Source organism: Anabrus simplex, chromosome 6 (genome assembly GCF_040414725.1).
Source record: "Anabrus simplex isolate iqAnaSimp1 chromosome 6, ASM4041472v1, whole genome shotgun sequence".
In the NCBI taxonomy this organism is placed as follows: Eukaryota; Metazoa; Arthropoda; class Insecta; order Orthoptera; family Tettigoniidae; genus Anabrus; species Anabrus simplex.
In genome coordinates, this window is record NC_090270.1 from 59,019,446 (window position 1) to 59,091,534 (window position 72,089).

Here is a 72,089-nt window from a genome sequence, read left to right on the forward strand (position 1 = left end):
GACCCCGTTCCAGTCCTCGTACGCCGTTTCAAATTTCGTGGCAGAGCCGGAAATCGAATCCGGGCCTCCGGAGGGTGGCAGCTAATCACACAAACCACTACACCACTGAGGCGGACGAATATTCAATAAACCGTTCAAAGATAGAAAGAAATAGTCTTATCCATTTGAACAGAGCCTCCATGGGTCAGGCGGCAGCGCGCCGGCCTCTCACCGCTAGATTCCGTGGTTCAAATCCTGGTCATTCCACGTGAGATTTGTGCTGGACAAAGCGGAGGCGGGACAGGTTTTTCTCCGGGTACTCCGGTTTTCCCTGTCATAATTCATTCCAGCAACACTCTCCAATATAATTTCATTTCATTTCATCTGTCATTCATTAATCATTGCCCCGGAGGAGTGCGACAGGCTTCGGCAGCCGGCACAAATCCCCTCCTCGCCGCTAGATGGGGGCTTCATTCATTCCATTCCTGACCCGGTCGTATGACTGGAAACAGGCTGTGGATTTTCATTTTCATTCATTTGAACAGATCTGAAATTGTCCTCTGCATTTAAACTCAATGTTTTCTTAATTCTTAACTTATTAGAGGGTTATTTATCTTTATATTGAAGTTGGTTTAAAAGTAACTGTTGATGTATAAATAATGGTCTAATTGTAGAAACACTAATACGAAAGTCGTAAAATATGTTTCACAGTTTTTGCAAAAATGCATAGTTTTCAAATGGTGTGCGTGATTCATATATTAATCAATCCAAACGCTAATTCGACCCTAGAACTCATGTCTCATAAGAACATGGTAGAGTATATTATGCTCATTCCAGTTACATTCACGGTTGAGCTGAGGGGCGACGAGCGGGCTAGTAATTGGTGCTGTAGTTAAAATTAAAATCTAAATTTGACGGACTTTAGTGGTGTAAGGGATGGTCCCTAACACAATAGGGAGTACCGTTGAGTCCTCATTAGAAGAACAACTCTGTCACTTGTCGAGGATATGCTTAGTGTTGCGAACAGCCGTCATTAACGTGAGGAATTACCGTTAAGAGCATTATTTTAACTCAGTCCTGACATGGTAGTCCTGGCACTGATCTTCGTCTCAAAATAGTCCTCTTGTTATAACAACTAGATCAGGACCACCCAAACATATTTTACATACAAGGCCAATAATTAACATGCACAGTTTAACAAACTATTACGGGGAGAATCAAGATAGAACTGAGATAATTAGAGTAGGTGAAACTTTAACTGAACTTATAATCATTAAGAGGGGAGTTCCTCAGGGCGCTATTATTGGACCTATATATTTTATTATGTATATACATAATATGAGTAAAAAACTGGATTAAAGGCTTTTTGTGGGTGATAATAAATAGCGTGGTGACAAGTCAGGTCGAGTTTCACAAAGAGGAAAGTCCTTTCAGTTTTAATACTACGTTGATGGGGTAAAAGTAGGTCTACCTCATCGGGATCACTGTAAGTATCTAAGTGTTAATATAACGAAAGATTTGCATTGGGTTAACCACATTAACGAGGTTTTAAATAAAGGTTACGAGGGAATTTAGGCGCAGTAGTAAGGATGTAAGGAAGAGGGCATCCCAAATAGTTTAAACCTTTTCAATCGTGATGTTACCGTGTTTCGCCCCAGTGTATTATTATTATTAGTAGTAGTATTATTATTGTTGTTGTTGTACCGGAGGAACACCCGCTCCGTGCATTTAAAGTGAGCGCCTTTTAGAAGACCATCTGTATCGTGTACTTCAAATTGTATAGTGGAAGAAGTTTGAACGTTTATCGTCAGATGTTCAAAGTAATTTCGTTGTGTCAAGGTTTTCAGAACTGAATTGTTTGTAGATTGTTTTTGGTGTTCTACGGTTGCTAGCACTTCTATCAATTCCCGCTTGCTTAAAATTGTAGCCAATCAGGAATTTTTGAGATTTATTGAATCACCCATTAGAAATTGTGGGTGTGTGCAGGACTCCGGCCCAGAGAATTCTGGAACTTCCTCTCCGCTATAAAAGCTGGGACCTTTTGGGTCATGTTGTCTTTTGATCGCTCCAGTCCAAAAGTAGAGTGTGTTCATAGAGGAGGCAGGGGGCACGCCTCGCCTATCTCCGGAAGGCCCTCCAGCTCAAGGTAATGGCAGACACCCTTTAATCATGTAATAGTTTCTGAAAACTGATTTGAGGGGAAGATTTCAAAATCCTTTTTTAATGTAAATCTTTCAATGTAAAGTTTCTACCAAGTCTAAAGACCTTAGTCTAACTTAGGGAATAAAGAGGGTGAACCCTCTTTTATTCCCCTACAACTTGGTATTAAGCTGACTATGATTTCGTAAACTTTAAAATTTATCTCTTCTCCTTGTAATTTAGCCAACGGCCGTAGCCGTGTTGAAAAACCGGATCCCGCAAGATCTCCGAAGTTAAGCAACATTGGGCGTGGTCAGGAGTAGGATGGATTGCCAGGCGCTGTTGGTGGGGGCTAAGGGAATGGAGGAGCGGAAAGGAATTGGCCACCCTACCGCACGTAAACTCCGGCTCAGGAACACCTCTGCGGAGGTTCGGACCTGCCTTCGGGCAGAATAACCCTTACCTTACCTTGTAATTTACAATTTTCTCTCCATCTAGTCACCTCCGTAGTATAGGTTTAGCCTCTGTAACTTCGGACCATGCCCACATAGGGTTTTAAGAGTTTTCAAGTGAACTTCAAAGGAGTGCAAATTCGCTTCCTAACATTTTTATTTTCGGCCAATAACTTTATCTTTTCTTTTTCCACTAAGGCCAAGAAGAATGGGCATTTACTGTCCCTGTTAGAGTTTATCTACCAATTTAAATGCAACTTAGACTGTTGAGCGGGTAATGCAGTGGAAACTATTTGTATTGACCTTATGTTAAAGTTAGACTATTACATAATTAAAAGGTGTCTGCCATTACTTTGAGCTGGAGGGCCTTTCGGAGATGGGCGAGGCATGCCCCCTTGAATCTTACGAATTTTGGAGAATAGTCTCTTATTTAATTGTGTGTAGCAAAGACGCTCTTGTCTGATTGTTCTAGGCTCTTCTAAAATATTGTTACTCGAGCTCACGAGCTAACCTGATCTATACAATTGCTATTTGTTATTGTTTAACAAAATTTAAAATTTGAAAAGAAAAAAAACAAGGAAAGAATTAACATTTCAAATTTTAGAGTTAAGTTTTGATCTTTTCTCTGTCCACCCGTTCATGCCCGCACCTTCTTACACCTCCGCGTTCCACAGAATCGCCGGAATAATAATAATAATAATAATAATAATAATAATAATAATAATAATAATAATAATAATAATAATAATAATAATAATAATAATAATAATAATAATAATAATGTTATTTGCTTTACGTCCCACTAACTACTTTTTCGGTTTTCGGAGATGCCGAGGTGCCGGAATTTAGTCCCGCGGGAGTTCTTTTACGTGCCAGTAAATCTACCGACACGAGGCTGACGTATTTGAGCACCTTCAAATACCACCGGACTAAGCCAGGATCGAACCTGCCACGTTGGGGTCAGAAGGCCAGCGCCTTAACCGTCTGAGCCACTCAGCCCGGCTATTATTATTATTATTATTATTATTATTATTATTATTATTATTATTATTATTATGCCCGCATCTGCGGTGTAGTGGTTCGTGTGATTAACTGCCACCCGCGGAGGCCCGGGTTTGATTACCGGCTCTGCCACAAAAATTGAAAGTGGTACGAGGACTGGAGCGGGATCCATTCAGCTTTGGGAGGTCACCTGAGTAGAGGGACTTCAGTTCCCTCCTCAGCCATCCTCAAAGTAGTTTTCTGTGGTTTCCCACTTCTCCTCCAGTCAAATGCCGGGATGAGTGGCTCAGACGGTTGAGGCGCTGGCCTTCTGACACCAACCTGGTAGGTTCGATCCTGGCTCAGTCCGGTGGTATTTGAAGGTGCTCAAATACGTCAGCCTCGTGTCGGTAGGTTTACTGGCACGTAAAATAACTCCTGCAGGACAAAATTCCGGCACTTCTGCATCTCCGAAAATAATTAGTCAGTGGGACGCAAAAGCAATAATATTATTATTAACTTAAGGCCAGGCCACTTTCTTCCCTCTTCCTTGCCTATCTCTTCCCATCTTCCTATACCGCACAAAGCCCTTGTTCAGTATAGCAGTTGAGACCACCCCGGAGAGGTACTGGTTCTACTCCCAAGTTGTATCGCCGATCAATTGTGTCACGCACCAGCATTGTGCTTGAGGTGGTAAAGGTGAAATCCCTCGCTGAATCCGAGGTAGAAATCAAACCTGGACGGTAAACTGACTAAATTATTATTATTATTATTATTATTATTATTATTATTATTATTATTATTATTATTATTTTGCTAGTGGCTTAACGTCGCACTAACTCATCTAAGGTTTTCATAGAGACGCAAGGACGGGAAAGGGCTAGGATGGAGAAGGTAGTGGCCATGATGTGAAAATGGGACACCACGGTACCGGTAAAACCATCTTTAGGGCTGCCGATGATGGGATTCAAACACACCATCTCCCGAATGCATACGCGACCCTTGCTGCACGGCCAGGTCATTCCGTATTATTAATAATAAAACACCAGATATAATATATCGGAACCGAATATCGTTGTCGATATTATTTTAATGTTTATGTCATTAGAGCAAGGAAGTTAGTTTGTAGACACCTTGTAGGAGCTGGCAGCCGCACCTCCCTGACATGCTGCACACACTTACAGTTACTTCCTCCTGAAACAATAGGATTAGTGCTTCAAGGACGCATCTTGAGGACAGATGACAGCTGAAATAGCTGTGGTTTCTCACTATAAATAGGAGAAAGGTTACTGTACTTGAGTTATGCCAGCCAGTTACCCATATACAGTCAAGGAGGATTAAATAACTTAACGGAAAATGACACTTTACTGTACTCTAATTGCACTAATTACATTCTGCACTGTTTTTTTTTTAGAAATGGTCTCTGATTGGTTAAATTCCACTTCACAGTAATGTAAAAACGGATAGTCAAGAGATCATGAATCACGGAACAACACATTTAACCTTGTTGAATTGTTTCTCCGCCTGATGGCAGCACCGTGGTTCCTTACCCATTCATACAAAAAATGACGTCTCTGCATTCCCAGCTCAAGTAGTCTGCCACCATCACAGTGCTGACTAGAGATGGCTGAAAAATAACGTAGCAGTTACTTTGTCCCAGTTACATGTCTGTCACTGTTACAAATGTAACGAGGACGAGAAATAACAGGTTATCGAGTAACGACAACAGAAAAACATACTAGTGAAAACAGTAACTGGGAAGTGGGGACCAGTCACTAGTAGCAGCTTGCACATTATAGTAGCACCTTACAGACACAGAATGTGACCTTCAGATAGTACGCATGTCTTCCAAGTGAGAGCGGTTTCGTAGGAGATTGCTTTAAGTTCCTGCTGTCATCTGGTAGTGGTAACTAAAGTGTAAACTGTTATCACACATTCAACTGTTCGTGCAAGGCTACCTACATTATAATATTATAAGTTTCACCCGTATAATTTTTCTTGTACCATAAATAAATTATTATGCTAACTTTCCATACTGAACTGATATTATAGAATAAACGTAGATAAAATGCATTTTGTAATACTATTTCACTTTGACATTATAATTGAATAAACCTGACACCGCCGGGAATCGAGCCCGGGACCGCCAGGTGACAGGCGGGCGCGTTGCCCCCTACACCGTGGAGCACAATGAGCACAATTGTTTGAATATTCATAACAAGTACAATAAACATTTCAGATTGTCATGAATGAAACGAACGTGATAACGTCTCTTCACCCACTTAAGTTTTTATTAATTCATTTCACACAATCCATTATAACAAAATAACACATTATCGGTTCTTCATTTTACTTAAACGATCCTCTTGTACCGGTTTGTGCAAGGTTTGGCAGACAGATCATCATGTTTTCTTGTCTTCCATCCTTAACTGGGGCATTGTCAAACTCACTCCTCTAGATTTCAGAAAAAGATGCTATGTTGTCTTCTCATTTCATCCCCTGTCTGCCTCTTGATAACTTTATAGCAAATTGGAATGCGTGTTTTGCTGTTCAACAGTGTGTGTAGTGATGCGTGCGCGCATGTGTGAGTGAATGAATGGCAATTTGCAACACAGCTGTAAGGGGACAAGCTTGAAGCCGTGACCAGGCTGTGACCAGTAAAAGGTGAGTAACGTTGGACGTTAAACGGGGACAAGCTTGAAGCCGTGACCAGGCTGTAAAAATGAAATGGCGTATGGCTTTTAGTGCCGGGAGTGTCCGAGGACAAGTTCGGCTCGCCAGATACAGGTCTTTTGATTTGACACCCGTAGGTGACCTGCGCGTCGTGATGAGGATGAAATGACGATGAAGACGACACATACACCCAATCCCCGTGCCAGGGAAATTAACCAATTAAGGTTAAAATTCCCGACCCTGCCGGGAATCGAACCCGGGACCCATGTGGCCAAAGGCCAGCACGCTAACCATTTAGCCATGGAGCCGGACACCAGGCTGTGACCGCACAGAACACCAATGTGTGACCGGTAAAAGGTGAGTAACGGTGGACGTTATTTTTCACTGATACTTTTCACGATTACTTTATTGTAGCAGTGACAGATGTAGCAGTTACACAAAAATAACCGTTTGTCACACCTCTAGTGCTGACTGATGTATACTATACGCGAACCTTTTCTTGAGCCCCGACCTCCCTAGTGCTGAATCGGTAGACCTCGGTTTTCTTCGGCATCCGTATAGGCAACCTTTGAAACACAAACTATGAATCGCTTATGCATCACTGGTGCGACATCTGGCCTACACTTTACGAACTAGTTACTGTTGTTGTTTACACAGCAAAACGAAAATTATATAATTCATGCTAGGAACAAGATTCGCATCGAGAAATGTTATATAATGTCAAATAATGTATGTGTGACACAGTTGCTGGCGCAAGATAATAAATGTTTAGAAAATTCATATCGATCATATTATCGATTCAATTCAGATTTCATTTCCATCCAGTTGGCATTAAAACCGGAACCGGCAGCGCTCCCTCCTTACTCCTCACCCCGTAAAAATCGGGCTCAAGAAAAGATTCGCGTATGATAGGTTAATCCATTTCCAATATATAAATATCGCACATATCACATATTTAATAAATTTCTCATTACCTTCATCAATCCAGGTCCAGAGGACCATGCTTACGACTCTGGTAGTTTGGTGGACTGTTCGTTGCGACAAATAACATTCATTTTTATGTTTTGTTACAACATAACTCAATATATACACTTCTTAAAATCTTTCATAGCAAGACACGAATAGCAAAATAAGGAGACACCAATGCATAGATCAAGAAAAGACGATTTGCGTCGCAATGAATCAAAATTATTTATTATTAAATTGACCACAGTATGAAATAAAATATTGAACACAGCAGCCACTAAAGTGATAATATTACATCACTCGTTTCGAAATTTCATAAGCAACTCACTCGTAATGTAAAAAAATCACTTTGCGTGGGAGTTGTGTGAACAACTATTACATGCTTTCACGGCCCGTACTTATAGACATGATTTACGCTTTTGGGCTTATGCCGTGTCAACTTCTTTACGTTTCGCAGAGAACTTTGCTCTGCGTCTTCAGAAGAAAATCTCAACTGTTCACGAGAAAGGCAACTCAAACAAGCCTTTCATATCTATAACTATTACATTGATTCTTGAGATACGTTAGTTACAAACATCTCTCAAAATACGACATTTCCTTTAAAAGTACTGCTCCCTGGCTGAATTATCAATGAACTGACTCTCGCTTCAGTGGGCCCTGGGTTCGATTCCCGGCCGGGGCGGAGATTTCAGCTTGAAAATGAAAATCCACAGCCTGTTTCCAGTCAACTGATCGGGTCAGGAATGGAATGAATGGAGCCCCATCTAGCGGCGAGGATAGGAATTGTGCCGGCTGCCGAAGTCTGTCGACTCCTCTGGAGCAATGATTAATGACTGGCAGATGAAATGATATTGGAGAGTGTTGCTGGGATGAAAGATGACAGGGAAAACCGGAGTATCCTGAGAAAAACCTGTCCCACTTCCACTTTGTCCAGCACAAATCTCACATGGAGTGACCGGAATTTGAACCATGGAACTCAGCGGTGAGAGGCCGGCGTGCTGCCGCCTGAGCCACGAAGGTTTCTAGATTTCAGCTTGCGTATGGCTAATTCCTCTGACACGGGGACTGGTTGTTTGTGTTAAATCCAACACACTCCTATTTATATTCAGACAACACACAACAGTGATTACATCCCTCCACATATGGTTGGCGTCAGGAAGGGCATCCGGCCGTAAAACCTATCCTTATCAATATGTGCGACACAGTTCACACCCGCGTTTCCAACAGTGTGGGAAAACTGAAAGAAGAAGAAGAAGAAGAAGAAGAAGAAGAAGAAGAAGAAGAAGAAGAAGAAGGTTCCTTTAAAAACTTGGTCTACCCTGGAAAGGTGACTTAGAGAGAAATGGAAGTTTTCTCGGTGTTTGATGGCTCAGAGGGTAGTAGCGATGGCCTCCTTAACCCACGTTGATGGCTACTAATTCCGCTTAGATTGGTGATTTTTGAAAGAAAAATTAACAGCATTTCAGTGTCTCCTAAAACGTTAAACCATAGTAGGATATAAACCAATATTTAAAAGAGTAATTTATGACTGTTTTCGTTTGTTTTGTCACATGTTGGGCTTGGACAGCTGGAGAATTATCGCCCTTGAAAATAGAAAATAATTTTAAACATAAACTTCCGTAATACAGATGTACTGAAAAACGTATCACCACGAAAAATAATATGGAGATAAAGTGGGGAGGATATGGCTAGCGCTGGAGCTTAGTTGCTATCATAGTTTCTATCACAGGTGATTAAGGCTCTGACGCGCTGAGTGGCTCGGACGGTTAAGGCGCTGTCTTTCTGAGCACAAGTAGGCAGGTTCGATCCTGACTAAGTATTTAGAGTTGCTCAAATACTCCAGCCCCGTATCGCTGATTTACTGTCACGCAAAGGAACCTTGCGGAAAAAAACGGTTCATCGACCTCTCCGAAAACGTAAAGGCATCCTTCTTTTCCTTATATGTCCTAACTCGCAAAAGCAGGATAAATCCACCCCTTCATATTCCGTATTCCCGCCTCTCTCGTGTTCAAATAACTTTATTTATCCGCGTTCCAACCCTCCTTAACTCGTTATCTTCTGACAGGAACTTCGACGTTTTTTCTTCGTATGCCTCCTTTAATTGATTCTTCCTTAACCTAGCTCATTTCCTTCATATTCATTTTTTCTCTTCTCATTGCTGTCCCCTCAATTGTACATAATGTCATATTTTTTTACTGTCTATACCGTTACTGTAAACATCTGTATTTACTGTGCCTAGCTGTACTGTAAGTTCTTTTCGTTTTACTTTAAATCTTTAATTTACCTTGTTCTTTTCCTTTATGTTTTACTGTCAATTGTTCTGTCTCTACAGTTATTTTGTTAGTTTTTAATTTTCTTCCGCTACTTTTGTCATTAGATGATTTTCCTCATTGTTCTTTCATTTATTTTTTTAAGTTTGCCTTGTGCTACTCCATTGCAAATATATTTTTCATTACGGAACTCTGTAATTCGGCTTAGCGCTGTTTTGTTTTCCCAAATAAATAAATAAATAAATAAATAAATAAATAAATAAATAAATAAATAAATAAATAAATAAATAAATAAATAAATAAATAAATAAATAAATAAATAAATTTAAATGCTATTTGTTCGGGGCGTCGACCCACGTGGATCTTTTGCCCCTACTGGCACCATATTATATGAACCTGCGTGTAATTGGAATGGCGGCAGTGTGGAATGTTGTGTGTGAGGAAAGGAAGATTAAGGACGTCACAAACACCCAGTCCCCAGGCCAGGGATATTAATCATTACAATTCAAAACCCCTGACCCGGACGGGAATCGAACTTGGGGCCCGTCGGGTGACAGGCGGACGCGTTCCTCCCTACACCGCGGGGCAGGACAAAATAAATTCTACACCAAAATACCAAACGACCCCAAATATAAGTGGTTATTCTCTTACAACTTGCTTTACTTCGCAGATAAGAAGTAACAATAGTACAATTAAGATTGCCATTGATGGAAAAAAGTATAGGATAAATACTGTAGGGAGTTGACAATAACAGAAACATGTATGTTGGGTATTCAGCCCGAAGGCTGGTTTGATCCTCTGCAGCTCCGCCAACAGCTGTCATAAATAGCCTAGGCGTCGCTGAAGAGGCGTACTAGTGAAATGAGGAGTAAGGTAGTTTCCCGTTGCTTTCCTCACCGAGCCAGCTTCTGCTATTACATATCAGTCTGCCAAGCCCACTGAAATGTATGCACCAACCGACCCTATGAGCGACATTTTCAGCAATCTAATATGTTTACACCTTTTCAGGGCATATTAGTTACTCAGAACTCAATTACTTTCTAACCACGATTACTGTGGAACTATCACGATTCGTGACTGAGTTCGCCGTGCCAGGAATTGTAACATTCATATTGATCCTGAATTTCTAGAAAGTAGTTTTTGATAAATAACAGCTTTCTAGATGTTATGTGAAGCCTAGTTTTCTGTACTTCATCGCAGAGTTTCTGATACGAATCAACAGAGCGTGAAAGTGTTTCTAGGGAAGTGCTTACATTACGCCCATTGGCAACGATTCCTTGAAGTGTCAAGGGTGGATCTAATAGGTCAGAGCTCCGCATTTGGGAAAGACTACGTTTCTTAGAACTCGTATCCCCACCACTCTCCTTAATTAGCGGGGCACGCTGATTGACGTAACAAGGAATTAAAATCCGCTTATGTAAATTCAAAATGGTCGTATAACACACAGCAATAGAATAATCTTTAGTTATAACCGATGTAGCTAATTTCAAGTCATTTCAGCCCTTCGCGGGAGTGACGACGTGCGTTGTAAAAGAAAACATTAACCCTCAAGCACACACGCAAAGATTCAGAACGCAAACACACGCGCGGGATCCATTAGGTCCCAAATTATATATTTCTATAAAATATGTTGGCTATGATCAAGTCATACGCTCTGAAATGTTTCCACGATCATATTTCTACTGTAAGTTAAAATGTAAACAACTTGTGAATAGGTTAAATATTTCGCATATTAGAGCAAAATGACTTGAATGCCTTAAGGATATCAACAGAAATGTTTTTAATAACATCTATATAAAAAATAAGGATTTTGTCTGTACATTGCTCAGAATTTTAAAGGAATGGTATATCTGTATCGGTCATGTCCACAGTAACAAATAAATACACTTTTTTTTAAATTTTACGTCATCGCTATCTCTCTGTCTAAAGCCTCCGTGGCTCAGGCGGTATCGGGCCGGCCTCTTACCGCTGGGTTCCGTGGTTCAAATCTCGGTCACTCAATGGGAGATTTGTGCTAGACAAAGCGGAGGTAGGACAGGTTTTTCTCCGGGTACTCCGGTTTCCCCCGTCATCTTTCATTCCAGCAACATTCTCCAATAACATTTCCTTTCAACTGACAGTCATTAATCATTGCCCAAGAGGAGTGCGAAGGGCTTCGGCAACCGGCACAATTCCTATCCTCGCCGCTAGATGGGGGCTTCATTCATTCCACTCCTGACCCCGTCGAATGACTGGAAACAGGCTGTGGATTTTCGTTTTCGTTTATATCTGTCTGTTTCCCTGTCTGTGTATATGTACGTGCATCACGAGAAAATAGCTGAAGAGAATTTAATGAAAATCGGTATGTAAAGTAAAGGAATACGGCACTGCAATCTAGGCTATAAATAATTTTATTCACGGTGGATGAAATGGTAGTTTAGGGAAAGGCACCTAAAATTTAATTTTTAAACACCTATGTTATTGGTCCGTAGTGTAGGGATAGCGTGCCTGCCTCTTACCCGAAGGCCCCGGGTTCGATTCCCGGCCAGATCAGGGAATTTTACCTGGATCTGAGGACTGGTTCGAGGCCCACTCAACCTACGTGATTAGAACTGAGGAGCTATCTGACGGTGAAATAGTGACCCTGGTCTAGAAAGCCAAGAATAACGGCCGAGAGGATTCGTCGTGCTGACCACACGACACCTCGTAACCTGCATGCCTTCGGGCTGAACAGCGGTCGCTTGGTAGGCCAACGCCCTTCAAGGGCTGTAGTGCCATGGGGTTTGGTTTTTTATGTTATTGGTCCTATCGAAATCTTATAAAGAATACAATGATTTTGTGTTTCTATTTGCTTTACGTCGCAGCGACACAGATAGGTCTTATGGCGACGATTGGACAGGGAAGGCCTAGGAACGGGAAGGAAGCGGTCGTGGTCTTAATTAAGCAGCCTGGTGTGAAAATGGGAAACCACGTAAAACGATCTTCAGGGCTGTCGACAGTGGGGTTTGAACCCACTATCTCCCGGATGCTAGCTCACAGCTGCGCGCCCCTAACCGCACGGGCAACTCGCCCGATAGAATACAATTTATGATCATTTGTGTATTGTACAGGTTTACCGTACCAACTGTGATAACAGAATTCATGAATTTAGACTTTTGTGACTTTTGTTGCTTGGTGCGTATCAACGCCGAGCATTACTAACATGGCAATGGTTTAAATCATGATTGTCTTAAGGTGAAAACTACATGGTCATCGGTCCATATCGACAGGAAAATTGTGAAGATGATTACTAAAAAAAAATGATAAATAAAGCGTAAAAGAACGATAGCTTGAAGAATAAGACGAAAGGGAGCCATGAAAGAAAGGACTCCATTTACATTAGATGCCCCAATATCACAGAGTCGGAAGAAAACTAAATGTGAAAGCCTACAACATCGAAAGCTCATGAAACTCATCAACAATAACACTACATTGACCATTGTTGCGATGTGATTTGTCTCTCCTGTTGCAACTCATCTCCAGTAAATGGGATTACTGCTCTGCCCTGGAGTAAAACAGCATGCCTCAATATTGGTGGAAAGTAGCTTTCATAAGGGATATTATAATTTTAATTTAATATTTGTTTTTAACTAATGTAATAGTATATGTATATGTGCTTCACATCATTAGGTTTGTACCTGTCTGAAGCACAATAAATAAATAAATAAATAAATAAATAAATAAATAAATAAATAAATAAATAAATAAATAAATAAAATAAAATAATTGTTCCGTCAACGACGTATATTACAGCTAGTGAATAAATAATGAAAGTTACGGCCTTTAATGCATATATTTGTACCTGGAGGTACACCCCAACCCCGTGCATTTAAATGAAGCACCTTGAAGAACGCTATCTAACACATAAAGTTTGCAACAACTATTTCAAGAAGTTTGGACTTTTCTCCATAGATGTCTCTATTAAAAAACTGATGTCATGCACTCTGGTGTAAAGTGGAACTTATAAAAATTAAAAGAAATTTTGTATTTATAGGTTTTCTAAACTAAATTGATTATTCTTTGTTTTGATATTTCTAAGGTTGTAACATTTCTAGCTCTTCCCGCCAACTTGGGATCTCAACCAATAGAAAAATTAATGCATTTATTTTTCTGCCAATAACGTGCTTCTTGTAACTTTTCGATTGCCCAATAAAATGAGAGGGTGTGTCTGGTCTTAGTCCAGAGCCTTCTCGAACCTTCCTCTCTGGTATAAAAGCTGACGCCTTTTAGAGTTAACGTTTCTTATTGATCGTCTCGTTACTGAGTGTGTATGTTAAGAGAGGAGGCGGGGGGCTCATCCATCGGCAAGCAGCACATCAGCTAAAGTAATGGCCACCATTTTTTCTAACTCAGTAGTTATCGCGGCAAGGTAACTCGAGGGGAAGGTTTCCTATCTTTAACTATGTAACCGTAAAATTCCTAAATGTAAACTTTTCTTTCTCCTCATGTAAAAGTTCAAGTTAAGAGTACTTAACTGAAATCCGGGGATAGAGAGTGCGTTACCCTCTCGAATTCCCCTTCCATTTAATCTGGAGGTGAGTACGATTTTGTAACTGTTTTCACTATTGTAAATTTTAACTTAACTTGTCCATCTAGTCACCTCAGTAGTTTGGAATTAGACTCTGTATCATCGGGCCACAAGCCCAAGTAGAGTTTTAATCTTTGATTTCAAGGAGCGTAAGTTTCCGCCTACATACATTTTGAATTTTGGGCCAGTAATTGAACCTGTTGCTCTCCACAAAGGCCCAGTACAATGGGTACTCGATACCCGTGTATCATTTCTTTTATGTAAACTTAAAAGATAACTGTGTCTAGAGAAGCCAGGAAGTGTAAAATTTTATTGAGCAAAGACAAATATCAGAGTTAAAGGTTGCCTTTAGTAGGCCCTAAGGGTTTGGGAGCGCAGTCTCCTGAGTAGAATTATAGGGCATAGAGGCTCTTTCTTGTAATGTAAAAGATATTTGGGTGAATACTGAATGGGGCCTTGGGAAGGCCGTAACTTGTAACCTTTGGAGCAAAAGGTGCTCGTAAAAAGTGTGATTTAAATATCCTGTAAAAGAAATTGGGAGACTCGTCTCCTTGACTATCTAACTAAACGCAACAGTAGTGATGTAGAGACTTCTGTAAATTTGGAGCTTGAGGCTCAAATTTGTAACTAACCTTTGCTGGGTTTCTGTTCTTTTTTCTTTTCTTTTTTTTTTCTGCTTTGTACCAAACTAGCTCTGTACCTGAAATCTTGTTCTGTCGCCAAGCGAATAGTTTTGTTAAAATTTAATATCTGAAAAGAAATTTAACCTTAATATTTAAAGTTTTAAATTAATCTTTTGACTGTCGTAGATAGACCCATTCAAGCCAGAACCTTCTTTTACCCCTCTGTTCCACGCAAACTCTGTAACAATATTAATTAAAGACAATTCTGCGATAAGAAAATTAATATCTGCTTATGATAAAACATGAATAATTTTTTGTCACCAAATTAAAATTTAAATATTCCGTACCGCAGGAAAGGGACAACGCAGATGAGTTTTACAGCCCCTCCTAACAATGGAGAAACGCTAGTAAAAGGATAAAGAACATACCGCGATATAGGCTGCTGTAGTATGATGGCTGAACACTAATTATTGTCCAAGAATCCAACGATTACACCTCGCACCACAGATAAAGAAGGCCGATGGAGCTAGTACCGACCGCACTGACAATCAATGATTAATTCAAGGAAACACGGAGGAGGAATTCTGTGTAAACCATCAACTGGACTGTTCTCTTCAAGTGCCATTAGTCTTACTCTTCATTAATCATGAGGTCCTCTTAACGTGGTGCGGGCTTACACGTCACATGGCCGTGCGTTTGAAGATCCGTTCCTTTTGAATACGTAGTGAGGCCAACAGCTACTTACGTTTTAAGATAACTGTTGAGCTGCCTGGACAGAGAAACATTTTTCACAAGGTTATCATTATATATAAAAAGAAAAAAACAAGCATGCAATTTTTCGTAATTTATCCTGTGATCAGCCCAAAGACTACAGTTCTACGTGGCTATTGACGTTATCAGTAGCCATGGGAGTACAATTCTACTTGACTGGCAACGTCGTTACAACTAGCCACGCCATCACGAGATAGGGCCAGCAATTTTTAGTCACTGTTAACTTGTTATATTATTATTTTTTATATTATTTATTAACACACACATCGCAATTGGGATATATCCCGGTGGCAAAGGTCAGTTACAGTAGTGTGATAAAAAGTAAAGTTAAAATATAATTACCCAACAACAACAACGACAACAACAACAACAACAACAACAGCAACTACAACAAGAATACAACAGGCAATTCCATGGAAAGAAAATAGTACAAGAAATACTTTCAGTTTCCAAAGAGGAGGCGGGATAGGTTTTTCTCGTAGTACTCCGGTTTTCCCTGCCATCTTTCATTCCAGCAACACTCTCCACTATCATTCCATTTCATCTGTCATTCATTGCCTCAGAGTCCGGGAATTTTAACCATCATTGGTTAATTTCACTGACACGGGGGCTGGGTGTCTGTGTTGTCTTCATCATCGAGACGCGCAGGTTGCCTACGGGAGTCAAGTTGAAAGACCTGCACCTGGCGAGCCGAATATGTCCTCGGACACTCCCGGCACTAAAAGCCATACGTCATTTCATTTCATTTCAATTGCCCCAGAAGAGTGCAACAGGCTTCGGCAGCCGGCACAATTCCCATCCTCGCCACTAGATACGGGCTTCATACTGAACCCATGACCTTACCAAAGGGTTCAATACATTCCATTTCTGACTCGGTGAAATGACTGGAAACATGCTGTGGATTTTCATTTTCACTACCAGTTTAACATTCTAAATCCACCATCATCATATACAATACGACGAAGTCAAGCAACATCTATTGATCGGGAAGAAAAGTGCTGAGGTGTAGGTAAGCAATCAGTGACGATATCTCTGAACGTTGATAAATCTTCTCTGTAAAGCGACCTCTAGTCTAAACGACGATTTTTATTTGAAGTAAATAATATTCAGGTATGACCAACGCAGTAAAAATAATTAGGTAGGAACGCTAGTGGCTTTACTTTGCACCGACACCGATATGTTTTATGGCGACGATGGGATAGGCAAGGACTAGGAGTTGGAAGGAAGCGGCCGTGGCCTTAATTAAGGTACAGCCCCAACATTTTCCTGGTGTGAAAATGAGAAACAAACCATCTTCAGGGCTGGCGACAGTGGTATTCGAACCCACAATCTCCCGGATGCAAGCTCACAGCTGCGCGCCTCTAACCGCACGGCCAACTCGCTTGGTGGATAGGAAGGAAGGAAGGTGAAACCTTGGACACAATTGTTGTAGACATAACGTGAGCGACAGGAGTAATGAGGAAATTCAAATGCCAGGGATGGCATATTCAGCGCATCCAACTAAGTGTTGCCATTTCTAGTATTCATATACGTACTTCTAGTTCTGAGTAAAGAGTAGGACTCGGAAGTTGAAGACCTATAAATTGCCTAAAATAGACCCATAAAATACTTTAAAATACCCTAAAAGGGATCTAAAAATGGCAAAAAGAACGCAGAAATGCGATCCAAATTCATCCATAATTTTAGTTTCAATTACATATTTAATGAAGGGGTATAATATAAAAATGTAAAATTCTGGTGGTATGCAACATACAGTGCATAATTGCTTGAGTGTAATACTTCTTTCGGACATTATATGTTTATAGATAAACATAATTTAAAAAAGGAATCCCGTGTTTGTTAAAAAAAGATTTTAGAATGGAATATTTTTTCCACCTAGAATGAATTCAGCGAACCCGCAATGGACACCCTTGAGAAAGAAATTGAAATTAGTATAACTGGAATTATATTATTGACTTAATCACTCTAGCAAAGTAAAGCCAAGTCATCTCCGTACAGGCCATGAAGGCCCTTGGAGGAGTGGAAGGTAAAGGCTTCCACCATCCGTAACCTCGGCACTTGATGAAGTAGAGTGGTTAGCTCTATGCCCGGCCGCCTTTACCCCCTGGAATTAATCTGGTACTCATTTTTTGTGTAGGCTGAATGTACCTCAGGGCCATGTGGACCTCGGGAGGTGGAAATCTCGTTTCTTAACATTTTAGGGGGAATCGAACCCACGTCCTTCCGGGTAAACGGAGCACGCCTTTACCGCCTCGGCCAGGCAGCCCCATTAACCACTCTAGGGTTACAGAAATTTGAATTCGGAAACCTTACCTCAGTTGCCTTTGCAGTTTATCACAGGAGTCGTCTCCAGGTTCTGAGGTGTAAATGATCGTCGGTTTTCAGACAGCACGTTGGAGAACATCAAGAAAACTTCTCCCCATATCGACGAATGTTAAGGGTTCGTACTTGAATCAAGTGAGATCTTCCTCTTAAAAAAACACTCGCATCTAATTTTCTCCTTTCAATATTTCACTTGTCTTGTATATAATTTGACACCCTTGGCTTTTTTTTCAAGCATTAGATTAATTAATTCACGTCATTTTATTTCGTCTCTGACCGACTCGTTGGCTGAATGGTCAGCGTACTAGCCTTCGGTTCAGAGGTTCCCGGGTTCGATTCCCGGCCGGGTCGGGGATTTTAAACTTAATTGGTTAACTCCAATGGCCCGGGGGCTGGGTGTTTGTACTGTCCTCAACATTCCTGCAACTCACACACCACACATAACACTATCCTCCACTACAATAACACGCAGTTACCTACAAATGGCAGATGCCGCCCACCCACATCGGAGGGTCTGCCTTACAAGGGCTGCAATCGGCTAGAAATAGCCACACGAAATTATTATTTTCTCTCTCTTCATATATGGTTCAAATACATGTATTTACTAGAGAAAGATGTTTATGAGGTGATGGATGAACTAATGTCGATTCGAATTGAGAATGGGCAGCACAATTGTAGTCGAAAGAAGGTGAAGTTGTAAGAAAACCGTTAAGACCTAAAAAGAAGCTAAAATGGAGAAATAAGTCAAAAAACACCGAAAAAAGGCAAAACAACACAAATAAAACCCACCATTTTTTGCCTACAATGACCCAGAATAAACATATATTATGTTGGGCCTCGTCTTCGGATACTCGAGAAAAAAATTCCTCCACTTCCGAACCTTAGTAATAAGCGTAGAAACAAAAAACAAAAAAATTAACAACGAATTTAACATGTTGAAATGGAAAAGCGTCCGCCTCTATGGTGTAGTGGTTAGTGTGATTAGCTGCCAGCGCCGGAGAACCGGGTTCGATTCCCCGCTCGGCCACAAAATTTGAAAAGTGGTACGAGGGCTGGAACGGGGTCCACTCAGCCTTGGGAGGTCAACTGAGTAGAGGTGGGTTGGATTCCCACCTCAGCCACCCTGGAAGTCGTTTTGCGTGGTTTCCCACTTCGCCACAAGGCAGAGGTGGGATCCCTCGCTGAGTCCGAGGGAAAAACCGACCCTGGTGGGTAAACAGTTAAAGAAGAAGAAGAAATGAAAAATCAGACTCTTCAATAGTTTGTAAAGGTATCCTTATGAAACTCAACTATGTACAGATTGAAAACATTAAAAGGTTCTACGTACAAACCTCCGCGCTGCTTGTACCTAATGAAGGCGAGTCGGAGAAATTTTACTGAATTATTAGGACATTTTCAATGAAGATTTTAAAAAGTTTGCACTGGCCGGGAATCGAACCCGAGTCGCAAGAATGGGAACCTTGCATGATACCACTACACCACCAGTGCCACACGGGCTTATCGATTTAGAACCATCCTCAATTACACACTAACCAGAAAGGAATTGGAAGACGTCCGAAACATCGCAGAATGAAGCTATCGGCAACCAGGAAGGGCGTGGAAATGAGAGACTTCCTAGACCTTGTAAACCTAATGGGAAAATAACAAGTGTTGATCAAGGAAGGTCGGTTGGAAGAGATATAGGTCCCGTGGTTGTCAACCCACACTCCCAAGTTGAGAGCTAGTGGAGTCCATTTCAGTCACCTCTTACGACAGGTAGGGAATACCGTGGATGAATTCCACCACCCCTACCCACAGTGGGGGGAAGGGAATCTACCACTTCGCCGGGCTGAGTGGCTCGGACGGTTGAGGCGCTGGCTCTCTGACCCCAACTGGGCAGGTTCGATCCTGGTTCTATCCGGTGGTATTTCAAGGTGCTCAAATACGTCAGCCTCGTGTCAGTAGATTTACTGGCTCATAAAACAACTCCTGCGGGAGTAAATTCCGGCACCTCGGCGTCTCCGAAAATCGTAAAAGTAGTTAGTGGGACGTAAAGCCAATAACATTATTTATTATTTCTACCACTTGGCTCCGGCATAAATTGAACAGCTTGCCATTGACCACCCCTAAAGAGCCCACCCCTCTAAACGAGCAAATTTAGCAAGCATCCTCCCTCTGCACTTCTTTGGTCGTGGTAAGAAGATTTATTGTACGTAGCTCCATATTTTGAACATTGTATTTTGACACTCTGTCCCGCAACTAAACTTCTCGATAGAAGATAAGAGCTGTATCATTCGAGTGTCCATTGTTCTAATCCTGTCACAATCATCAGCTGATGTAAGGAGGGCCCTGCTTCGTGTTTACTCCAGAATATTTGTGAGTCCAAGATAGAAATAATTTCAGTAACATAAACTGCCAGAGATTGTAGTAGTGGTGGTTTTGATTATTGTTTTAATAGGAAGGACAATAGGGCAACCATCCTCTATTAACTGTAAAGAAATAAAAAATGAAAATCCACAGCCTGTTTCCAGTCATTCGACTAGGCCAGGAATGAAATAATGAAGCCCCCACCAGCGGCGAGAATAGCGATTGTGCCGGCTGCCCAGTTGTCGCACTCCTCTGGGGCAATGATTAATGACTGACAGATGAAATGAAATGGAATTGGAGAGTGTTGCTGGAATGAAATATGACAGGGAAAACCGGAGAAAAACTGTCCCGCCTCCGCTTTGTCCACTACAAATCTCGCATGGAGTGGTCGGGATTTGAACCACGGAACTCAGCGGTGAGAATCCGGTGTGCTGCCACCTGAGCCGTGAGAAGAAAGGACATTCGTGGCCTCGCAAATCTATCGAAGTCTGAAAAGAAAAAAATCATGACCAAGGGAGGTCGGATAGGAAAGAAGAAAGTGAGAAGCTTGACATCTGCAAATTGAAGTAATACCATGCTCAGGTAGGAGCTCTATATACTGCAACCCCCATCCCCATACAGTGCGAAACAACACAAAGAGGTTCTACGTACAAACCTTGGCGCTGCATTTACCTAATGAAGGCGAGTCGGAGAGATTTGGAAATATTCAATGAAGATAAAAAATTACCTGCACTGGCCGGGAATCGAACCCGAGTCGCAAGAATGGGAATCTTGCATGATACCACTACACCACCAGTGCGACGCACAGGTGAGGTTTAGAACCTGTCCTACTGCAGCAAGCAAGGCAGTGGGAGGGGGGGGGGGGGGGGTTGATTATCATACCGTAACGATGGTCATACTTTACTCTAGGTTTCTTCAGCGGCTAACCTGTTCACAGAGCTTGCGGACGTGATCGAAGGTGGATTCCCCTTCCCCCTTCTTTGATTGTAGAGCAATCGCTGGAAATTATTATTATTATTATTATTATTATTATTATTATTATTATTATTATTATTATTTCTTTCTTAATCTGCTTACCCTCCAGTGTCGGGTTTTCCCTCGGACTCAGCGAGGGATCCCACCTCTACCGCCTCAAGGGCAGAGTCCTGGAGTTTCAGACTCTGGGTCGGGGGATACAACTGGGGAGGATGACCGGGCGGCCTCACCTGCTATGCTGAATACGGGCCTTGCGGGGGGGGGGGGGATGATTGGAAGGGATAGACAAGGAAGAAGGAAGGAAGCGGCCGTTGCCTTAAGTTAGGTACCATCCCGGCATTTGCCTGGAGAAGAAGCCAGGATGGCTGTGGTGGGAATCGAACCCATCTCTACTCAGTTGACCTCCCGAGGCTGAGTGTACCCCGTTCCAGCCCTCGTACCACTTTTCAAATTTCTTGGCAGAGCCGCGAATCGAACCCGGGCCTCCGGGGGTGGCAGCTAATCACACTAACCACTACACCACAGAGGTGGACCTCCCCCTTCAGGGGAGTAATAAAAGCATTTTAGTAGTAGTAGTAGTTCTCTCACCGTGGTTCTTCGTTCTTCTGTCCACTTGGCTCCTGTCTTCTTCTTGTGGTTTCTTTCTGGATCTACTTCCCACTTGCTGATTTTTGTTCTGTAGCAGGTTCGGTCTGCGATGTCAGCCACTTTGATTCCTGATTTTTCCAGGTCTTGACGGATTTCCGATGTCCCCGGGTTCGATTCCCGGCCAGGCCAGGAATTTTTACCTGGACCTGAGGGCTGGTTCGAGGTCCAGTTAGCCTACGTGATTAGAATTGAGGAGCTATCTGACGGTGAGATAGCGCCCCCGGTCTAGAAAGTCAAGAATAACGGCCGAGAGGATTCGTCGTGCTGACCACACGACACCTCGTAATCTGCAGGCCTTCGGGCTGAGCAGCGGTCGCTTGGTAGGCCAAGGCTCTTCAAGGGCTGTAGTGCCATGGGGTTTGGTTTGTGGTAAGATACATGTCAGTCTGTTTTCTGGAAGGCGTTTGATGCGTCCGTAAAATTTCAGGCGAATTTCTCTGATGTCGGCCGCAAGGTAGTTTTTGTACGATATTGCAGTCGGTATCCTTCGTCGGTCAGTTTTGGGCCGAGAATTTTTCTCATGATTGTACGTTCCTCTTACAGGACGTCTTCGAGTACTATTTTTCTGTGGAGATCCTGTGTTTCACTCGCGTATAGTATTCCAGGTTTGATCACTTTGTTGTAATGTCGAATTTTGGTGAAGATTGAGAGGCATATTTGTTGTAAAATGTTTTGCGTTCGGCCGAGGGCTTTCTTAATTTTCTGGATGTGGACCTCGAGGACTTTCTGTTCTTTTCCTATTGGTACTACAATTTCTCCGAGATATCGGAACTCAGTTACTTTTTCGATTTTGCCAAATTTCATGTTCAAATTCTGGAGGGTGCAGTGGTTGCACATGACCTTGGTTTTTGAGAAGAAGTTTTGTAGGCCCTGTGGTGTAGTGGTTAGTGTGATTAGCTGCCACCCCCGGAGGTCCGGGTTCGATTCCCGGCTCTGCCACTAAATTTGAAAATTGGTACGAGGCCTGGAACGGGGTCCATTCAGCCTCGGGAGGTCAACTGAGTAGAGGTGGGTTCGATTCCCACCTCAGCCATCCTGGAAGTGGTTTTCCGTGGTTTCCCACTTCTCCTCCAGGCAAATGCCGGGATGGTACCTAACTTAAGGCCACGGCCGCTTCCTTCCTTCTTCCTTGTCCCCGCAAGATCCCTGTTCAGGTGAGGCCGCCTGGGTGAGGTACTGGCCATCCTCCCCAGTTGTATCCCCCGACCCATAGTCTGAATCTCCAGGACACTGTCCTTGAGGCCACAGAGGTGGGATCCCTCGCTGAGTCCGAGGGAAAAACCGACCCTGGACGGTAAGCAGATTAAGAATAATAATAATAATAAGAAGAAGAAGAATATGTGTAGGCCGAATTTTTCTGAACATTTCTTGAGGCTGATTGCCTGTTGTTCGTTTGTTTTCTTGTCATACTTAATGGTTGCCAATTTCCGTGAGCTTGTTCCCATTCTCTCGTCATTTTGTCCAGGGCTATGCTAAAGAGTAGTGGCGGAAGTCCATTTCCTTGTCCGACACGGGTTTTTATCTGAAAATTTTCATATATCTCCCATGAATTTTACTAGGAAGGTTGTGTTGGTGAGAGTTAGTCTGATAATTTTCTGAGTCTTGTTGTCCAGTCCGTATTCACTCAGTGTTTGGAGGAGGGATTTCCGGTCAATGGAGTCGTATGTTTTCTGGAAGTCCACGAAGGTGCAGATTGTGTGTTGTTTCTTGGGGTGTCGTAATTGCAAGATGGTTTTCGGAATGATTATCTGTTCTAAACAGGATCTGTGGGGCCTGAAGCCCGCTTGGTTCTAGTTATTCCTGTGTTTTTTGAAGGAGGTCTGCGGAAAGGATTTTGTATGCGACTTGCATCAGGGGAATTTCCCTGTAATTGAAGACCTTTGTGCAAGAAGGTGTTAACTCATGTTTTATTATTTTTGAGATATTTTTGAGGTAAAGTTAAAGTTTTTGAACTATTATGTAAATGTGGGTTTTATTGATTTTTTTCACAGATGAGCAACAAACCATACTTATTTTTTTGTTATGTGAGCTACAATGCTCTACTCTTATAATTAATTAATTTTTTCAAGAGATTTGTCCAAAAATATTGAATTAACACCTTCTTGCGGAGTGGACAGGATGGCATAAAGTATGCTTGTATAAAAGAAGAAAGGGTTATGTGCAATAATTTGTTTATTAAAACAGTACTAATTTCACATGTTCAATGTACTAGTTTAAAATACTATCGGTAAAACACTTACACTTAACACACAGCTTAAACTACTCTCTCTGTGGTTCTGCAGAAAGTATAGTCAGGCATTCTACTATATTTCACAGCTTTCTCTCTTTAAGTTATTGTAAATCCCCTGTAAATTTCTGGAATAAATGGTGGTTGGTTTTGTACATAATCATAATTAGGAGCACCAATTTTACGTGCATTGTCGACGTTTTACAGAACTGTTTTATCTGGCGTGATTTGTGAATTGGAATTTCTGTATTTTTTTAGATCCACAGTGGTCCATTCAAACTCTTCATTGGATGAGTACCTGTACTTTACAGTTCCAAACTCTTCCACTTTCATCCGTCTGACATCTCTCAAAGACACTTTTTGTCCTGCTGTACTTTTCTTTCGTCTGCCTCTGTGGTGTAGTGGTTAGTGTGATTAGCTGTCACCCCCGGAGGCGCGGGTTCGATTCGCGGCTCTGGTACATAAACTCCATTGTCACAAACCAGCAGGAATAGATGAAATTAGACCTGAAATGGTGAAGTATAGTGGGAAGGCAGGGATGAAATGGCTTCATAGAATAATAAAATTAGCATGGAGTGTTGGTAAGGTACTTCAGATTGTTCGGCTCCATTGCTAAATGGTTAGCGTGCTGGTCTTTGGTCCCAGGGATCCTGGGTTCGATTCCCGGCAAGGTCGGGAATTTTAACAATGATTGGTTAATTCCGCTGACACTGGGGCTGGGTGTACATGTCGTCTTCATCATCATTTCATCCTCATCACGACGCGCAGATCACTTACGGGAGTCAAATCAAAAGACCTGCATCTGGCGAGCCGAACTTGTCCTCGGACACTCCCGGCACTAAAAGCCATAAGCCATTTCATACCTTCAGATTGGACAAAAGCAGTAATTGCACCTATCTATAAGCAAGGGAACAGGAAGGACTGGAGCAACTATCGAGGTATCTCGTTGATTAGTGTACCAGGCAATGTATTCACTGGCATCTTGGAAGGGAGGGTGCGATCAGTCGTTGAGAGGAAGTTGGATGAAAACCAGTGTGGTTTCAGACCACAGAGAGGCTGTCAGGATCAGATTTTCAGTATGCGCCAGGTAATTGAAAAATGCTACGAGAGGAAATAGACAGTTGTGTTTATGCTTCGTAGATCTAGAGAAAGCATATGACAGGGTACCGAGGGAAAAGATGTTCACCATACTGGGGGACTATGGGATTAAGGGTAGATTATTAAAATCAATCAAATGCATTTATGTTGACAATTGGGCTGCAGTGAGAATTGATGTTAGAATGAGTTCTCGGTTCAGGGTACTTACAGGGGTTAGACAAGGCTGTAATCTTTCACCTTTGTTGTTCGTAGTTTATACTACATGGATCATCTGCTGAAAGGTATAAAATGGCAGGGAGGGATTCAGGTTGGTGGAAATGTAATAAGCAGTCTGGCCTATTCTGACGACTTGGTCTTAATGGCAGATTGTGCCCAAAGCCTGCAGTCTAGTATCTCGCAACTTGAAAAAAGGTGCAATGAGTATGGTATGAAAATTAGCCTTTCGAAGACTAAATTGATGTCAGTAGATAAGAAATTCAACAGAATTGAATGTCAGATTGGTGATACAAAGCTGGAACAGGCAGATACTTTCAATTATTTAGGATGTGTGTTCTCCCAGGATGGTAATATAGTAAGTGAGATTGAATCAAGGTGCAGTAAAGCTAATGCATTGAGCTCGCAGTTGCGATCAACAGTATTCTGTAAGAAGGAAGTCAGCTCCCGGACCAAATTATATTTACATCGGTCTGTTTTCAGAGCAACTTTGCTTTACGGGAGCGAAAGCTGGGTGGACTCAGGATATCTTTATTTATTTATTTATTTATTTATTTATTTATTTATTCAGGATCAGCAACAGCATAACGCCGAATTACAAAGACCAAATTACAAAGATTCACAAATAGAAGCAACAGACATGAAAGTAGCGAGAATGATAGCTAGTACAAACATGTGGGAAGAATGGCAGGAGGGTACTAGAAATGAGGAGATAAGGGCAAAGTTAGGAATGAACTCGATGGATGAAGCTGTACGCATAAAGCGGCTCCGGTGGTGAGATCATGTGAGGCGAATAGAGGAAGATAGGTTACCTAGGAGAATAATGGACTCTGTTATGGAGTGTAAGAGAAGTAGAGGGAGACAAAGACGACGATGGTTAGACTCTGTTTCTAACGATTTAAAGATAAGTGGTATAGAACTAAATGGGGCCACAGCACTAGTTTCAAATAGAGGATTGTGGCGACATTTAGTAAATTCACAGAGGCTTGCAGACTGAACGCTGAAAGGCATAACGGTCTATAATGATGATGGATGAATGTTCTTGTTAGATGATGGTCCGACTCAATGTTGGCTCCTCTGCGGACTTGGACGTTGTGTGTTTTTTTTTTTGTGTTGGCAAGGAGATGGCGACATGATCGAGCTAGTGTTTGTCGCAGCAGATTCCCATGTGAAGAAATTGGGGTTTTTCCGTAGGGATGTTGATATGATTTGCAGGTCGTGCTGCTGACGGAGTTCGATGAGGGGTTTGCCGTTTTGTTTAGTCTTTTCGTGTGCTGAGAATCTTCCTGCGGTTTTCTGCAGCACTTTTCTTTGCCAATTTTACCGTTGAAATCACCGAGGAGAATGATTGTGTCTTTTTCAGGGATTTTGATGAGTGTGGTTTCAAGTTTGTTTCAGAAGTTTTCTGTTTGTTTCTGATTTTTGCAGTCGTTGGTGGGTGCGTGGGCATTTAGGAAGGTGTAGTGGCGATTTGTACAGCGAAGACATTAGTCTATTGTTTATTGGTGTGATCTCTTCTACGGAGTTCACGATCTTTTTGTGTACGAATAAGGCTGTACCTAACATTGGTGTGGCTTTTCCTACTGTTCGTGTAGCTTTGCTCGTGAAAATGCGGTAGTCAGTCAGTCTGGTCTCTAGAACGGCGAGTGTTTTGCTGATCTAATTCTGATGTTAATCTGAGAAGTTTGCCTACTTGCAGGAGTGTGTTGATGTTTATTTTGCCGTTGTAGATGGGCGTTTTGGTGGGAAGTTTGGCAGAGAGCTCCAACTCTCTCTCTCTTTTCCATGTAAGCCCGGCTCCTCCAGAATCCGAGTGGCCGGTTGCCGCTTTCGTTTTCACTTGGCGGGTGGATTGGCTACCACCTGGAGTAACGTTGTTCTTACTTGCACAATTCATTGTGTGCTTGTTCTCAAGCGACTGGGTTGATCCCGAGGGATCGGAGTACAATCAGGTGGGTGAGTTAAAGGTGAAGGTTAAACTGAAGCAGCTGCTCCGACTCGGAGTACAGACGCTGAAATGAGATGTCGTATGGCTTTTAGTGCCGGGACATCCCAGGACGGATTCGGATCGCCAGGTGCAGGTCTTTTTATTTGACTCCCGTAGGCGACCTGCGCGACGTGATGAGGATGAAATGATGATGAAGACAACACATACACCCAGTCCCCGTGCCAGGGAAATTAACCAATGATGGTTAATATTCCCGACCCTGCCGGGAATCAAACCCGGGACCCCTGTGACCAGAGGCCAGCACGCTAACCATTTAGCCAAGGAGCCGGACAGTACGGACGCTGACTAGTTGACGCACCATATAGGTGAACAGACGCTGCTGGATTTATTATTATCCTATGCCGTTGGCCATCTAGTGGCTCTTCCGCCTTTAGGGGCAGTTTCCCACCCCAAGAGAAAGAGAGTGCCCTGAACCTCTACCGGCTCATCCGTCCTCCGAAGAGGCCATTCGCAGTTGGTAGAGGACGACCACTTATACCGGTGGTCACTCGGTTGGTAGACGCAGTTTAACGTCATGCCCGAGACGTTATTATTTATTATTATTATTATTATTATTATTATTATTATTATTATTATTATTATTATTATTATTATTATTATTATTACTCCGTAGTGGTAAGTGTGATTGGCTGCCATCCCCGGAGACCAGCACCGAGCTCGATAGCTTCAGTCGTTTAAGTGCGGCCAGTATCCAGTATTCGGGAGATAGTAGGTTCGAACCCCACTGTCGGCAGCCCTGAAAATGGTTTTCCGTGGTTTCCCATTTTCACACCAGGCAAATGCTGGGGCTGTACCTTAATTAAGGCCACGGCCGCTTCCTTCCAACTCCTAGCCCTTTCCTGTCCCATCGTCGCCATAAGACCTATCTGTGTCGGTGCGACGTAAAGCAATTAGCAAAATAGCCGGAGACCAGCTTCGATTCCCGGCTCTGCCACGAAATTTTGAAAGTGGTGGAACGGGCTACATTCTGGCTCGGGAGGTCAGCTGAATAGACGGTATTCGATACCCTCCTCAGCCACATCCTCGAGGTGGTTTTCCGTGTTTTGCACATCTCCTCCAGACAAATGCCGGGATGGTATCTAACTTAAGGTCACGGCCTTTTCCTACCGTCTTCCTTGTCTATCCCTTCCAATCTTCCCATCCCCCTACAAGGTTCCTGTTCCGCATAGCATGTGAGGTCGCTTGCGCGAGGTACTGGTCCTTCTCCCAGTAGTATCCCCCTCCCAATGTCTCACGCTCCAGGACACTACCCTTGAGGCGGTAGAGATGGGATCCCTGCGTTTTGAATAAAAAAATATTGAAATACCGAATAAGAAATGTCAAGCTGTCAAAGAGACACGTGGAGAAAAATATGTGCACCAATCATTTTAGTTATTATAAATAAGGTCCAGATGTTTATGACCTAAAAATGTTACTAATTAAGCATTTATGACCTAAAAAGTATTAAAATACGACTATAAATATCACTTCAAATTATTTTGGTAAAATTTTCGATATCTTCAAAATCTTGCCGCTGTTTAAATTAACATTATATTGAAAGTATACTTTTAAAATCTAGAACATTCAATAATAATTAATTAATAATATTAATTTTTAATATTATCTTTTGAATTTATTTAATTACGGTTGCGGTACTGAATACAGAGGGAACTCTCGACTCTACACAGAATGAAATTTTGATGGGCGATCAAAAAGAATTACAATAGGAAATGGCATACATTTTAAAGTTTTCAAGTAGGAACGATCTTCTATCTTCACGCAACATTGACTGGTAACGAGGAAAAGACCGCTCCACATGTTGTGTTGTGTTTGAGTCATCAGTCCATAGACTGGTTTGATGCAGCTTTCCATGCCACCCTATCCTGTGCTAACCTTTTCATTTCTACGTAACTATTGCATCCTACATCTGCTCTAATCTGCTTGTCATATTCATACCTTGGTCTACCCCTACCATTATTACCCCCTACACTTCCTTCAAAAACTAACTGAACAAGTCCTGGGTGTCTTAAGATGTGTCCTATCATTCTATCACTTCTTCTCGTCAAATTTAGCCAAATCGATCTCCTCTCACCAATTCGATTCAGTATCTATTCATTCGTGATTCGATCTATCCATCTCACCTTCAGCATTCTTCTGTAACACCACATTTCAAAAGCTTCTATTCTCTTTCTTTCTGAGCTAGTTATCGTCCATGTTTCACTTCCATACAATGCCACGCTCCACACGAAAGTCTTCAAAAACATCTTTCTAATTTCGATATCAATGTTTGAAGTGAGCAAATTTCTCTTCTTAAGAAAGCTCTTCCTTGCTTGTGCTAGTCTGCATTTTATGTCCTCCTTACTTCTGCCATCGTTAGTTATTTTACTACCCAAGTAACAATATTCATCTACTTCCTTTAAGACTTCACTTCCTAATCTAATATTTCCTACATCACCTGCCTTCGTTCGACTGCACTCCATTACTTTTGTTTTGGACTTATTTATTTTCATCTTGTACTCCTTACCCAAGACTTCGTCCATACCATTCAGCAACTTCTCGAGATGTTCTGCAGTCTCAGATAAAATAACAATATCATCGGCAAATCTCAAGGTTTTGATTTCCTCTCCTTGGACTGTGATTCCCTTTCCAAATTTCTCTTTGATTTCCCTTACTGCCTGTTCTATGTAAACAGTGAAAAGGAGAGGGGACAAACTGCAGCCTTGCCTCATTCCTTTCTGGATTGCTGCTTCTTTTTCAAAGCCCTCGATTCTTATCACTGCTGACTGATTTTTATACAGATTGTAGATAATTCTTCGTTCTCGGTATCTGATCCCTATCATCTTCAGAATCATATAAAGCTTGGTCCAATCAACATTATCGAATGCCTTTTCTAGATCTACGAATGCCATGTACATGGGCTTGTCCTTCTTGATTCGATCCTCTAAGATCAGACGTAAAGTCAGGATTGCTTCACGTGTTCCTACATTTCTTCTGAAGCCAAATTGATCTTCTCCTAACTCAGCTTCAACTTGTTTTTCCATTCTTCTGTAAATAATACGTGTTAAAATTTTGCAGGCATGAGATACTAAACTAATGGTGCGGTAGTTTTCACACCTGTCAGCACCGGCTTTCTTGGGAATAGGTATAACAACATTCTGCAGAAAATCGGATGGGACTTCTCCTGTCTCATACATCTTGCACACTAAATGAAATAACCTTGCCATGCTGGTTTCTCCTAAGGCAGTCAGTAATTCAGAGGGAATATCATCAATTACAGGTGCCTTATTCCTATTTAGGTCACTCACAGCTCTGTCAAACTCTGACCTAAAAATTGGGTCTCCCATTTCATCAGCATCAACAGCCTCTTCATGTTCCAGAACCAAATTATCTACATCTTTACCTTGATACAACTGTTGGATATGCTCCTGCCACCTTTCTGCTTTGTCTTCTTTCCCTAGAAGTGGCTTTCCATCTGAGCTCTTAATATTCATGCACCTAGATTTCCTTTCTCCAAAGGTTTCCTTGATTTTCCTGTATGCAGCATCTACCTTTCCCAGGACCATTCAGCCTTCGACATCCTTGCACTTCTCCTTCAGCCATTCTTCCTTAGCTGCCTTGCACTTTCTATCCACTTGATTCTTTAGTCGCCTGTATTCTTTTCTGTCCTCTTCATTTCTAGCATTCTTGTATTTTCGTCGTTCATCAATCAGGTCTAGTATCTCCTGAGTTATCCACTGATTCTTAGTTGATATTTTCTTCCTTCCTAACATTTCTTCAGCAGCCCTACTGACTTCATTTTTCATGACTCTCCACTCTTCCTCTATAGTGTTTCCTTCAGCCTTTTCACTTAGTCCTTGTGCAACATGTTCCTTGAAACAATCCCTCACACTCTTTTCTTTCAACTTGTCTAGATGCCATCTTTTTGCATTCTTTCCTTTCTTCAATTTCTTCAACTTCAGATGGCATTTCATGACCAACAAGTTGTGGTCAGAGTCCACGTCTGCTCCTGGGAAAGTTTTGCAATCCAACATCTGGTTTCTGAATCTCTGCCTAATCATAATGAAGTCTATTTGATACCTTCCAGTGTCTCCAGGTCTCGTCCACGTATACAACCGTCGTTTGTGGTGTTTGAACCAAGTATTGGCAAGGACTAAATTATGATCAGTGCAGAATTCAACCAGCCGACTTCCTCTTCCATTCCTTTGTTCCAATCCAAATTCTCCTACTGTACTACCTTCTCTTCCTTGGCCTACCACTGCATTCCAGTCTCCCATCACAATTAGATTCTCATCACCTTTTACATATTGTATTAAATCTTCTATCTCCTCATATATTCTTTCAATTTCTTCATCATCCGCTGAACTAGTAGGCATATAGACCTGCACTATTGTGGTGGGCGTTGGTTTGGTGTCTATCTTGACGACAATAATTCTTTCGCTTTGCTGGTCGTAGTAGGTTACCCGCTGCCCTATTTTCTTATTCATTATTAAACCAACTCCTGCATTACCCCTGTTTGATTTCGTGTTGATTATTCGATAGTCGCCTGACCAAAAATCCTGATCTTCCTGCCAACGTACTTCACTTATACCAACTACATCTAACTTTAGCCTATCCATCTCCCTTTTCAGATTCTCTAACCTACCACAACGATTCAAACTTCTAACATTCCACGCTCCGACTCGCAGAATGTCAGTATCCATCTTCCTGATGATCGTCCCCTCTCGTGTAGTCCACACCCGGAGATCCGAATGGGGGACTAGTTTACCTCCGGAATATTTTACCCGGGAGGAAGCCATCAACAGTACATCATTCATACAGAGAGAGAGCTGCATGTCCTCGGGAGGTAGTTACGGCTGTAGTTTCCCGTTGCTTTCAGCCGTGTAGCAGTATCAACACAGCTAAGCCATGGTGAGTATTATTACAAGGCCGTATCAGTCAATCATCTAGACTGCCGCCCTTGCAACTACCGAAAGGCTGCTACCCCCCTTTCGATGAACCATTCCTTAGTCTGGTCTCTCAACAGATACCCATCCGATATGGTTGCACCTGCGGCTCGGCTATCTGCATCATTGGGACACGCAAGCCTCCCCACCGCGGCAAGATCACATGGTTCGCAGAGGACCGACTTTGAGACACTGCAAGCAGGTATGTGAAAATGGAATAAAAACATAAAAAGTTACGAAAATTCACGCAAAAATATGACTATAATATGAAAAATCACCGGTAAATGTAAAGGTAAAAAAGGACAAAATATGGCTTTATATGACCCGTTAAAATCGCGTAATTTTAGTCACCGTAGATAAAATCATGCTTAAGTTGTATTATGCATGGAAAGGAAAAAATATGATATGTCATGAACATCCGGGCCCTAATTATAAATAAACTAAACAACAAGAAAACACGTATAAAATATATATTGCTGGAAACTAGAGAAAAACACTTGAATAAGGGTCAATAAAATATTGAAAATTTTCTTCAAAAAGACTAATGAAGGGCCAATTAATACCTTAATAACTGTATTACATCTCGACAAAAAGATTCGTAGGGTTTTAGTATCCTAAGTTCAAAGGTATCCTAAAACAAATTTTGCGATTGAGGCGTATATTAACGGGAGTACCGTCAACACATCCACACACAGAAGGAAATTCACCCTTCATTAGAAATTCCGTCGCTATATTATGTGGATTATCAGGCAAACGTACTATGTTAGGAAATGTTACATTTACTATAACATTTACGACTTTGGTAACAGTTCTGCAAATAACTGATTCTGATGTCCCATGCATTGCTGCTACACCGTGCAGCTGGGAATCATTTCCTAACCAATGTAAGCATATAAGAATGTGTTCTCTTTCTGAAATCGATTGACTTCTTTTTGTTGCATGTTTCAATAAATGACCGATCATTTCAAGAATATAGTCAGCCTGTGTTGAGATAATACGAAAACACTCAACACATTCCGTCGAAGTGAGGTTATGAAATTTAATCCCGTCTTTGTACATTCTCTTGTTGGATTCTTCATCACTGTCCTCACTTGATGCCAACAAAAGTTCTCGTCGTAACATGTTTATATAACTAAATCAAATTCTACGCCGAGAAACTAGTATACATACTTGTTAATTAAAAGATGAAAAGGGAATCATCTCTTTGCAAGATTTATGAAAACTTCTCATTTCATTTCTTTGCACTTTGCATTTCTGTACCAATGGAGGAACATAACAGGCTTGAAAAGTGAAAATATTCCTAATTTTTCACTTTGTAAGCTAAATCTGAAAAGTGATGGTGGAACAAACTCTGAACTGAAAACTGCAAAGTGCAAAGTTGCAAAGTTCGTTCGTGGAACAGGCCCCAGGTCAAATACGAAACTCACACACCTCTTTGAGTGACAATCCACCAGGCAGAAAACCGTAGACAATGGCGACTGCTAGAGGACTCTGTCGAAGAGTAAAGTAAGCAAGAGATTACGGTTCTCAGACATCAGTTATGGGACTGAGAAAAAGGGAAATAAGTTACTAGAATGTATTTTTCAAATTACAGTACCGCACTTTTTATTAAGATACAGCACGAATTCAATTTACGGGAGGCAAGTACCACCATCACCATGCCTTCGTCTAACAGCAGAGCCAAATTCAATCTATGAGAACATTTCAAACGCTTTAAATACTTCAAAATACCTGTTGTTCCATGTAGGGAACGTCAGAGATATCGGGCTACCCAGGTGGGATGCTAAACCCAAGTTCCTCTGGTAAAGCATCCGTTAATATATCTCAGGTATTTTCATCTTCTCCAGTTGGTAATTTTACCAAATTGTCAAACTACCGAGTCCGTCGTGCGACCACTAGACCACAGTGACGGAGGTTTCGGTGAGCTGGAGCGAGGATGAAGAGGGCGGACAAGTTCAGACTACACCTGCAATTTGTTCGTTCTTAGAACGTGGCAGAGTCTCTGAAAGAAGGAAACACATAATTTTCAACACGTGTGTTACAAAATGTAAAAAGGTAAACTTCCTCAAAAATTTGTTAAAATCATTTCTAAGAAGGAATGAGGTAAGATGTTCCCCGTATTCACTGACGGCAATTGCTTAAAATGGTTATCGGAATAATACAGAATCAGCTCCAATCAATGAGTAGCCACTATAACACAGTAGTACTTCAGAGGCTACGAGACATCGTCATTATTTGGGATATCATTTGAAGTAGTTAATTATGAGACTTGCGAGTACAGTTGAAAAAATGAAATGGCGTATGGCTTTTGGTACCGGGATGTGTCCGAGGACTTCGGCTCGCCAGGTGCAGGTCTTTTGATTTGACTCCGGTAGGCGACCTGCGTGTGATGATGAGGATGAAATGATGAAGACGACACATACACCTAGTCCCCGTGCCAGGAAAATTAACCAATTATGGTTAAAATTGCTGACCCTGCCGGGAATCGAACCCGGTACCCCTGTGACCAAAGGGACCATCACGCTAACCATTTAGCGGAGTGGACCCCGTTCCAGTCCTCGTAACACGTTTCATATTTCGTGGCAGAGCCGAGAATCGAACCCGGGACTCCTGTGACCAAAGGGGCCATCACGCTAACCATTTAGCGGAGTGGACCCCGTTCCAGTCATCGTAACACGTTTCAATTTTCGTGGCAGAGCCGAGAATCGAACCCGGGACTCCTGTGATCGAAGGGGCCAGCACGCTAACCATTTAGCTGAGTGGACCTCGTTCTAGTCCTCGTAACACGTTTCAAATTTCGTGTCAGTGCCGAGAATCGAATCCGGGACTTCTGTGATCGAAGGGGCCAGCACGCTAACCATTTAGCTGAGTGGATCCCGTTCCAGTCATACCAATTTTCAAATTTCGAGGCAGAGCCGGGAATCGAACCCGGGCCTCTGGGTTGGCACCTGATCATATTAACCATTGCACCTTAGAGGCGGGCTCTTACTATAGTTACCGTTCAAAAGTTTTAACATGGATGTGTTTTTGGACTGGGGTTTCTGTGGAATTAGCATCTTCAGTTTCCCGACACTATTGAACCCTGGCAACCAGTGTTCGTATATGTATGCCAGGTCGGATCAATTACAACAGTACATACTCTTTGCCTGTGAATTGCAGTGATGTCCAGTCGACGTATACAATCTCCTGTAGCCTCCTGGAAGCACTACCTCCCAACCAGACCATTTGTTACCATCTTACTACAGGAGTGATGACTAGCGTTCCGTAGAAGTAGGCCCTACTCCATGACAGAATCCTAGAAAATGACAGAGGGTTTCAAACTTGTTGAAGTGTCTACATAGGATCCATCCTGGGATCTGCCTGGTAAGCCTCTTTTGTCGAACAACGATCGATCATGCGCCTCTGGAGGTCAACTGAGTAGAGGGATGTTCGAAGTGGTTTTCCATGGTTTCCCAGGCAAATGCTGGGTTGGTACCTAACTTAAGGCCTCAGCCGCTTCCTTCCCACTTCTTTACCTATCCTTTCCAATCTTCCCGTCCCGTACAAGAACCCTGTTCAGCTTAGCAGGTGAGGCCGTCTGGGCGAGGTACCGGTCCTCCTCTCCAGTTGTACGCCCTATCCCCGACCAAATGTCTCACTGCCCTTGAAGCGGTAGAGATGGGATCCCTCGCCGAGTCCAGAAGAAACGCCAACCCTGGCCGGAAAACGTATTATATAGACTATTATGTAAATAAATAAACAAAAAACAAATAAGGATATGCATAATAATAATTATGTCCGCCTCTGTGGTGTAGTGGTTAATGCGATTAGCTGCCACCCCCGGAGGCCCGGATTCGATTCCCGGCTCTGCCACAAAATTCGAAAAGTGGCATGAGGGCTGGAACAGGGTCCACTCAGCCTCCGGAGGCCAACTGAGTATAGGGGAGTTCGATTCCCTCCTCAGCCATCCTCGAAGTGGTTTTCCATGGTTTCTCAATTCTCCTCCAGGCAAATGCCGGGATGGTACCTAACTTAAGTCCACAGCCGCTTCCTTCGTCTTCCTTGTCTATTCCTTCCGATCTTGCCATCCCTCTACAGGGTTCCTGTTCAACATAGCATGTGAGGCAGCCTGGGAGAGGTACTGGTCCTCCTCCCCAATTGTACCCTCGACCGAAAGACTCGCTCTCCAGGACACTGCCCTTGAGGCGGTAGACGTGGGATCTCTCGCTAGGTCCGAGGGATAAAAACCCAACCCAGGAGGGTAAAATCATTAAGAAGAAGAAGAGAAGAAGAAGACCTTTGTGTGTTAATTCTTGAATTGTTTATACTGCCCCCGTATGGCATTGTCCACCTTCATAGCACAACGGTAAGCACAGTTAGCTGTCGTCCTCGGTGGCACGCGTTCGATTCCTGATACTGCCAGAGATTTAAGAATGCAGGAGGGCTGGTATGTGGTTAGAATGGTACATGCAGCTCACCGCTATTGGGGGTGTGCCTCAAAAGAGCTGCACCACCTCGGGACGAGGACACGAATTACTTTTTCTATGGCATTGACGTTTGCACCTAGTTTTATAGCGAAGGCCAGCTTCAATATCCTCCTGCGTGCAGTGATTTGCAACCATGTGGAACATCTATTGTTTTAATTTCTAGGAACTGCTGCGGGGAAAATACGGCCGTAACATTGGAGTCGTGGATGGACAATGGGTGTCTGCATCACACTCTTACTGCATATTCCTTGAATTAATATTGAAAGGGGATAGTCTGTTCGTATGAAATGAAGTTAGTTCTAAAAGAACGGATCGAAGGCCAGTGCCAGTGAAATGCAGCGTTTTAGTAAATCGTAATGTCAGTGGATCAGTGGGAGTGCCGGGCTTCGGATCCCGGTTCAAATCTCGGATGAGGTAGTCGGACTATTGAAGGGGAGAAATTTTTTTTCGGAACTCCATATCGTACGATAGATCTCTAGTGACACGCTTTGTGTTCAGCCCATAACATTAATTAAAACACTGAGCGAGTTGGCCGTGGGATTGGGAGTGCGCAGCTGTGAGCTTGCATTCGCGAGATAGTGGATTCGAACCCCACAGTCGGCAGTCCTGAAGAGGGTTTTCCGTGATTTCCCACTTTTTACACCAGGCAAGTACCTTAATTAAGGCCACGACCGCTTCCTTCCCACTCCTAGCTCTTTCCTGTCCCATCACTGCCATAAGACCTATCTGTGTCGGTGCAACGGGAGCAAATTGTAAAAAAAAATAAATAAATAAATAAATAAATAAATTAAAACTCAGCCACAGATTGCCTAAAAGAGATCCGTTTCTCTGCGATGTGGAAGATCGTAATACACAGGCTACCTAATTGGCGTCAATGTGAAAAATTAAGCCTATTTATTTTTTATATGTTTCGTTCATTCATTGGTATATGTTAACCCTTAAATGCAGAGCATTTTATACATGCAAAGGAGAATTTACTTGCTTGTTATATCTACAAGTTTACAAGACGTGTGCATTTACTTACTGTATACCTTGCATACGATCTCGCTATATGTCTCTTCACGAGAGTCTAATCCTGATGTAAACATTTTATGCCCACGCCTCCGCCAAAGAAAGAGTTGTGATTCGCTGAGCGTGTAGTACCGACCTCCATCCCGTCTCGTGTTCGGACGTACAGAGCTGCGCATCGCATACGACAACAATGCGAAGATCTGAACTTCTGAATAAGCGACTAAACCTGGATTCTGTTCACTTAGTTCATTGAACATATTTACAATGCACTGCCTAAGATCACTTCTGAGCGGTTTTCCTCTGTTGTGCTTTACTACACGCGATGGTCCTACCTCTTGCTTCATTTCTTTCACTGTGAATAGGGGCCTACTGGTTGACTGCTGCTGCAAGATGCAACACCTTATCTCCACCCTGTACAGTTTGGGACTGAGCAATGAGAAGTGGGGTCGCCGAATTTAGTTTCCAGTTCTTCCGCTAGGATCGCCTTTCTAAGACACAAGTCTTGAATGACTTCCTATGTTCAGCATGGATCTTGTGACCAGTGCTTTTGGAAATTCGCTAATACATAGCTAATTATGATACTTACGGAGAAACCACGTGTTCTGAATGTTGCTCGTGATTCTTTTTTTTTTTTTTTGTAGTGCAAATAATCCGCCAGTATGATATTAACACGTCTTTTTGGAAGAGAAGACTTCCTGTATTACACCACGCCTTGTGCCTTCATTTCTCGTTCTTTAATCACTATTTTATATATTTTTTAAAAGCACAATTATACCGGTATACACGACAACCATATTTTAATTTGATTTCGCACTCTTCCAAATCCTCTAAATGTAATAAAATAAAATAAAATAAAATAAAATAACATAAAATAAAATAAAATAAAATAAATCCGACGTACTATTCTCCTTCGAGCTCGCATACAGTCGAGTGAGTGCGACGGTTGCTTCTCCGATCAACTACGTGTATGTCCACGTGGAAAGGCGAGGTGTTCCGCCTATTTGTTTACATCAGGATTAAACTCTCGTGAAAAGCGGTATAGGTGTCACTAGTGTAGCAAAAAAAATGAACATCGGAACACATTTATGATTTACACCGCCGCCTCAATCTCTGGAACGGCGGTGATGATTTATGATTTATCTTGCTAATCAGCTGGAGTCGTATAAACTTTAAGTAAACAGTGAAGCTCAGAGAATTCGTGAACAGGAACACCCCGGAGACTGAAATGTGGCAGAAGCTACAGTAATCGCACAGCTTTGCATATAAAGGTACGTCAAACTTTCAACACTTCACTGATCCAAGGTCATCGGCGGTTGCCGGGTAGGCACTGGCTTACAAGTGGCCACGGCTGGTTTGTGGTACGACAGCTCTCCACTCCTACCGGTCAACCGAGCAGTGGAGGGGTGGCCATGGCTCTACCGTAGCTCTACGCCTCTGCATTCGGGAGAGAGAGAGGGGCTGGTCCCCATCGTCGGTTGTCCTGAGAATGGTTTTCCGGGATCGTTGCTTGCGCTATTATACAAGGCTGAGAAATAGCAATGAGAAGTGGGGTCACCGAATTTAGTTTCCAGTTCTCCCGCTAGGATCGCCTTTCTAAGACACAAGCTTTGAATGTCTTCCTATGTTCAGCATGGATCTTGTGACAAGTGCTGTTGGAAATTCGCTAATAAATCGCTCATTATGATACCGAGAAACCACGGGTTCTGAATATTGCTCGTGATCTTTTTTTTTTTTTTTTTTTTTTTTTTTTTTTTTTTTTTTTTTGTAGAGCAAATAATCCGCCAGTATGATATTAACACGTCTTTTTGGAAACTTTTTTACATCAGTATCTTGAGGTTATGAGTCGTTGTAGTATGGACACACAGTCAACACGAATTTATACATATTTACAAAGGCGTTTTAAAGTGTTTGGGAAATATATAGTCAGTTTAGACACACGTAAAAGCTATTCCTTAAAACATAGTCTTTGTAATGGGTCTCCAGTGTTAGCTTTAACACTTTTCTGTTCAAAGGTTTCTGGTCCAGATTCGGAATATTTTGGTATTTTGATAAAATATTCCTTGCAATATTGTCCAATAAAGGCTTGAGTAATTTATGCAGCAACAATAGTGGCAATGTTTCGTTATTGCAGGTCTTGCACATGAGTTCCTTTAAAATCCTGTCTTCCAAGTAGTGGGTACAAATCGGTAGATAGTGTTTTCTTGGGAGATAGTGTACTGCTTCAATAAAAATTCGTAACACATTTGTATCAAAGCCCGATGAAAGCGTTAGGGTACCTTGAAAACGGATTAAGCATACTGCAGGACTATCAGTTGCAGGTAAGGATATTATCTGCAGACAACTGTCACAGCTGCTGTAGTTTCTTCTTCTACTACATGTATCAAATATCCAGCTATAATTGCCAACGAAATTGGTGACAGATTCTGAAAACAGAAGAAGGTAATTATCATTGCTGAGTTAAGGATCAAATAATTTGTAAACACTTTTAAACATGTTTTGTTAAATTAATGACATGACATTTTATGACCCTATATTTTCATACTCTACTGGCTTATGTAAACAGAAGTTTAGTAGGCCTTGAACTGGTTTTTCAGAATTTGTAGAACATGAGGGGGAATGATTGGAATTTCAATGCCTCAATTCACGTGCACTTCTGACTCGTTTTCCTTATTTATTGATGGAGGCAAATCAGATTTGCTACCATTCCTAAGTTCCACATTGCCATGATTAGAAGCTGCAATGATGCCATTCTGTAGTGTTGCTTCCATAGTGTAAAGAAATGATCTTGTGCCCAACAGGTCATTGAATCCTCCCTTTTGCCTTAAATGACTAAAAGGGAGTTCAATGTCATCACTTGTAATGTTTCTGGTTAAGACATAATGGAAGTTTATGGATAACAGATACATGATGCATGCAGCTGTTGACAGAGTTTCTCTTGTGAATCTGTTGGATTTGTCTGAATTTGAATTGCTTCAACGTATGAATAAAAGTCATTGGTCACCCAAAAGAATCTGTCATCATCAAGACTGCTGAAAATAAATTTATTATAATTTCTGGAAGTAATGGCATGTGTAGTGTTGCAAATGTCATGAGTAACATGCCATGTTTGAAACATTTCAAGAAAATTCATGATTTCATTGAAGCTGTTCCTGTCACCAATTTCTTCTGGGCTTACTTTCTCCAAACTTCGTAGGGCAGCAATAGTGTCTGTCGAGAATATTACTTTAGCCCTTGCAACATTCATCTTTTCCAAATTTCCGCACAGGTTTCATTACCAATAGTTTTTGCAGGTGATACAGCTTTTTCATATGTTCTGCAGTTACCATATTACTATTTACTTTAATTTCCTGGTCAAGTGTTGTGATCTTACATTTTTTAATATATGGCTAGGGTCAAAACTCAAAAATATAGTCCTGCTGGGATCTAATGGGTGCTGAATTTGGTGTACAAGATTTGCCTCTTTTCCACACAAGGAATGAAACATGGCAACATTCACTTGACAATTGTCTGTCACAATTCGGACGACTTGGAATCCACAGTTTTCAACAACCTGTAAGGCCTCGCGTGTTAACTTGACTAGTTGATCTCCTGTCAGACTGTGTGTAAAATAATATGACACAGGAATCCTGTAGTTTGTGGATAGACCTTTGAACAGAATGCAGGGCAATATATTAGCAAGTTTATCTTCACTACCGACAGTATCTCTCTCTACATCTGTAATTCCAAGAAGCATATCCAAATTCCTGTCGTAGACCAGCTTTGATTTTATGGCCATCTCATCTATGATGAGAGAACCTATCTCTTCATTATCGTGCTATAAGGATTTCTTTTCTGCAATCAGACGAGCTCGTACCAAAGAAGTAATTCCTGTTTCTCCTCTGGAATGGCCAATCTAAGTTGTAACAACTTGTGAATACTAATAAATAATAATAAAATATCATAAATAAATAAAATTACTAAAAAACTTAATAAAATAAAAATCATTAAGTTAATCGGAATGTCCGTAGTATGGGCGCCAGAGTTCACCAGAATTGATCCCTCGAATTTAGATAGAGCATGATAATTCTTTATATCCCAGGGCGTGTACATAAAAGCTGCGTACTGGTACATCTGCTACAGGCCTTACCTAACTTTCTGAAAACGACTGAATAGGTAGGAACTGCACCTAGGTTCATCAATAACTCCATTGATTCTCAAATATCAAACCATATTCTCAATAAAATCCGTGCATGAGCACCTCATCAACACACCAAAATACACTTATAATACACAAACAAAATATTACTGGAAGACTCCATATTTACAACAACCACAAAGAAAACAGTGGGAAAACGAAAGAGAGAACTAAGCCACCATTTGTAGTTAGTTCGTTGAACAATGTACATATATTGTGACCGTACCGGCACAATTAGTATTTATTTCAAGTGATATGCTTGGTAAGGAAGCTGGCAGCAAGCTTTCTTTGTGTGGATGCTGGGGGTATCGTCAGGTTGTGCAATACGAAGCCCGCCAGAGAGGCGCCTTCACCCGCCCACTGGGTGGCTTAAAGAATCCCCGAATTAGGCACACGTCATAGAAGAAGCAGGAGAAGAACACTATTTAGCGACTCCATATTGGAAAACATCTGCCAGCGTACAGCGATGCCAAAGCGATCGGGCTAAATTTAATGCATTTTTGGCGTAAATAAGGCTTGATTAACAAAACTGCACCTGTTAGAGGAGTGTGCTGAATTTTGGTGGAATTATAAAGTCAAGAGTTCTGATAGAAAATACTCTCCAAGCGAAAGGCGTTGGTAAACAAGTTATATAAGACCCATAGCGTACGGACGCGATGGCTGAAACCAGATGCCTTTGGGGATTCCCTATTTCCCCTCCAAGCTGATTAATTAATTACTGCAGATCCGCCGAACATATTCAACTCCGCATATCATAGCGTACTTGTGCATAACCAAGTCACACAGTCTAGCGTATTGCTAATTTCGACAGGCTGGTTTATCCAGGAAAGGCCAGAATCAGAGTGGGGGAAGGACACGCTAGCCACCCCTATTCCCGGTTTGGCTATAAGTTGTTGCAGTTTCTCGGGGGAGTAAGTAGTCGAGAACGAGCTTCAGAATGTGGAACTACGTGCGGTCCGCGAGCAAGGTCTACCTCTTCTTTGTCTGAATAACTGACACAAATAAACGGGAGTGAAGTTTTAAAAGTGTTTTCCAGTGTGCAGTGATAGTAGGAAATGTAACTATATGACAGAGGTATTTGTGCGACATCCAATCGCGAAGTAAACTCTGAATATTTGTCATTATGTCTTAGGTAGTGACTGTAAAAGGCTAATGTCTGTAGCAGTAAGAGAGCTCAGCTTTCGAGGAGTCTAACTTTGGGATTTGGTAAACTTTGTTTCAAAGAAAATCAGATCGTGTGAAGAAATACTATCAGTTTAAATCCATGTAACATTGAGAGCAGGATTTCCGGAACAGATTATAACACCAAGTAAAGGGGAATGATAAGTACAGGATCTGGTTTAATCGAGATAAGAAAGTAAGAAAAGGACGGTTGATATAAGTCACGGACGTAGGAGGCGGTAGACTTGGGAAGGAGGAGACCATGAATTTACAACTCGCCTAATTTAACTAAATAGACTAGCTGAGATATCCATAATAATTAGCATCATGTAACTTGCATCGGTCTAGAACGATAGAGGGGAAGTTGGATGGTGTCGAGTGATCAACAAGTGTGCAAGATTGTGTAAATGTAAATACAGTGATTTGTTTACCAGGAAGATGGATTACTCCAGCAAAGTCATCACACTCCTAGAACCAAGGACTGCACGAGCCAGCGACATGGAGTGAGCACCGATGGCAGGCCCCTGAAAACTTCGGGCGGGGGCCAGAAAAACATCATAAACTGTTGAGTATTGAGCTAATTTCTTCCAATGTTAGTATTTCCCCTTGTAAATAGAGTTACTGTAAAGATAGGGTTAATGATGAGGTAATTGATAGGTTAATTACCTGGAGTGGTCGGATGACCCTTGTTTAATTTGTTTCTTGTAAGTAGATATGGGAAGGAAGTGAATCAGGAAGGATGTATAGAGTTTGGGACCCCTTTTAGAGGATGCATGCACATGCTATACTATATTTTTTTTGTTATGAGTGCTGAGAAAGATTTGAGGGGGGAAAAATGAATAGAAATTTGGCCAGGTTAATGCCATAATTTCATCTGCGTGACTGCATAATACGAGCAGGGATTAGTAGGTGTCAGTATCATTAACATGTGCCTATACAGAAGTTAATGTGGGATAGTGACAGCACTCAATTCATAAAAGTAGAGACAGTAGTTAGTTTTTGCATGCTAGTGTATAAGTTTGGCTGTAACTGAAGACGTTCGAGAAAATACGTGCGGAGGTTCAAACCTGGCCCACCCTACACATTAGCTAGGCTAACAAAGTAGAGATTTTTCTAGTTGATTTTGATCATGTCTGAATATTATTATTATTATTATTATTATTATTATTATTATTATTATTATTTTCTTAATGTAACTTGATCAGTGTTTTATACCGATACATTTCAAGCAACAGGTTAGTGGATTATTATTATTATTATTATTATTATTATTATTATTATTATTATTATTATATGTATTTTCTTAAAGTAATGTGATCGGTGATTTTTATATACCGATATATCTCGAGTAGTAGGGTAGTATATGACAGGTACACAATCTCGCCTCAAGGGGGAGAGATTAGGGGACATTGTTCTTTGGGTTAAAGGCTGACGTAACTGTGGTAAAAACGTACGACGGAAGAAATGTATGGTTGAACCCCAGACTCCTGGAGAGTTGACGGGATTTTTGGTATAAGATAGCGGCTTAATTTGAGAAATGATTCAAGGACATAATGATAGTATGAGCTGGTTCGAGCAGGTGTACCCTGCATTAGCTCGATTATATGATTTTGATGACTCGGTGACTGCCGACATTGAGTGCGTTAAATGGTCTCTCGCCGCTGTGCGAAGGGAAGATTTATGGCCCCAGAATGGGAAGGTCCTTGTGAGAGGGCAGCTGAGGGAAGTCGTTTGGCCGAGAAGTGTTCTTTTTAAGACGGTGCAGTCTTCTGTGAGAATAAAGACAGAATATTTACGTAATTACCACACACGATCCACCAGCCATAATCTAAAGGCAATGTAGGAATTTATGACTGTTCTTGACATGATTAGGTTAATTAGGGTTTTTATTTCAGTGTCCCTGATGGAGACGACCAGAGTCTCAGGTTCGAACCTCAATAGAGCACAGAAGGGACCGATAGCTCGCTCAAGTAGCGGGTGCTGCGAGATGAAATACAGCCATTTATATTTTGTGTTGGTGTATAATATGTGTTTCTTTTTCAGAGTGTGATCTTGTTTTGTGTTATGTACTGTTCTGCGCGAATTTAGACTTCGTGAATTTTTCACTGGTAGTTGTTGGAAGTGTCGGGTTCGTTGTCGAGCCTGTGTTCGTGTGATTTTTATTTCATTTGTCTTCCAATTGGTGGAGACGCGCAATATTATTTCCTTTTCCATGGTTTACGTAAACATATGATTATTTCTCCAGTATATTTGTTTATTCACGTATAGATATTTGGTGGCGGTAGATATAAGATAAAATGACCACTCCGGGGTAGTTGAATTAGTGTAAGTAAATGTTTAACTTCATGATATGGGATTCGGTCCCAGGGAATACTGATACTTGGAGGAAAATGGTTCGAATTGTAACTGTAAATAGGTAATCTGTGTTATATTTTGTTTGTGTAACACTCAACAGTTTTTGATATCCAACGGGAGATAGACAGACAAAATCGATGGTATGAACGTAGTATGTCAACGAGATTGGTCATCCCTCGGGGATGTATATTTTTCTGTGTATGTCAAATCAGGTATCCATCAGCTTGTTAGTTCGGATGGAAGTATTCTTGCATTTGAAGTATCCTTAGGAACTGTGGTCATCCACATAAATATTCTTATGGAATGTGGATGAAGTTTAGCTGATGAATGGTAGCACGGATTTTACCGTTGCTAAGTATTTGTATTCAACTTGTCAATTTATATTAATTTTCCAAGGATGTCATAGTGTATGTGTATATTTCAACGAGCGCCTTAGTAAATTTGGAAAACTTATTTGTGCTTATTCTTTGCCGAAAAACAAGCATCCAAAATCCTCTTCCGTTCATTGTAGGCCTTTAAGGTAGTTTATGTTTTATAGCCTTTATTTGCCGCGAACGTTCTTCGGCCCTGAAGAGTCCGTGTTCAGACCTCAGGAACGGGAGAGTAGCTTTGATCTAGCTGAGTCGAATGGTCGGTAACTCTTCATGTGAGTGGATTAAATATACAATCCCAATGAGGAGAAATCGGCACAGACCAAAAAGATCCCTTGACTATCGACTTCCGTGGAGCATGGTCCCATGTGTTCGTGACCCGAAAGGGTCGGTTTGTTGTCACATGGTCCCATGAGTCATGGGGGACGGTGGGAAAGGTCCCATATGGCGCCCTCCGTGTTGGCATTTTCGGCATTTTCGGCATTTGCGTGTAGGCATTTTCGGCATTTTTCGGTTGGTATTTTCGGATTTTAATGTTTTCTTTTATTGGGCGCATGGCACTTATGCCTAAGTTAAAATGGATAGGAATGGCCAATTATGACAAGGAACTGATTTAGTTCACACTTGGATGCACGTAATTGGACCAGTAGTTAAATCTGAATGACTAAGTAAATAATAAATGTTAATTTGAGGAATTTTTTTCGGTATGTCGTGGTTATTATTATTATTATTATCATGGCAATAACCATGACGGTCATTCAAAGCAATGGACGTACCCGGAAGGTAAATAAGGATTCAATCGAGTCCAGGAAACAATGAAATGATTTTCCAGAATCTGGGGAAAAATGAATATCGATACCCTTCAGGTAATCGTATTCGCGGGTATGAGTCGGAAGGTACTGTTTGATGTAGGCCTCATTGCTAGTAGTGAATGTTATTTACATATTAAGGTAGATTTCTCGTGATTTAGCAAGGGTAACCTCAGGCCCTTGAGCTGATTATGAAATGGCAATAAATTAGGTTTCAGACGGAAAGTCTTGGGACGGTATGACCTATTGTATCGGGTGTATCTGCCTCAATGCTTGACGGATGACCTGCTTTATTGGCATATACCACCTGTGTTGGTAATTTAATGCGCGCGTCATTAATTTATTCAAAATTGATTATTGATGAAAAAGGCTATGTTTTTAAAACCTGTTTATGCACTCGGTGAAATAGGGGTGTACATGTTAGGCAACTTCGAGTTCGCCGTATTTGAGGCGATGTTTTGGAATTAATGTTATGATTTTGAAAAAAATTTCGAAGTTGAACGGGGGGAACGCATTCTTGAATGAACATTGTTTTGTGTGTCTATCAACCCGAGGTCCAAGGTCCGAAGGTGAAGGGGGTCTCATTTTAATGAAAACAGTTGTATTATCATGGATATGGAAGTATTCAGGGAACTCTTACGGGAGTTGAGCGAGGACATGCAGGCAAAATTGAATCATAATAGCGAGGACATGAAGGCCAAATTAAATAAGTGTAGCGAAGATATGCAGGGTATGAAGGAACTGATGCGGGAAAATAGCGAGGACATGCAGGCAAAATTGAATCAAAATAGCGAGGACATGCAGGCAAAATTGATTCAAACGAGTGAAAGTATTCAGGATAATTTAGCGGAAAAACTAAATCAAAATAGTGAGGATATTCAGGAAAAGATGACGGAAAAACTGAGTCAGGCTATTGGAAACGTTCAGGAAAACATCAAAGAAATGATAGACCAGGTACAGACAGAGTGTAAGGTAGGAAGGGAGGAAATAAATAAGCGATTATAGCGAATCGATGAGCGGCAGGACGAATTGGTCGAACAATTGAGAGTCGATCGGGAACGCTGCATTAAGATAACCGAACGTTTAGAAGAGCGAGTAGGGAGCGTTGAGGCAAAGCAGGAGGAGATCAGTAAGACCATGGATACGGCAATTGAACGCATCGGCTGTGTTGAGGCTCGAAGCACAAGTGTCGCGGAGCAGTTAGACCAACATATGAAGGCGACAGTTGAATAGCAGGAAAATCAGCGTAGGGAAACTGAGGCAATAACTCGGGAAATATCCCAAACCCAGATGAAGTTGAATGACGTACGCCATAAAGCCGAAGCGTTACGACAGGAGTTTACCGACACGATCGAACTGCGTGTAGCAGAAGAAAGAGAGCTAACGTCCGTAAATATTACCGCGATCCGGGAAGAAATCGACAAGAGGGACGATAAACTTTCAGACAGGATCGAGGATTGGTCACATAGGACTCAGAAGGTCAAGCTCAAAGTAGACACCCACGACGCCATACTTCAGGAATTAAAGGAAGAGTTTGGGAAAATTAAAGTAGGGAAGAATTTTCAGGAAGTTGGGAAGGAATTTAGCCCAATGAAACCAAGTCAATTTAATCCGTTCGACACAAAGCCCGAATCCGAAAGATCAGGACTCTTCCAGACAATGAATATGAGTCAAGATCAGATAGCGGGGACACCAGGGCATAACTCAACACTCCTTCCTGTCGAACCTATCCCCATCTATAACATGGTGAAGATGGCGGACGACAAACCAAAACGTTTCAAACCTGGCGGGAATATGACGCCAAAGAAATTTTTGATTGAAATGGACGGTTACATGAGCGATAACCGGATCTCGTCTGAACGAAAGTTACGGGTTGTCGAGAAATTTTTAGAGGACCAGGCCCTTGTGTGGTTCCAAGCATTTCGATACTGCTTCGATGGGTACGAAAGCTTTAAGAGAGCATTTCTAGACAAATATTGGGGAATGCAAACGCAGCAGGGTTTGCGCCTCGAACTGTACTCACGTCGGTATTCGATGACGGGACCAACGCGCTTCTGCGAGTACTTCACAGGACAGCTAGTGAAGATGAGGGAGTTGGACAACCCTCAGGCAGAAGGCGAACTATTGGCAGCGCTCACAAAACAATTTCCCGCTGACGTGCAGCGTATTTTGATAGCAGCAGATGTAAAAACAGCTGTTGAGATGGAGCAAGTGTTACGGCATCTGGACCAGACGTCAGGTGGCCAACACATGCGGACCAGGCAGACTGAAATGGTAAATATCGTGAACTGCCAAGGAAATGTTAATTCGGTCGGTCAAAAGGAGCAAGGGACAAGTACGCGGGAGTTGTACGCTACAAATAACCATTCAAGGGATAGTAGGTGGAATCCTCGTCCGTGGAAAGAGGATAGGCGTAGTTACGGTCGGCAATCCTATACGAGAGATAATTACCGTAAGGACCGGCGACCCTATCCGAAATGGCAACCTAGAAACGATAGGAATCCGCAACCACGGGGAGATCATCGTCAGGGAGACCAGAACGACCGTAAGAAGGAATCTCAACGGTACGTTAAAGAACTGCGCGAGGCGCGAAGCAATGGAGACATATGGGAGCAGCCCATAAGGCAACTCTCCCAAACAAATGAGTGTCAAGGGGCGGAGAGCCTTGCGTTACGGCAGCATAACGCGAATCAAGGCAGGTTGAACCCCTGTGCGCCAGAGTATGCGGCCACAGAGGGGAATCGCCTTAAAAAAAGCCCAACAACTAAACGGGGAGATAGCCGGATTTTTGGAAGCTATCGATCCTCAGGAGACGTCATGGACGGTCATTACGATAGACACCTGGGTGGTGCAAGCTGATGATTTACTGGAGGAACAGTTGAAAACAGACATTAAGGTCATAAGAGAACTACCCGTTATTTACATCAGGGTTAACGGGGTTCGAGTTCGTTGTCTTGTGGACACGGGAGCCAGTGTGAGCGTTGTCTCTAGAATTTTATTACAAGAACTTCAATCCAAAAATGATATCCCGGTTATCCCAGTATCAAATGTCAAGGTTCGTGGAGTAATTCCGGACAGGATCACAATCTGCAATAGCCAAGCGTATCTGGACCTGGAGATTGGAAAGGACATTGTTTCCCATCCATTTATCGTTTTATCCAAAATTGAATATAATATTATCATCGGTTCAGATTTCTTAAGGGAATATAAAGCCCATATTAATATGGAGACGAACGAAATTTGTTTAAAATTTGATTCGGCCCAAACCGAGATGAAGTTAAATGATTTTGAGGACTTAGAAACCGAGGAAAGAATTTGGACGACACAGATCTGTTCAGGAAGCACGGAGGGAGAAGAAAGCGGGATAGGATTGGACGGAATCTGCCACAAAGTCTTTGAGGAATCTGGAATGACAATCGCAGCATTGGAGACAGAAGAGGAACCATCGTTGGATTCAACCATTCAAGGGAAAATTCATGAAGCCAAAATTGGGGAAAATGAAAAGGACCAATTACTCAAAATTTTAGAACAATGTAAAGAAGTTTTCGGTTCACGACCGGGGAAGATCCCAAACTTTCAATATACCTTGGTAGTCAACAATTGGGAACCATTTAGGCAACGCCCGTATCCGGTACCAGAAAAGTATCATGACAAAGTCAGTAAAATCATTGGCGAGATGGAGGCTAGTGGTTTAATTATGAAGTCCCCAACATCTTTCCTGAACCCACTCGTAATTGTTGAAAAAGCGAATGGGTCTCTTCGCGTTTGCCTTGACGCGAGGGCTATTAATAAACGCTTAGTCCCCGAGTATGATCAAGCCCCTTGTATCAAAGACATTCTGAAGAAATTTCGGCATATGAAGTTGTTTTCTGGGGTCGACTTAACTTCATCTTTTCATCACGTAGAGTTAGACCCGAAGACCAAAATTTTGACTGGGTTTATGTTTGACCAGACGACATACGTCTTCAATCGTCTTCCGTTCGGCATTATGAACGCGGGATCTGCTCTTATCCGAGCTCTCGATAGAAACCTTAGCGACGAGGTAAAGGCATTTACGGTAAGGTACATCGACGACATTTTGGTGGCATCTGAGACAGTCGAGGACCATCTCGAAAAGATCAAGAAGCTCTTGCTCGATCTGGATCGAAACAACTTTAAAGTCAACCTTCCAAAGTCACAGTTCTGTCAAAGGAGTATTTTATTTTTGGGACACGTGATTGACTCCGATGGCGTGATCCCAAACCCCGTCAAAATTCAAGCAATTCAAAACTTTCCAAGACCAACTAGGGTCAAGCACGTTCGGCAATTTTTAGGGATCTGTAATTTCTTCTCTGATCACTGTCCTGGGTATACCGAAGTCGTAGCACCCCTCCAAAATTTGCTAAAGAAAAATAACCGTTGGAAGTGGGACGAGGAATGCGAAGCCGCTTTCAATAAGACGAAGGAACTCCTCGCGAACAGCATCAAATTAGGTTACCCAGATTACTCTAAGAAATTCATTGTGCAAACAGACGCATCGAAAATTGGGGTCGGTGCTGTACTGTACCAAGAAGACCCGGAGGCACGACCAAAGATCACGTATCTGGCATTTATGAGCCGCAAATTGAGTTCTCACGAGCTCAAATACACAGTGACTGAACTCGAGATGTTGGCTATCGTTACAGCCCTAGGTCACTGGCGGAAGTATATCTATGGCTTCCCCATTGTCCTTCGGACAGACCATAAGGCACTAACTTTCATGCTCAAGTCGACAATGACGAGCGAAAGGGTCAATCGTTGGTGTCTTTTCGTCCAACAATTTGCCTTAACGGTTGAGCATTGTGCTGGAAAGAACAACATTATCGCAGATGCACTAAGTCGAAACCCGAATCCCAGCGAAACTTCTGTTTTTCACATCCAACTGGAAGACGAAGACCATGCCACTCTAGAGAAGTTGAAAACTATAGGGGAGGAGCAGGAAAGATATCCGGAAACAGGGAAATTGATCGAGTTCTTCAAGCGGAAATTACAACCGGGTACCGCCGAGCACTCAGAAATAGAGAAGAAGGCAGAACGGTACAATTACTTCAACGGGATTCTCCATAAGTTTGTCGATGATAATCACACTCGATACAGGATTGTAGTGCCGCCCGTTTTACAAGAGGACTTAGTCTGGTTGGCACACCGAGCCATTGGTCACGCCGGGATCGACAAGGTTGTATCAACGTTAAAGGAAACATTCATTTGGCCAAATATGAGGAAAATTGTCCGCCGTGTACTGATGACATGCGATATATGCCAGCGGGTGAAGCACAACACCTTTTTGCTTAAACAACTGCCGCGACCTTTGTTGCCGAAGCAGCCCAAAGAGCTCTTCGCGCTAGATTTTTACGGTCCCTTACCCAAGGCACGACGCGGGATGCAGCATATTTTGGTTTGCGTCGATGTCTTTTCGAAGTTTATCCAACTTTGCCCCGTACAAAAAGCGAATACCAGAGCTGTCATCAATCAGATAAAGAATAAAATCATTCCGAGGATGGGTAAACCGGAGTGCATTTTAACAGATCACGGTTCTCAATTCACGTCCGGAGCTTTTAAAAGGGATATCGAACGACTGGGAGTGAAGCATCACCTGAGTTCGATTCGCCACCCCGAATCAAATCCAGCCGAGCGAATCATGCGGGAGATAGGCAAATTTTGCCGGATCTACTGTTCCCGTCAACATTGGCGATGGGTGGACGTCCTTCCTATTATTGAGGAATGTGTGAATGGGACGGTCCACGAGTCGACAGGGATGATCCCAAGCGTCGTTCACTTCGACGAAATTCCAAAAAGACCCTGGGTGAATGCAATCCAATGCCCTCAAGACCCCCGCTTATCCGTGGAACTCTGCATACAAACGACGGCGGAATATTTGAGAGAACAGGCAGAGAAGCGATTACGGCGATTGCGTGGAAAAAGGTACCATCGTCCATTGCGAGTTGGAGAACTTGTTCTTGTCAAACGACCAGCGATCTCCGATCCCGCAAATAAAATTTATCATAAGTTCGCGGAGTTATACATTGGGCCGTATCGGATCATCGAAAATTTAGACAATAATTCCTACAAGGTCCAGAGCATGGACGGCACGACTGAGACCGTATACAATGCCGCCAATTTGAAATTGTACCATCCTCCAGGAAGCAGCAGAATAGACGCCAATCAGGTAGACGAGAACGCCGAAGAAGAGGAAGAGGATCTAGAGAGAGACGAAGATGAGGATCCAGGGGACGAAGAAGGAGATGGTGAAGAAGATCCAGCAGTCCATGTCATGACGGTGGAGGAACGAGATGATTTGAGTGACCAGAGTTGTGAGGAGTGCATAGAGCTGTACCAGAGACGCGACATAATGGCACGAGTATGTTTCTTGCTCCAGAGAGAAAATGCCCAGTTGAGGTTGGAATCACAGAAACTTAGAGCAGCTAAAGAAGATTGATCTTAGGACGGATTGAGTAGTAATTATTCAAGAAATTCGCAACTCCGTTTCAAATTTCTTGAAACCAACGGAGGGGCAGATGTGACCGTACCGGCACAATTAGTATTTATTTCAAGTGATATGCTTGGTAAGGAAGCTGGCAGCAAGCTTTCTTTGTGTGGATGCTGGGGGTATCGTCAGGTTGTGCAATACGAAGCCCGCCAGAGAGGCGCCTTCACCCGCCCACTGGGTGGCTTAAAGAATCCCCGAATTAGGCACACGTCATAGAAGAAGCAGGAGAAGAACACTATTTAGCGACTCCATATTGGAAAACATCTGCCAGCGTACAGCGATGCCAAAGCGATCGGGCTAAATTTAATGCATTTTTGGCGTAAATAAGGCTTGATTAACAAAACTGCACCTGTTAGAGGAGTGTGCTGAATTTTGGTGGAATTATAAAGTCAAGAGTTCTGATAGAAAATACTCTCCAAGCGAAAGGCGTTGGTAAACAAGTTATATAAGACCCATAGCGTACGGACGCGATGGCTGAAACCAGATGCCTTTGGGGATTCCCTATTTCCCCTCCAAGCTGATTAATTAATTACTGCAGATCCGCCGAACATATTCAACTCCGCATATCATAGCGTACTTGTGCATAACCAAGTCACACAGTCTAGCGTATTGCTAATTTCGACAGGCTGGTTTATCCAGGAAAGGCCAGAATCAGAGTGGGGGAAGGACACGCTAGCCACCCCTATTCCCGGTTTGGCTATAAGTTGTTGCAGTTTCTCGGGGGAGTAAGTAGTCGAGAACGAGCTTCAGAATGTGGAACTACGTGCGGTCCGCGAGCAAGGTCTACCTCTTCTTTGTCTGAATAACTGACACAAATAAACGGGAGTGAAGTTTTAAAAGTGTTTTCCAGTGTGCAGTGATAGTAGGAAATGTAACTATATGACAGAGGTATTTGTGCGACATCCAATCGCGAAGTAAACTCTGAATATTTGTCATTATGTCTTAGGTAGTGACTGTAAAAGGCTAATGTCTGTAGCAGTAAGAGAGCTCAGCTTTCGAGAAGTCTAACTTTGGGATTTGGTAAACTTTGTTTCAAAGAAAATCAGATCGTGTGAAGAAATACTATCAGTTTAAATCCATGTAACATTGAGAGCAGGATTTCCGGAACAGATTATAACACCAAGTAAAGGGGAATGATAAGTACAGGATCTGGTTTAATCGAGATAAGAAAGTAAGAAAAGGACGGTTGATATAAGTCACGGACGTAGGAGGCGGTAGACTTGGGAAGGAGGAGACCATGAATTTACAACTCGCCTAATTTAACTAAATAGACTAGCTGAGATATCCATAATAATTAGCATCATGTAACTTGCATCGGTCTAGAACGATAGAGGGGAAGTTGGATGGTGTCGAGTGATCAACAAGTGTGCAAGATTGTGTAAATGTAAATACAGTGATTTGTTTACCAGGAAGATGGATTACTCCAGCAAAGTCATCACACTCCTAGAACCAAGGACTGCACGAGCCAGCGACATGGAGTGAGCACCGATGGCAGGCCCCTGAAAACTTCGGGCGGGGGCCAGAAAAACATCATAAACTGTTGAGTATTGAGCTAATTTCTTCCAATGTTAGTATTTCCCCTTGTAAATAGAGTTACTGTAAAGATAGGGTTAATGATGAGGTAATTGATAGGTTAATTACCTGGAGTGGTCGGATGACCCTTGTTTAATTTGTTTCTTGTAAGTAGATATGGGAAGGAAGTGAACCAGGAAGGATGTATAGAGTTTGGGACCCCTTTTAGAGGATGCATGCGCATGCTATACTATATTTTTTTTTGTTATGAGTGCTGAGAAAGATTTGAGGGGGGAAAAATGAATAGAAATTTGGCCAGGTTAATGCCATAATTTCATCTGCGTGACTGCATAATACGAGCAGGGATTAGTAGGTGTCAGTATCATTAACATGTGCCTATACAGAAGTTAATGTGGGATAGTGACAGCACTCAATTCATAAAAGTAGAGACAGTAGTTAGTTTTTGCATGCTAGTGTATAAGTTTGGCTGTAACTGAAGACGTTCGAGAAAATACGTGCGGAGGTTCAAACCTGGCCCACCCTACACATTAGCTAGGCTAACAAAGTAGAGATTTTTCTAGTTGATTTTGATCATGTCTGAATATTATTATTATTATTATTATTATTATTATTATTATTATTATTATTATTATTATTATTATTATTATTATTTTCTTAATGTAACTTGATCAGTGTTTTATACCGATACATTTCAAGCAACAGGTTAGTGGATTATTATTATTATTATTATTATTATTATTATTATTATTATATGTATTTTCTTAAAGTAATGTGATCGGTGATTTTTATATACCGATATATCTCGAGTAGTAGGGTAGTATATGACAGGTACACAATCTCGCCTCAAGGGGGAGAGATTAGGGGACATTGTTCTTTGGGTTAAAGGCTGACGTAACTGTGGTAAAAACGTACGACGGAAGAAATGTATGGTTGAACCCCAGACTCCTGGAGAGTTGACGGGATTTTTGGTATAAGATAGCGGCTTAATTTGAGAAATGATTCAAGGACATAATGATAGTATGAGCTGGTTCGAGCAGGTGTACCCTGCATTAGCTCGATTGTATGATTTTGATGACTCGGTGACTGCCGACATTGAGTGCGTTAAATGGTCTCTCGCCGCTGTGCGAAGGGAAGATTTATGGCCCCAGAATGGGAAGGTCCTTGTGAGAGGGCAGCTGAGGGAAGTCGTTTGGCCGAGAAGTGTTCTTTTTAAGACGGTGCAGTCTTCTGTGAGAATAAAGACAGAATATTTACGTAATTACCACACACGATCCACCAGCCATAATCTAAAGGCAATGTAGGAATTTATGACTGTTCTTGACATGATTAGGTTAATTAGGGTTTTTATTTCAGTGTCCCTGATGGAGACGACCAGAGTCTCAGGTTCGAACCTCAATAGAGCACAGAAGGGACCGATAGCTCGCTCAAGTAGCGGGTGCTGCGAGATGAAATACAGCCATTTATATTTTGTGTTGGTGTATAATATGTGTTTCTTTTTCAGAGTGTGATCTTGTTTTGTGTTATGTACTGTTCTGCGCGAATTTAGACTTCGTGAATTTTTCACTGGTAGTTGTTGGAAGTGTCGGGTTCGTTGTCGAGCCTGTGTTCGTGTGATTTTTATTTCATTTGTCTTCCAATTGGTGGAGACGCGCAATATTATTTCCTTTTCCATGGTTTACGTAAACATATGATTATTTCTCCAGTATATTTGTTTATTCACGTATAGATATTTGGTGGCGGTAGATATAAGATAAAATGACCACTCCGGGGTAGTTGAATTAGTGTAAGTAAATGTTTAACTTCATGATATGGGATTCGGTCCCAGGGAATACTGATACTTGGAGGAAAATGGTTCGAATTGTAACTGTAAATAGGTAATCTGTGTTATATTTTGTTTGTGTAACACTCAACAGTTTTTGATATCCAACGGGAGATAGACAGACAAAATCGATGGTATGAACGTAGTATGTCAACGAGATTGGTCATCCCTCGGGGATGTATATTTTTCTGTGTATGTCAAATCAGGTATCCATCAGCTTGTTAGTTCGGATGGAAGTATTCTTGCATTTGAAGTATCCTTAGGAACTGTGGTCATCCACATAAATATTCTTATGGAATGTGGATGAAGTTTAGCTGATGAATGGTAGCACGGATTTTACCGTTGCTAAGTATTTGTATTCAACTTGTCAATTTATATTAATTTTCCAAGGATGTCATAGTGTATGTGTATATTTCAACGAGCGCCTTAGTAAATTTGGAAAACTTATTTGTGCTTATTCTTTGCCGAAAAACAAGCATCCAAAATCCTCTTCCGTTCATTGTAGGCCTTTAAGGTAGTTTATGTTTTATAGCCTTTATTTGCCGCGAACGTTCTTCGGCCCTGAAGAGTCCGTGTTCAGACCTCAGGAACGGGAGAGTAGCTTTGATCTAGCTGAGTCGAATGGTCGGTAACTCTTCATGTGAGTGGATTAAATATACAATCCCAATGAGGAGAAATCGGCACAGACCAAAAAGATCCCTTGACTATCGACTTCCGTGGAGCATGGTCCCATGTGTTCGTGACCCGAAAGGGTCGGTTTGTTGTCACATGGTCCCATGAGTCATGGGGGACGGTGGGAAAGGTCCCAATATGTAGATAAGAACCCTTCACTGTCTCTGTATTAACACGACTTGCCGATTCTCATAATCGGCACTTATAATATCACACAGATACTGTACCTCGTAATACTGTGTTCACTGATTTTAACACTTGTTGTAAAGATAGATACATTTGAGCAACACACGATTGTCGTTCCTGAACATAAATTATGGAAAGTCTGAGTTAGCTTTCACCAAACATATCATACCAGGCAGCCACAAGTGCTACACAACTCAATGCGTAAGCACAGACAATTTGTCGTTCATCCACCTTCCACGAACATAACAAGACTACGTTCCACGAACGTTTGAAGTCCAGTCCATTGTAGCAGTGTCACTACAGTACTTTATATCCAGGTTCACTCCTGTGTGTTAGCGCTCCTTCCTTCCCGTACAATGTGTCTTTTCCCGCCGTATGATCAACATTTTGGACATCAGCATTCCCCTTCCTCTCACATGATACGCCTAGATTGATCCTGGCCAGCCAATCATGAGTGTATCCTCTTGTCACGACCACGCCGTGGACTTAATCTTGCTCCCAAGACAAAAACAAACTCTAGGGTGTTTCACATGGGTCATAGAACTTTCCGAGTTCTACATCAACAAGCTCATGTGATCCTGGCCTATTAACATGATTCATAGAACTTCCCAACGACAACAACAAGTACATCTCATCAAACACTGGGGTAGAAACATGACTCATCCAAATTACCAGAGTTATTAAAGCAATGTTTTCCCAGCCGTTGTAAAAAACAAATTACTCATACTGCATATATGGAGACCTCCTAGCTTACAAATAGTAATGACAAAATATACAACTGAAATACTGACGATAATAATAATAAAAATATAATACTGACAATAGTATCTCTCACCTCTACATATAGTGCGAGGGTGTGATATATGTACTATCAATAAAGTTTTTGGTGTGGTAGGTGCAAAATATTAAAAGATCTTAGGAACCTGTAGCCTGTGGATGACCTGTTGGAGAGCAATATGCAGACCTTTATAGTATTCTCTCTGAATTTACACTTTTGTTTACAAAAAGCTCGAATCTGCTCAATCAAGAAATTTGCTTTCAAATCACCTTGTTCAGCTAGACCTAGGGAAAGAGAACGCATTGTCTTTGGGAAATTTAGGCCACACGAAGGAGATTCTATGACCGAATATTTTTTGGCCCACGTTATGGTTTGTAAAAACGTAGATGGGATGTCAGCGGAGAGAGGTATTGAGAAGTTATTACTCAGCCATTTTCCCAACAAAATCCGCGAAGCTAGCTGTATGCAACAGATAGAGTCCATTCAGGGAATGGAAATATTGCTAGCAAGTTTCGATGCGTTAGGAAATAGTAATAGTATACGAGAGCACACAAACTATCAAACACCACCCAGATGACAAGAACACAGTCACCGTGGTCAGTTTCAACCGAGACAACAACCTATAGGTAATCAGTCACACCAGCAAAATAGGAGTGTTCAGAGTGAACGTAATGTTGAAGAAGTCACTAGCCGAAATCAGGATACAAGGAGACAAAGTAATTTAAACTGATTGTAGACGGTAATGAGAGATCAGATTATCAGTCTTCAGTACATGTTGCGAGAAATTGTGTAATGACGCATATGAATTATGATCTCGATGCCAGAGATGAGTTATTACGAGAGGTGGAAGCGGATCAAGTCGTAGTTGCTAGTAAAAGTGATAACCCCGTTGTTACGATCGTTATATGGAGGGCGCAGTATCAGGCTTTATTGGATTCAGGCAGTCAAAGATCATGTGTAAGTTCGAAATGGTATTAGGACAGAAAAAAGGAGAATATTGAGATTGAGGAAATGCCTGTGAAATCCACATATATCGTCACTGCTGTAGGTAAACGATCCAAGCATATATGTAAACGAGTTGCTATACCTATTTGTATTAACGGGAAGTCGAAAATTCAGATATGTCTTGTTATTCTGAATCTTTTATTTGATGTTATCTTGGGATCTGACTGGCTAAGTTTATACTCAGCTCGGTTAGATTACAATGAGGCGATATTATAATTAAGGTGGGATAATGAGGATGTTAAAGTCACGTGGGATGCCGAAGTTCAGACGAAAGTGGAGGTTTGTAGCATGTGGTGTGTTAATGAGGTTTCAAAAGATGAAGAAGAGAGAGCGAATTTTAAGTTGAGTGAAGTGTGGTTAGAGGAGAACCAAGATGATGCTTTGAGAGAAGCGGTAGATAGTAGCAGGTTGGAAGAAGGTCAGAGGGACCGATTGTTGTATGTGTTGAGAGAACACAAGGAAGTATTTTCATTGAAACATGGTAAAACACATGTGTATGAACACTCATTTTCAGTGCTGGATCAAAGTATATTCGCTGGACCGAGATATCTGATACCACATAAGTATGCTAAAGCAGTAGACAATCAAATAGAAGTCATGTTAGAGGATGGTATTATTGAAGTTTCGAGTAGTCTGTGTGTCAATCTTTTATTGTATCCGATGAAAAAAGCGACAGGTCTCAGTTGTAGTAAGATTATTAGTGACAAGTATGTTCAGGAATTAGGTACGCCTAGGAGGTTATTATCGGATAGCGGATCTCAATTTACATCGAAGAAGTGGAAGGCTGTGATGACAGAGTTAGGTATCACACATGTTTTTTCCTCAATTAGGAATCCACAAGGGAATATGTGTGAACGCACGATGAAGGAATTAGGTAGGATGTTTAGATCTTTAGTTCATGACAAGCACACTGCGTGGGTTGGTTTTTTTAGCTTTGATTGAGAAATGGATTAACATGGTTCAGCATGATAGTACGAAATTCACTCCATTAGAGGTTCATTTTGGCAGCAATCCAAGGAATGAGCTGACAAAAGTACTAGGTATTACACAGGAACCTCAGCGGGACTCTCAGATATATGTTAGATTAGCGAGAGAGAATTTGATTAAAGCGGCTGAGAAGCGTAGCAAACAGCAGAAACGTCAGGTGTTAGACGAATTTCAGGTAGGAGATTCTGTTTTGTTACGTGTTCCCATGCTCTCGTCCAGTGAAGAGAAGGTGACGAAGAAATTCTTTTTGTTGTATCAGGGTCCATTGCAGATTCACTGTCGGGTTGGTCCTTGTGCATACAGATTGAAAGATGGTAATCGTGTCATGTTGGGCACTTTTAATATTCGTTCTCTGAGACGATATATTTCTGCGAATTAAGTGTAATGTCTCCCAGGTGTTGTTTTGATAACATTAAATGTACTTGAGTTAGAAAACGTGAATTCATGTATAGGTTGTGAACCTAAACCTGACACTATTGTAGAAACCATGAGTAACTTGGGATTTTTTTTAAACTGCAGAAGGAAATTAATGTAATAATTTTCTAAGTAGTAATATTTTTTGCAATGAAAACAAGAAATCGCTTGCGGCCATCTATGAGAGGTAAGCCACGTGTGATTACGTGTGTGTGTGGTGTATATATTATGATAACCTGGAACTGCCGAACACTTTGATGGTGAAGTGCAAAGATAGAGTTATTTACCTGTTGTTATGTTGTAAATATTATGAGTGTTGCTGACAAACTTTCGGAAGAAAATCGGCAGGAATTATGTAATATGGTATCATTGAAACAGACACTCTACAGTGAGATACAAGTTTTGATTATGTATGTTTTTAGTAAGTGTTTGTAAGATGTAATGATGTATATATCAGCCGTATTGAGGTAGTGTGTTATTTTCATATATGTTATATCTGTAAATAACAGGAGGGCGTATGTAACCGTCCAGGCTTCTCCAGCCAGACTAATTTAATATACTATCATTTTACGCAATATCATTTGATATCAAGTTTATCCGCCATCGGCAGTTATTCGTAATAACATATTTATTCTTCGTCAATCATTTGTAAACAAGGAATCATATTATATAGTTATAACATCATTTATTATTTAAATTATTATATTAGGTAGGATAGGAATTCATTATGTACTGTAAATATGGTCAATATGTTGAGACATAGTTGTTGTCATTTCATCTCATACTTGTGTATACGGAAAAGGTTATTCTTATAGCGGGGGAAAATTGCATGAGTCATTGGGTTAAACTCATGAGCCAAGGCAGTAAACAGCGACCCGCGCGCGAGGCTTGCATACCAGCAGACTACATCATCGCCACGCCTTCTGGTCTTGTCAAGAAGAGAGAAGAGGGTAATGATAATGCGATCTACGAATCAGATGCTTCGTTATAAAGAGATCTGAGATTAAGCTGTTACCAAGAGTGGGGAAAGCCCGGGTATATTATCAAGTGCGGAGCAACCCTCGAGTTACAATACGGAGTTACGGACTTACTGAGTCTCGGATACTCACTCACATCGCAACTTCTACTGTGAACATCTACTTTGAACGACGTTATTGATTTTGAGACAGTGTGTGGTCTCTCCGAGACATAGTTATTTTTGTACAGTGTGTTGTTGCTTCAACACTTTAATCAGCTGCGGTAATTTTATCGGATCTACCTGATACGAAACAAGCTTACGGCTTGTGTTATATTCAGTAAATCTTCTGGACGAAGAACGATGTTTAGTTCAAGTCCATGGAATTTGGTACAAGTCTGTACCGTATAAATAGTATAGCTCAGTTGGATTGAGATTTCTACTAACATGGAAAAATTCATATCTCTGAATTTTCTCCTCATACGATCAACGCTGATCAGTTTTTACAAGTATAGGGCTAATGTCTAATTTAAAGACTAGGCAATTAGGGAGTGCTAGTCCAGATAGCCCGTACCACATCAGAGAAGGAAGAATGTCCATGGAGCCAATTCCAGATCGAGAAGAAGAGAACGAGTAACCACGGAAACCAGATGACTTCAACGGAAACTGCAATTGGTGAGGTTCAATTAGATAAAGCAAGCAATATTAATTCGAGTAACGTAAATTCTAAATCCCTCCACGCTTTAAGGAACTTTTCCGATTCATCTCATTATTTTTGTATAATAAATTCATTTGTATTTTATATTGCGTTAATTTTCTTTCTTAAGCGATACTTAATGGTTAATTATTTAAAATCCTACCCCTGTGATTTAAGTATAAGTCTCTATGCTAGTAAATATAAATTTTGGTTTACAGTTTTGTTTAAAACTGTAACCCTGGCGCCCAAACATCACATAGAGAAATGGGAAACCATGGAATGTTAATTGTTTCAATTTGCGTGGCAATTTGCGGGCAAGCCACATATAGTTTATTTGATATTCATGTGTCCCAGGTAATAACTTTCATCTCCCCAAGTGTTTTGATGAGGAGAGCGAACAGTTACAACCTGTAATTTTATTTAGTTGACTATCAAGTCCATGGTGATTTTTTAAAAGTTGATGCACCCTTTCTTTTAAAGTGGTAATAACATTTTTCTGCGTTGTTATAAGTTCTCTTTGTTTCCTACATTTCCTGGCTATTCTTTTCAGTTTTAAACCTACTTTAGTGCAGTATAGTTTATGTTTAATAGAACACTGTGTGCCTGTGGTTTTATGTAATGGTTCACTGATAAATGCAGGTGGAGTGTCATTCTCTTCACTGGCTGTAGATGTGCTTGGTTCCACATGAAGTTCAATTTTCATGTAGGGTTTAGCTTCATTTCTCACTTCTAAAGACTTCCTCTTATGTGCTCTTCCTGTATGTGATTGTGTTTGTTTGTGTTCGGGGAAGTCTTGAAATACGGATGGAATGACGTTCGGAAGTAGGATTTTTTTCCTGCTGTGCTCACACTATAATCTGAGTCCTTAAAATGCCAACTGCAAACAGTGGAATATACATTAGGTTTCCACAGAGATCCCAGTCTATTTCCCTGACGAGAAATTGCCACATACCATTTAGTTTTAAGTTCCTCGTCTTTCGGAAATCTGTGAAATGAAATACCACACCCTTTTGAGGTCTTTGATTTACAATAAGGAACACTGCAGTACACCATGTTTTTAAAGTTTATCCTATGTCACGTTACGTAAATTCATCATTAATTTCAATCACTAAATTATAATCACCCGCACTAGCACAAGAAAGCTCATAAAGTACAAAAATACGTCTTGACAGGCTCGTGAATGTTGGAATGACTACTTCGCCCACGCAATTTTATACCTAAGAAGCGCGCACCTAGCGACAAAACGATGCGTTTCACGAGACCGAGCGGGAACCACTTTCACGACCAGCGAGGTCTTGTACTTCCCAGCCTTGTAAAACAGCGTAGGTAACGTCCGTGATTTTCCGTTGTCCTGCACTATGGCGAATGTTGAGAGAGTTCCTATTATAGGCCATGGCGGCCAACCCCGTCATCTTCTTCACACATCTTCTTCGATAGAAATCTTCTGGTCTGAGAACCAGCGTTGCCGTTTGGGAAGCCCGCCTCCCTCTTCAGGGGAGCAATGAAAACAACCAAGCTTGATAGCTGCAGTAACTTAAGTGTGGCCAGTATCCAGTATTCGGGAGATAGTGGGTTCGAACCCCACTGTCGGCAGCCCTGAAGATGGTTTTCTGAGGTTTCCCATTTTCACACCAGGCAAATGCTGGGGCTGAACCGTAATTAAGGCCACAGACGCTTCCTTCCCATTCCTAACACTTTCCTGTCTCATCGTCGCCATAAGACCTATCAGTGTCGATGATACGTATCACCAATTGGAAATAAAAAATGAAAACAATTTAGCAGTAATAGTAGTACTGATCCAAATAAATTACAAAAAGATTTATTTTGACATAAATAATGTATAATAATGCATTCCTTTTGGAACGAAAAACCATAATATTTGAAAGAATAAATTGAGCATTTAAGAGTTAAACACTGTTAGGGTAAATTTTCTTATCGGAATTGCCGTGCTTGGTGGGTGTCACACCATACTTGCAAGCTGATGATCTATTCTTTTACTTTAACCAAGTCCCGACAAACGGTACTATGTCACCAAAAGCAGAAGAAGATAAGCCTATGGACACTTGGAACTCTCTTCAAAAGATGTATTAAACTGAGATAAAATATTAAAAATTACCAGTTCATTAAGGCTGCATACAATAAGAAGAATCTCTCAAACAGAACTAAAATGAAACATTATAACACAGTAACCAATCCAAAGACTCTCTGAATCACAGAATGTTCTCTGTGAAAGCAGGGACGATAGAGAAGGGACCGCCTCTGTGGTGTAGTGGTTAGTGTGATCATCTGTCACCCCCCAGAGGCCCGTGTTCGAAATTTGGAAAGTGATACGAGAGCCGGAACGTGGTCCACTCAGACTCGGGAGGTCGAATGATTAGAGAGAGGTGGGGTTCGATTCGCCCCTCAGCCATCGTCGAAGTGGTTTTCTGTGGTTTCCCACCTCCGGGATGGTACCTAACTAAAGGCCACAGCCGCTTCCTTCTCTCTTCCCTGCCTATCCCTTCCAATCTTTTCACACTCCCCTCCCCTCCCCACAAGGCTCCTGTTCACCATAGCAGACGAGGCCGCCTGGTGAAGTACTGGTTCTCCTCCCCAGCTGTATCCCGACCCAATGTCTCACGCTCCAGGACACTACTATTGAGGTGGTAGAAGTGGGATCCCTCGCTGAGTCCGAGGGAAAAACCATCGCTAGACAATAAACTGATTAAATAAGTAAAATAAAATAGAGGAGATAGAGGAAGAAAGGAAGAGAAACGTTTAGGCATAGGAGTAATACAGACCTATGTCTGTCTGTCTGTCTGTCTGTCTGTCTGTCTGTCTGTCTGTCTGTCTGTCTGTCTGTCTGTTAGATCCTGAAATACAGTAGCACCACTGAGGGTTTTGTGGTTATAGGGGAAACTGCAAAAACCATAGCGGTGTCGAAAAGAGGTGTGCTACGTAAGATAAGGAATGAGGCAGTTTGCCATTACTTTCCTCACTGGGCCAGAAATTGCTATTGCAGCACGACTGACCTAATGACTGACCATTCTTTGCGTACTCGTTGTGCTCCGAATGTCATTATTCAGCACCACTCATAGCCCAGCAGCATCCGTATTATCAGAGTCATGGATGAGACTGGGACTTCGGTGGAATCTATACTTTGCTCTGGTCTGTGCCAAGAGACAGATACAAAAGTACTACACCCATAAAGAAATTGCAGTAGTCAGAATAAAGATCGAAAAAACCGAAAGAATGTCAGACACGATAAGAAAGAGGTGGTCACATACTGAAGATGGATAACAGTAGACTTATAAAACGAATGTTCAACCCTGTTTACAAGAGCGAGAATGTCAGCCAGTGGATCCTGAGAATAAACAGAAATTTCAGAAATTTGATACAAAACTTCAAAAGGAGAAGAAGAAAGGGAGTAAGACCTGGACGGAAAGAAGGGGGAACAACATAGTGAAAGGATGAAGAGCAAATGAAAAGCAAGAAAAGAAGCGTGAAGATGAATTCTTCGGATTGCTTTACGCCAGTGTTTTACAAACTTTTTCCATGGCGACATCTCTTTGAACTCTAAAATTTATATGATTCACCCTACCACTGAAATGAAAATATCCCACATATATGTTTCTTATGCACCCTTTGTAAGATATTGAACCCTTTAGGTCCATATAGAGGGATACCTACCTTTCTTACCTATCAGCAAAGATGAGATCTGTCTCTTGGGTCGTATCGGGTTCTTCGTCACTTGCTGAGGTGAAGGTAGGGTTCAGTGATTCTAATCTATCTACTGGAATGAAAGGTCTGTTTAAAAGATTCCTATTTATTCAGGAAAATTCTGAAGCATTCATGATATGTCACCGGTATCATAGAAGTCAGTTGTGTCCACTGGACACCACAATCATTTTTACATAAACGTTAGAACACTGGTGTGAGACTTTAACGTAACTGCCTGACGGGCATTCATACTGGAAACCATTGTCTCAATCATTAATCATTTAAGAAAGGAAAGTCTGGAAATCCTTAAATTCGGCTTCCATGTGAGACCACATGTACCATCATAGTGATTCGTTATGGTCCAGCCCTCGTAACACGAACTCTGGACTCTGGGTATAATTAAGGCCGTCCAATCGGTGTGTGCCACACAGTGGTTCTACGGCATGGACCCTTAATTGAATCGATGTGACCTGCGTCTATGTCATGGACCGACATCTAATCTTCTAAGTTACTTTAAAGTCATTGTGGATGATGACCGCAAGGAAAGGATGCTACAATGGCATATGGCCCTAATCTAAGTCACTGAGGTTGATGACCCCCTGACCATCCAAGTTTCTAGGCTGAAGGCTAAACACAATTAAGTTACATCGGTTGATGACCAAAGTTCCACTTTACTATCCCCAGCACATTCACTGCTCAATCAATCAAAATTCAATAATTACAACAATAGCAATGCTCACAAACTTTGTGGCAGTCAAATCCATTTCCTTCGGATATGTCCCCTTAAACGTTACTTTATATTTTAATATTCCCCCAGAAAACAAACTAAAATTTCCAGAATGCATCTCCAAGATATTCGCTTGATTAAAGTTATTTCAAAATGCGGTTTCACTGAATTTAATAATTAAATAAATTTAAATGATTTGACGAAATGTTACCGAACAACAAATTTTATCTACGCGGACTCTGGTTTCTTCACAAATTTCTACGCAGCTGTGATGTGAATTCAATCTTATGATCTTTATCTGGCTGGAAAAGAATTGTTACATAATTCATGTCCAGTTATATATCTTGTCTCGTGATTTCACACTTTAAAATCTAATCTAGTCCTAACCATTATTAAAACTTGGATATCCTATGAATCTACGTACAAACCAAACAACTCGCCATATAATTACGATGTCATATCTCGTCATACCATTATGAATTTTGCACACCCCTCACAGACAAACCGATCATCACAACCATCGCTCTATATTTTGGACAACCCTGAATTTGGTTTACTCTGTTCCTCATACTCAAAGTTCGTGATTTCAAATGTTCATTACGTCCCCAATTACAGTATTTCACAATACTCAGATCATTACCGGCTATGAATTTCAACTAAATCCAGCATTTTAACGTTTTCCCTGGCCGAGAAATACAGTACAATCTCAATTCCACGCCTGTCCCATTATCACAGCTGAGGCCTCTCATCCCCCAAGTTCGCTTGGCAGTTACATGAAACACCCGGTTCGTTCTACCTGACTGACTTCTCAAAATGCTCCCTTTAAACTCTGCCGACATAATTAAACAAATACGATATTCTAACCAACAAAATGCACAGATTATGCTTCAAGATGCCCACACTAATTATACGCGTCGCCCATTAATACCGCTATGGATTTCTATGAATTTCTTTCCATTCCCCACATTATAATGACAGGACTCTAACCTGATTCGCACATCTCATCTCAACTCATATAAAACATTCCTCGGGCTTCCGTGTCCCGGCTTCAATGACAGGTCCAACCTGATTCACAAATCTCATATCAACAAAACTAACCCCTGTTTCCCAGCTCCACAATTATCATCGACAAAGAACTGGAATAAAATCCTTACTAGAAATCTCGACGTCTAATATGGCACAATGCATTACTCATGAATAACTTCGCATAAATGAGATCGTATTTAATAACTTGATTTTATGAACAAAATGACTGAAACATTCTACTAGATCTTTTTATTGTCAGTCAGACACAGTTTAAAATGAGCCTAGAAAAACGTTTCTCTCCGTGACCAAATTCATCACCCTAGGTTCTCACCCGACAGCGCGCTTCCAATCGATTGAAAATGAGTGACCATGGATTATTATTATTAACGTCAAATTGCAGACAATTTTTTTTACGTCGAATGAACATCTTAATTTGGCATCACAAAATATAGGCAGTACACTTCACACGGATGACGATCTACATTGGACGTGATATCACTTCGGAACCCTATTCAATAACTTTTTACAACATTATGAGGTACTCGCAAGACTTCAAAAATTTATCCAAGTGGAAAATAAAACAAATGACTCTTTTAGTCGTATTCTCACATTTACAAAACTTAGTAGGGATGACCACTGCGTCGTATATCCCCAATCAAATACACTTTTAGAGATCACGAGACAAGATATAAGAGGTAGTAAGATGGAAAGTCACCTACCTCATGTCGTCACGCCAGTGTTCGTCATAGGGCTCACCTGTGACCCTGGCATTTTATTTAGCCATTTTTACATTCATGGCTTTACAAACCATTTTTTAATATCTTCAGGTTTCCTGGAATAAAGCATAAAAAAAAGAAAATACCCTTCACTTGTTTGCTGAGTGCACACGATGGACTATAATTATTTCCGCACACGAATTATTAATCACATTAGAATTTATTCAGTACTTTGACCGTCCTATCTGGTACAATTATTTCACTCAAGAAAACTATCTCCTCATGGAGACAAGACCTAGCCCCAATGGCTGAAATCTGCAGTTGAACTCAGTCTACTTTCGTTGGTTTGATTTCGCAGAGCAGCTCAACAATTTTTCGTCCGTTTTGTATCACAAATGCCGGAGAAAGAGACTTCGTCATGGCGTTCCTTCGTATTTATAGCAGTTACCCCCTCTCTTTGGATATCTCCCTTTGCCGCCAAGAAAATTTCTATAAATTTTCTGACTTACCTAAACTGTAATTTCAAGAGTTTTGAAAGTGACTATATGCTTGCTACATTTCTGGCGGTAGTGTTCATGGACATTTAAAACTTTTACGGGTTCGATTTGTGAGTTGATTGACCCCCTTTGATAGGCACTATATTTTTTTTGACTTGGCTTGGTTCGCCATGTACACGCGCTTTGAAATAGTTCACAAAAATGACTTGAGATTCTTCCGCCGTTGACACGTGTGGCTGACGTCACGTACCCCAGAGCGTGGGACCGAAGGTAATCACCCCCTCGTCACGTGTCAAATCCATGCTATCAAGAATCCAATTTTTAAATGATTGTCGATTTATGCATAATGTTCTCAGGGCACAAAGGTCATGGGTTCAATATTATTATTATTATTATTATTATTATTATTATTATTATTATTATCGTCTTCGGATAGGTCTACTATGACCGACGTTAATTAAGCATCGTTCATTTCCGGTTCTTCTTCCTCCGATCAGCCCAGTACTTCTTCATCCTTTCGGAATGGGCTGCTTTCCGTTCTAGCGACCAGGTGTTGCCGGTCCGTTTTCTGCTCATTCGATCTTGGAATCCCTTAATTTAGTTGATTACCATCCTATATTCTTGTCTATTGTATACTGCCTCCTGTGTTATGTTCTTTTCTTCCACGTCCTCCTTGACTCCTTTAAGCCAGTTAGTTTGCTCTTCCTGCTCTCCATGTACTCCAGAATTCTCTTGGCTGTTCTCTCTGTTGGCATTCTTTTAATGTATCCATAAGAGCGAAGTCTTCTCTTTTTAAGAGATGTTGTGATTTTCTCGGTCCTTTTGCATAGTTCCTCTGTTGGTCGCACTCTAAATTCTTGTCCCACTTTCCTAGGCCCTAGTATCTTCCTCATGATTTCTCTCAATTTTCTTTTTTCTCAATGTTCTGTAGTAATCCTTTCCTATTCAATGGAATGCATTCGATTGCATACAGACTTTCTGGCTTTATCACAGTGTTGTAATGTCAGAGTTCCGCAGTGGTTGAGATTGATTTTTTTTTTTCGTTATAGACATTTCGACATAAATGGTATGCTCTTTCCATCTTTATTGCCATGCTCTGTAACGATATTCCTGGTAGTGCTGTTGGGGTTATCCACTCTCCTAGGTATTTAAACTTTTGTAATTTTTTAACTGTTCCATACTTAGTGACAATAGTCTTTGTCGGGTCATTTTTGCTCTGAATCATCAGTTCTGTTTTTTCAAATGAAATCTGAAGTCCTGTCTTTACAGCAATCTCTTGAAGCGTTTCAATCCGTACATTATTATTATTATTATTATTATTATTATTATTATTATTATTATTATTATTATTATTATTATTTTGTATTTGCTTTACGTCGCACCGACACAGATAGGTCTTATGGCGACGATGGGACAGGAAAGGACTAGGAGTGGGAAAGTGGGAAAGAAGCAGCCGTGGACTTAATTAAAGTACAGCCCCAGTATTTGCCTGGTGTGAAAATGGGAAACCACGGAAGAATATCTTCAGGGCTGCCGATAGTGGGGTTCGAACTCACTATCTCCCGAATATAGGATACTGGCCGCACTTAAGCGACTGCAACTATCGAGCTCGGTTTTGGTGAGTGTTATTAATCTCATCAGCTTATGCAGTTGAACAGAGGATTTTTGTTTGTTTAACCGAACATTCATGAAACAAATAGTTACATTCGGGAAGAAAATAGGAATAGATAACTACTTCTATAGCTGAGTCTTCTCCCCCAACCTGAAGTATTGCACTGATAATCAGTTACCAGTGACTTGTAAGGGGAGTGACCTACGAGCTGTGGAGAATATTGAAAATTTTTGACTTTGGCAAAGTTAACAGTACTTTTTTTTTTTTTTTTTTTTTTTTTTTTTTTTTTTTTTTTTTTACAGAGATCCCTCTGCTTTGAGGAATAGTAGTGTGATTTCTCAACACGACTCACTTTATTAAATTTCAAAGGGTTGCAACAGTCCGCCTCTGTAGTGCAGTGATTAGTGTGATTTGCTGCCACCCCCGGAGGCCCGGGTTCGATTCCCGGCTCTGCCATGAAATTTGAAAAGTGGTACGAGGGCTGGAACGGGGTCCACTCAGCCTCGGTAGAGGTGGGTTAGATTCCTACCTCAGCCATCCTGGAAGTGGTCTTCCGTGGTTTCCCACTTCTCCTCCAGGCAAATGCCGGGATGGTACCTAACTTAAGGCCACGGCCGCTTCCTTCCCTCTTCCTTGTCTACCCCTTCCAATCTTCCCATCCCCCACCCAGGCCCCTGTTCAGCTCAGCAGGTGAGGCCGCCTTGCGAGGTACTGGTCATCCTCCCCAGTAGTATCCCCCGACCTAATGTCTCACGCTCCAGGACACTGCCCTTGAGACGGTAGAGGTGTGATCCCTCGCTGAGTCCGAGGGAAAAACCAACCCTGGAGGGTAAGCAAATAAAAAAAGAAAGAAAGAAAGGGTTGTGACATTGGTTAACTTGCTCAGGCAGCACACAGAAAAAAGATATTTAAGTAATATTTTACAAATTTACTGTCTTCTTTTTATTACAGTATTTACAAAACAAAACAATGACAATAACACAATAAAACAATAAAACACTCCGTTCCTTGCTTATATTTTTCTCTTCTTTTCCGAAGCAGTTCCATACGTTTTACCTCGTTTCCATTTTTTTAAGTCCACAACAATATAGGATAGAATTTTGAAGAAGTGTCTAACATTTTTTCTTTAAAATTACGGCATGTTGGAGAATATGTACTGCTACATTTATCATTCAAATTTTTCTCCGTTACAAGATTTCCACCATTTTGCATTATATAATGCTTATAGTCCCTATAGTAGACCTCACAGTTACAAATTAATTTCATAACTTCACAATTTGGTTTCTTGAGACCACCCCAGTGTTAATAAATACGAATATTTCAGAGCTTGAGTCAGAAAGCTTATAGTTTAAAACCTGTCTGCATATAGGCCTACCACAGATCTTGGTTTACAAAAATCCATTTATTGTATTACCACCAACGTTAAACAACGAAGTTAGTTTTGACAAATATTTTAACTGTGGTGTTTGGATGTTGAACTCCTGTTGCCGGACTTTGGGGCAGAACTGAATATTGAATGATCAATGTGTCTGAATTAAGGGATGTAGTAACGTCAGCGGGAGCTGGAAGCAGGATTAAGTCAGTAACTTAGTTGAAGTAGAAGGTGTAGAAGAGGCAGTGGAGGCATAATGCAGACCAGAACAGAATCTAAACAATCTGTATACCGCAGTAGAGACATAACTACAAATAGCTGCAGAACAACCCACCATTATGTAGTAAACATCCACACAAATATGGCACTATTCTGTCCATGCA

General features: G+C 41.5%; 2 non-coding genes across 2 annotated transcripts; both read right to left on the reverse strand.

The window, feature by feature from the left end:
* Positions 1 to 19,139: 19,139 nt before the first annotated feature.
* Positions 19,140 to 19,210, reverse strand: TRNAG-CCC (transfer RNA glycine (anticodon CCC)). Its single transcript has one exon. It is a non-coding gene; the product is annotated as a tRNA-Gly (tRNA).
* Positions 19,211 to 20,796: 1,586 nt separating this feature from the next.
* TRNAG-CCC (transfer RNA glycine (anticodon CCC)) lies at positions 20,797 to 20,867 on the reverse strand. Its single transcript has one exon. It is a non-coding gene; the product is annotated as a tRNA-Gly (tRNA).
* Between the last annotated feature and the right edge of the window lie 51,222 nt (positions 20,868 to 72,089).